At 46.0% G+C, this 70,878-nt stretch overlaps 4 protein-coding genes across 6 annotated transcripts; 3 read left to right on the forward strand and 1 right to left on the reverse strand.

The window, feature by feature from the left end:
• The first annotated feature begins 9,685 nt into the window (after positions 1–9,685).
• On the forward strand, positions 9,686–14,492 carry LOC123110557 (B3 domain-containing protein LOC_Os12g40080). Of its 3 annotated transcripts, none has more exons than XM_044531109.1 (9): positions 9,686–10,343; positions 10,481–10,608; positions 11,130–11,316; positions 11,410–11,883; positions 11,984–12,398; positions 12,646–12,845; positions 13,023–13,284; positions 13,504–13,745; positions 13,880–14,492. In XM_044531109.1, the coding sequence occupies exons 2-9, from the start codon at positions 10,529–10,531 to the stop codon at positions 14,153–14,155; spliced, it is 2,136 nt and encodes a 711-aa protein (XP_044387044.1). In that variant the 5' UTR covers positions 9,686–10,343; positions 10,481–10,528; the 3' UTR covers positions 14,156–14,492. The 3 variants fall into 3 exon arrangements, with proteins under 3 accessions (XP_044387044.1, XP_044387045.1, XP_044387046.1); XM_044531110.1 differs by having other exon boundaries at positions 9,686–10,076; XM_044531111.1 differs by lacking the exon at positions 10,481–10,608 and having other exon boundaries at positions 9,686–10,076.
• Positions 14,493–17,079: 2,587 nt separating this feature from the next.
• LOC123115755 (uncharacterized) lies at positions 17,080–20,114 on the forward strand. The gene is made up of 5 exons (XM_044536848.1): positions 17,080–17,259; positions 17,675–17,731; positions 17,828–18,211; positions 18,301–18,453; positions 19,660–20,114. Exons 1-5 carry the CDS (start codon positions 17,227–17,229, stop codon positions 19,912–19,914), a joined length of 882 nt encoding a protein of 293 aa, XP_044392783.1. The 5' UTR covers positions 17,080–17,226; the 3' UTR covers positions 19,915–20,114.
• A 648-nt stretch (positions 20,115–20,762) lies between these two features.
• Positions 20,763–25,772, reverse strand: LOC123115756 (UDP-glucuronate:xylan alpha-glucuronosyltransferase 1). The gene is made up of 4 exons (XM_044536849.1): positions 25,584–25,772; positions 22,995–23,198; positions 22,247–22,899; positions 20,763–22,151 (listed from the first exon to the last, which is right to left on the reverse strand). Exons 1-4 carry the CDS (start codon positions 25,637–25,639, stop codon positions 21,136–21,138), a joined length of 1,929 nt encoding a protein of 642 aa, XP_044392784.1. The 5' UTR covers positions 25,640–25,772; the 3' UTR covers positions 20,763–21,135.
• Positions 25,773–29,869: 4,097 nt separating this feature from the next.
• Positions 29,870–34,249, forward strand: LOC123114678 (pentatricopeptide repeat-containing protein At5g14770, mitochondrial). Its single transcript, XM_044536121.1, has 4 exons — positions 29,870–32,971; positions 33,153–33,216; positions 33,331–33,582; positions 33,758–34,249. The coding sequence occupies exon 1, from the start codon at positions 29,870–29,872 to the stop codon at positions 32,828–32,830; it is 2,961 nt and encodes a 986-aa protein (XP_044392056.1). The 3' UTR covers positions 32,831–32,971; positions 33,153–33,216; positions 33,331–33,582; positions 33,758–34,249.
• The last annotated feature ends 36,629 nt before the right edge of the window (positions 34,250–70,878 follow it).

Below are 70,878 nucleotides of genomic sequence, written 5' to 3' on the forward strand. Positions count from 1 at the left end.
AACTAAGGCGTTTCTTCAGAGGAGCATTGTTGAACTCCGGGAGGCCGATCCGGACAGGGTCTGGCAGCGGAGCGTCTTCTATATAAAACCATAACGAAGGCCAGTCTTCGGACGCCTTCTTAGGGGTTCCGGATGGATATCCGGTCCCGGCAATGCGCCATATTTCGGCGCCGCCCACTTGATATATGAACCCCTCATGAGAGCGGGGTACAAGGCAAAACAACCTCTTCCACAGCGCAAAATGGGGCTCGACGCCCAGGAATAGCTCGCAAAGAGCTACGTAACCCGCAATATGCAGGATCGAGGCGGGCGTGAGGTGATGAAGCTGGAGTCCGTAGAACTCCAGGAGCCCGCGGAGGAACGGATGTACAGGAAATCCGAGCCCCCTTATCAGATAGGGGATGAAGCATACCCGCTCCCCTTTGTTGGGATTTGGGGTAGCCTCCGCTTGCTTCCCACCTTTATAGGTGGCCAGCCCGGCTCGGACAGGAACCATGAAGGCCGGAGGGAGATATCCCCCCGTTTGGAGCTTCACCAGCTCGTTGTGTGGAACAGAGCATCTCCCCCAATCTCCTGGCAGAGGGCTGGGAGCGCGAGAAGAGGAGCTGCGTTGAGGATCCATGATGGAATGGATTCTTGGTCGAAAGCGCTCCGATGAGTATTCGCGGGAGGAAGATGGTGATTTGGATCTGGATTCGTGCCTCTCTTATAGGCAGATTACTCGCACAACTAGGGGGTAAAACATAAAAGACACCCTGGCTTTTCGCATTCGTGCGACGCGTGGAAGAAGGCCATTATTGGGCGTGGGAGCCAAGAAACGCAACATTAATGAGGAAGCCGGACACTATTCGGCAGGTACATGGAACTTGAAGGAGAACCCGCCTTGCAACGCCGAAGAATACACACATGCTGGACTTATCGTCATTGAAGACTGGTTCGGGGGCTACTGAGGGAGTCCTGGACTAGGGGGTGTCCGGATAGCCGGATTACCACCATCGGCCGAACTATCATCGGCCGGACTATCATCATCGACCGGACTCCAAGACTATGAAGATACAAGATTGAAGACTTCGTCCCGTGTCCGGATGGGACTTTCCTTGGCGTGGAAGGCAAGCTTGGCGATACGGATATGTAGATCTCCTACCATTGTAACCGACTCTATGTAACCCTAGCCCTCTCCGGTGTCTATATAAACCGGATGGCCCTAGTCCGTAGGACATACATTACAACAATCATACCATAGGCTAGCTTTTAGGGTTTAGCCTCCTTGATCTCGTGGTAGATCCACTCTTGTAAACATCCACAATATCAATATCAATCAAGCAGGACGTAGGGTTTTACCTCCATCAAGAGGGCCCGAACCTAGGTAAAACATCGTGTCCCTTGTCTCCTGTTACCATCCGCCTAGACGCACAGTTCGGGACCCCCTACCCGAGATCCGCCGGTTTTGACACCGACAGCCCCCATTTTGCAACTCCGGCGACCCTCCTCTGCCCCTCCCTCACGTAGCAACCATGGCAGGTGGAAATTCTGACCGATTTTTTATGCCAACCGGTTGTAGATTTTTGGATCGCCGGTAGTAACTTCTGCTAAACCGGTTGTATCTTTTTTAAATCATCCCGTTCAAGCTTTTTCTTCAAAAATCTGTTTCTTGCATCTTTTTCCTAAGATCACTGGTCTCAGCTTTTAAAACAACTGGTTGTAGCATTTTGTTCAACTGGTTGTAGCATTCCGTTCAAGCGCAAGCTTTTTGCTATAACCGTAGCCTATTTTGCTACCACTGGTAAATCTTTTTGCTACAGGCATGCACGGCGGTGTTGGTCGACAGCGGTGATGTTTTTTTGGCTGCAACCTTTTCTGAGTTTGCTGGAACGAGCGCCGAAATTTACTACCATCACCTTTATGATTTTGCTGGAAGGAGCCGCCCAAAATGCTTTCACTGGATTTGGCCTTTTGCTGGAACCCGCTCCAGAAATTGCTACCACCGGCTTTTTGGCTGCGAGCTTGTCGTCGCCTACCATTGATGCTGCAACCGGTATGGTGCGGCCGACGTTCATGGTGCCACGAGCTGCAACTGAGGGTCTGCTCTATTTTTGCTACAACCATCATCGGCGTTTGCTACAACGGACAATGAAATTTGCTGCGACGAAAATAGCCAGGCGTTTGCAACCAGCAAGGGGTCTTCCTCCATGGTGACGGCAAGCTCGGGGTAGCCGGCGAGCACACTGCGGCCGAGGGTGAGCGCGCAGCGGCCGAGAGCGAGAACGGTAGCCATGTTTCCTTTGTTATTTTTCGTATGGAAAGGATACCTGAAGGAGGAAAGATGCGTTGACTCAGATCCAACGATTGCTGGAGATTGCATCCGACGGCTGCGCGTGGACCGGCCGAATTTTCGGCCGGTGCACCGGCGCCTGCAGTCGCCATCTTAGAGCATCTCTAGTCGTTGGCCCCCCAGGGGGCGCCTAAAATAGCCGCCTGGGGCGAGCCGGCGCAAAAAAATGGCCTGGGGGCGAGTTGCCTCCCAATCGCCGTCCCAGGGCCGTCCCTAGTCGCGTCTAATTTTTTCAAAAAAACGTTCGGCGAAGTTCGGTTAAACACGGCTAAATTTTGGCAAACTTTGGCATATATTACATGTTCGCGACGCGTTTACATAACAAATATAACTAAAAAGAAATCGCTAAACGCGGAGTAGTCGTCGTCGTCGCCGCCGTCGGCCTTCTCCTCCTTGACGCGGCCGTCCCGGCTGCACCCCTGCCCGGCGTCGCCATGACGGACAGCTGTCGGCGGCGCGTCGTCGTCACTGTCGTCGAGGATGACTCCTCCTCCTTCTTCGCGGCCCGGCGGCGCTGCTCGAAGCACCGCAGTGCGGCGACCTGGCGCTCCCTCTCCATCCTGAGGAAGTACTTGCGTGCCCATTTCAGGGCCGCATCGTCGTCGAGCGCCACCTCACCGGGCTTCGTCTTCACGGCGGGGAGCCCCGGCTCCGTTTTCACCGTTGCGAGCCCGGGCTCCGTCTTCGGCTTGACGAACCGCGGAGGAGCCGACGAGGGGGCGCGCCGGCCGCCTTCATTGATGACGATGCCGGCGCTGCGAGTGCGCCGGCCGAGCGGCGTCTTCGCCGCGGGCTCGGTCTTGACGCCGAGCAGCGCCGGAGAGCTAGAGGAGTGGGAAGAAGATCGCGACGAGGAGGAGGAGGACGATGAAGAGACGAACCTCCTGGGCAGCCATTGCCCGGCGCGTCGGCGACGGGCCGGGGCCGGGGCAGCCGGGGGAGGGTATGTCAGTGGCGGCTCGTTGCCGCCCTCAAGGTGCGCCAACACGCCGCCGAGCATGCGGCCGGGGACGCCCCACCAAACGCGGCGACCCTCACTGTACTGTCTGCCGCCCACCACCGGCGCCCCGTTGGTGGATGCCAGCCTCTGCTCCTGACGGCGCTCGAAGTACGCCGCCCATGCCGAGTGGTTGTCGGCGATGTATTGGGGGAGGGTGCGCTGCTCATCGGTGAGGGAGGTGCGCATGAGCTCGACCTCGTCGGCGAAGTAGGCGGTCCGCGCCGCGGCGTCGGGCAACGGAGGAACGGGTACTTCCCCGTTGTTGAGCCTCCACCCGGACGGCCCGGCGCGCATGCCCGGCGGCGCCGGGATGTTGGCCTCGAACAGGAGCCACGACTTCTGTTCGCGGAGCGAGCGGCGGCCGAAGCCGTTGGCTGCCGCCTCGTCGCCAGGGAAGCGTTCGGCCATTGGGGGAGGGAGGGCTCGGAGGCGGCGCACAGGAGAGGGAGAGGGAGGGCTCGGCGGCGGCGGTGCATGGCAGAGGGAGAGGGAGAGGGCTCGGCGGCAAGGGAGGGCGCCGGCTTATATAGCCACGCCCGTATGTACGCGTGGCGGGAGGGGAGGTGACGCCACGCCGCCCGTGAGGAATCAATGGCAAGGCTGACCGGCGGCGGCAGCGCGACAGCCTTGAAATTGATTCCCGCGGGAACCGAGGTGATGAGTGCGATGAAGCGCCCGTCTCGCTGATTCGGCGGGCTCGCGGTTGCTTCGCGCCAAAACCACTCGCCTGGCGCTCCCGGGCGCCCCCAGCGCGCCGGGTTCGGCCTAGATCCGCCGGCGCTGATTTCGGCCCAGGTTGGCGAAAATTGGGCTCATGGGGCGCGACTGAGCTATTTTTTCGGCGCCGGCGCGAAAAAAACGCCCTGGAAAGGCTGCTCTGGGGACGCGGTTGGAGATGCTCTTAGAATCGTGTCCACCTCACAAAACGCAGGAAAAAGTTTTTTTTGCGGGGAAACTTAGAGAGCTTTATTAAACAAAGGCATTCGCTAAGCAATCAGCCAGGAGGCTGCTGATCAGGAAGCTAGGGGTGGAGTCCAGCCAGCTTTCAGTCATAGTAAGCGTACAGGCACGCTTAGCACACAAATGTGCAGGACCGTTAGTGGCTCTTATTACATGAGAAATATTGAAAGACAAAAAGCTAGCAGAGAGCTCTCTAATTTCAGCAACTATTGGAGCTACTATCGACCGATCGACGTAGCCAAGGTTCCAGAGGTTGACTGCCTCAAGACAGTCGGTCTCCATGTGCACGTGTAAGAAGCCACGAAGCTTGGCAAAGATGACGCCTTCGCGAAGCGCAAGCATCTCAGCAATGAAAGGATCCGTTGTCCCCAGTTGGGGTTTACACCATGCACCCAGGAGAGCCGAGGAGGAGCGAGCCACACCCCCCAATCCGGCCGAAGCAGTATCAAACTGTATTGCCGCATCTGTGTTGATTTTGATATAGGCCTCTTCGGGGGGTCGCCATCCGTGACCCGGTAGTGGTATGAACATCTGCCGGGGTATATCAAGCAGCGCCAGGTCCTCGCGGATGCGACGAACCGAGCTCACAGGATCAATGTTTTCTTGGTCGTGCGTCCTTCTGTTGTGAGACATCCATATTGCCCACATCACTGTAATTATCGTTGCACGATCCTTTTCAGTAAAACTTGGTTCACAGAGGATATCACGCGCCCAAGTGTTGGGGTGGAGCCGAGGCAGTCTGATATCAAACAATAACCGTGCCTCCTCCCAGAATCTGCGTGCATGGGAGCAATGCACTAGGGCGTGCATCAGGTCTTCGTCCATAGCAAGACACAATTTGCATAAGCTGTTGACTTTGATATGCCGGTAGTGTAGAGTGCACTCGTCAGGGATGATCCCCTTAAGTACCCGCCACCAAAATACCCAGACTTTTGGGACAACTTTGAGTTTGCATAGTTGGCTCCACATCTGTTGTTCACTCATTGATGGCGTCGCTATCTGCCCCTCTTCAAGAGCTAAGCGCTCTTTTTTGTTCATCAGAGCTCGATAGGCTGATTTAACAGAGTAGATGCCGGTTCTCTCGTGTGCCCAAGCCAAGAAATCTTCTCCACCACCCTGTCGGAGTGGGATGTTCAAGATTGCTTCTGCATCTGGCGCGATGAAGGTGTCGCGCACAAGATCATGCTTCCAGGTCCAGTTGACCTCATCGATTAGGTCACTGACCATTGTAGCCATCGCAGCCGGTGGCCTGAAGAGCGGCCGCATGGTGGCAGTAGTCGGGATCCACCGGTCCTCCCAGATGGAAGTAGTTGCACCATCCCCGATGCGTTTTAGCAGGCCAACGTGGAGAGCTTCGCGGCCAGCAACTATGGCCCTCCATATGGCAGATGAAGATTTAGGAGTTGTTGCCTGCATAAAATCACAGTTAGGGAAATATCTTCCTTTCATTACTCTTGAACAAAGAGCGTCCGGCTTTGTCATGAATCTCCAGCCATGCTTCCCGAGGAGCGCTAGATTGAATTGTCGGAGATCACGAAAGCCCATCCCTCCTTTAATCTTTGGCGTGGCTAGTTTGTCCCAAGCGATCCAGTGCAAGGACCGCCTGTCAACCGAACTTCCCCACCAAAATTTTGCCATGTTTGAGGTTAAACCTTTGCAAACTTTCTTGGTAAGCAGAAAACAAGACATGCTAAAAGTTGGTATAGCCTGAACAATAGATTTGATCAATGTTTCTCTGCCTGCACAAGCAAAGAACCGTTCAGACCAACCCTGCATTTTCCCCTTTGCTCGGTCTCCAATGTGTTCAAAAGTACCACTTGTTATTCTCCCAACAGCAGTGGGTAGACCAAGATACCGCTCTGAAAAAGCTTCTGAATGGACGTTGAGCAGCTGTTTGAGGGATTCTTTGAGCGCCGCCGGTGTGTTTGGGCTGAAGTAGATAGCACTTTTAGCTCTGTTTACACACTGACCGGAAGCCTCCCCATATATTCTTAGGATATCATTCAGCCTAATTGCACTCTTTGTGCTTGCTTTGATGAAGATCAAGCTGTCATCAGCAAATAAGAGATGACTTACCCAAGGGGCCCGAAAATTAACTCGTATGCCCCGATCCACGTAATTGCCATAATTTTTCAGCATAGAGGAGAATCCTTCGGCACAGAGCAAGAATAGGTATGGGGATACAGGACAACCTTGCCGAAGACCTCTTGATGGTGTGAAAAAAGGCAGCAGCTCTCCGTTGACACGAACAGAGAAACGACCCGAAGTGACGCACTTCAATATTAATCTGACCATATTGCCCGCAAACCCGAGCGTCAGCATCATAGCTTCAAGGAAGTGCCATTCCACTCGGTCATAAGCCTTCATCATGTCCAACTTAATCGCACATGAGAAGTTTTGCCCTTTCTTTCGCCTCTTCATCGTATGAACACTTTCAAAAGCCACAAGGACGTTGTCGGTGATAAGACGACCCGGGACGAAAGCACTTTGCTCCTCACTGATTATCTCATCCATGCATGGCCGGAGCCGGTTGGTGATCACTTTAACAGCGATCTTATAAAGAACTGAGCATAATGCAATGGGTCGATACTGGGAGATATTTTGTGGATGTCGTACCTTGGGAATTAATGTGATCGACGTGTCGTTCAAACCCGCAGGTAGCTCACCACCGTTAAGAAAATCAAGCACCGCTGGGATTACATCATGCTTCAGAAGGTCCCAGTGACGTTGATAAAACCCTGCCGTAAAGCCATCCACCCCTGGCGCCTTGGAAGGCGCCATTTGGAATAATGCATCATGTACCTCTTGAGCTTCAAACGGGCGGCATAGCAGGTCATTCATAGCCGGCGTTACCCGATTTGGTACATGCGATAATAGGGCCTCACTATTACTGTAGCCTTGAGATGTATATAGGGCTTTGTAGAACTCCAAGATTTCTTCCTTGTCTTCATCTCCCGAGGCACAAACAGAACCATTCGTACGCTGCAGGTTGGCAATCTTGTTGATGCGCTGACGTTGCTTTGCCTGCGCTTGGAAATAAGCAGTGTTGCGATCACCTTCCCGCAGCCACGGTACTCGAGAGCGCTGCTTCAGCCAGATCTCCTCCAGTTTTAATGCTTCACGCAGCTTGAGCATAGTGGCTTTCTCTTCCTCTGAAGGCCCCCGTCCTACAGACTGACCACGCAATCTGTCAAGATGCTTCTGTAATTGTCGGACCGTCCTGGTGAGACAGCCGAATACTCGAGCCCCCCACGGCATCAAACTACGTTGTAATGCAGCCAGAGAGTTCATAATACCACCCAGTCCCGGCTGGGAGGTCTGTGCTCGCCAAGTTTCTGTGACGAGCTTGTCATAATCGTTATGAGACTGCCAGATATTCTCATACCGAAAAGGTTTCGACGTATGTGATCCATTGCTAGGAGCTTGGTGCCGAAAGTCAGTCAAGACGAAGCAATGATCAGACTCCACGGAGCAGATGTGGCGCACTTTAACATACTCGAAAATCTGTCTAAAGTCCTCGTTAGCGAAGGCACGGTCTAGCCGGGCCTTAACATTTGCGTCTCCAGATTGTCGGTTGTCCCAAGTGTAAGGAACTCCTGTCCAACCTAAATCTTGGAATGCACACTCATCGGTGATCTCACGAAAGGCTCTCATCTGCCATTCAGGTCGAGCCGCCCGACTGTAGTGTTCTTCCCCATATAGGGTCTCATTAAAATCACCCATGCATAGCCACGCAGAGTGTGGAACCCATGCAGGGTACGAAGGAAGCGCCAGCTGTGATGCCTGTTCTCTGCTCTTGGCGCTCCATAGAAGCCGGTGAATCTCCAGCTCACCGAGTTGTCCAAAGCATCGCGCACCACTACATCGATGTGGGCCGAGCTGTAATTCTTGAGCTCTACTATCACATCTTTGGACCAGAAGAGGCCGATACCTCCGCTTAACCCATCGCTGTCAACAGCAAAGCAGCCTGCAAACCCTAAGGTTTGTTGCAATCTCTCAACACGTTTCCCTCTAATCTTTGTTTCCATGACAAAGACTAGTACGGGCCCTTCTTGCTTCACAACATTGCGAAGCTCGCGAACTGCCTCGGGGTTCCCAAGCCCCCGGCAGTTCCAGCTGAGGCATATCATTGGGCTGGGCAGGGCTGCATGGCAGCCTCTGCCGAAGTACTCGAGTTGTTGGGCGTGGGCTTCTTCTTCTTTGGTTCCCGGACTGTGCCCTCGTCCTCGGAGCCCTCATCCCCCTTTTCAGTACCGATAGCTGTGTGCTCAGTCCCCTCCTCAACATTGGCGGCGTGGTTTGTGAGGAGGGGAAGTTCAACTCTACGGTAGACTTGATTTGGCGGCCCCCCCCTTTCGTTTTGGAGCTGTCTTGCGCTTAACGGGAGAGTTCACCTCGGCTTCTGCCGTGGCTGCATTACTGGAGTTTCTAGTCTCGTTTCTGTTGGATTTTGCTGGTTGAGTACGTGAAGAACCCTCAGAAGATGCAGCTTTCTTCTTCTCGTCCGACGGCCGTAGGCCCTTTCCAAATGGCAGCTCGCCGTTTTCATCCCTCGTCCCCGGTGTCGGACAGACCAGATCAGAGTGGCCCAAACGGCCACACGAAAAGCAAAAGTGGGGTATGTTTTCGTACTGAATTTCATATGGATCTGTACTGCCCCTCCTTGCAGAATTGATCAGAATCCACCTCCTCAATGGTTTGGCTACGTCAAGTGTGACACGTGCTCGCAGGTAGCCGCCCCCATGATCAAAGTGAATCGAACTGGCTTCCTTGTCTATCTGCTTCGCAATTGCCTTGCACCATGCATCATCTCGCAGATTGAACGGAAGATTGGCAACGCGTGCCCAAACTTTCAGTTTGTCAAACTTGAGCTCCGATGGGCACATGCAGTCGTCAAATTCTGACAGAAGAACCGCGTTCTTACTGATATGCCATGGGGATCCTTCCCATACGCGATCTCTGTCTCGCTTCGTTGCAAAATCGGCAACGAACGTGTTTTCCCCTACCATGCGGAAGGATAGACCTTTAGGGTTACCCCATGCAGGTCGAAGTGCGTTCGTGATGGTCTGGATATGCAATGTGTTGCGGTGCAAGATCTTCCCTGCAACCATCCACTTCTCTGGTGCCCCCTCGACGCGATCATCGAGCACCAGAGGCGTCGCCTCTTCCTCAGAGATATCAAGTTTCCCAAGCTGTTCCTCCAGGCGCGCCCTAGCCGTCCCGGGCGACATCGTCGCCCCCGTAGCCCCGCCGCCGCTCCCGGAGGGTGTCGCCATCCTCCCGTCCGGCGGAACTCTGGTGTGCCCCGCCGATCCGATCTGCGTGAGCCGCAAGTCCGCCAAACCCTAATCGCCAGAGCGTTTTAGGGTTTCCGGAATAACTCTTCCAAGCAACGCAGGAAAAAGTTGGAAAACTCCGTGAGCACCTGGTCGAGCCAACCGTACCTATACAGGGCCCTGGAGCAGCCCGCCAGCCTTTACCGCCGCTGCGGCGGCCGGAACAGGCCGGCTCCCGCCTTCCATGTACCAGCGGGGTCGCCGTCATCGAGGCGGCGCCGCACCGAAGCCGAAGGGCCCCAGGTCACGCTGGCGCTGGGTTATCCGAGGCCGATACCGGCGCTGGCAGCGGCAGGAGGCGGCGGGCGGATCTTATCTTTTTTAGGAACGAGAGCATCCCTGAAAGATTCTTTCTGATTAGACTGGGCTTGCTCTGCTTCAGCAGATAAGTGGTGCCCTGCTGTGTTCACTCGATTCGACACTGTAAACAATATAGGGTTCAATCCAGGTCAAGTTTCTGCTCTGTTTGTTATTTGTTGTTCTGTTCTTTGGAGTGATAGATGATGTACATTTTGAGCTTATTAATCTAATATTGAAACATTGGCATTTGGCACTGAAGCTACAATGTAGAATTTCTTGTAACATCCGTGTTTTGATCCCTGTTGTCGTTTTTGCTATGGAGGCTCGGCTGCCCTGCACTGCACCACAAGATACTGACAGAATCTAACTTGTACTCCAACACTCACTGGGTCTTTACTCCTTGGCATTGCTAAAAGTACGAAAAATGATTCTAGCAGATGTCATTAGATTCCTTCTGCTCAGATTCCAAAAGTTCTCGATTGGAATCATGTCATGATTTCATCTGCATCTCTCTGAACAACTTTTTAAACGAGACTCCTTTTTCAACCGTAGATATGATGGCACTACTAGTATCAGCTGGTGTGGTGTGTATCTGCATATATGTATGCCCTTTTGCTCTGGGCTTGGGCATCCTTGGCATTGTGGCTGCTTCTCTGCAGAAGTACTGGCTCTTGGCAAAGGTAAGAGCCTTCTGGTCTTTCTACTCTCTACATCCTTAGAGCATAGACTTGCTGCAGCTTAAGATCATGTTTATGATGGCACACAGGAACCTAAAGTGCATACCTTGTGTTCTATTTGTTCTGAAATAAAAACGGCTCTAGTTTAGACATTTTTCTGTCATTTATTAGGCATGAAATATGTGCATCCATGTGAAGTTGAACATACTAATGATACTAACACATATTACTACATCTTCCTATTTTACTCTGAAAGAAGTACTGGCTGTTTGCAAAGATAAGAGAGGCTTCTTGTCTTTCTACTAGTAGATCATAAACTTGCTAAATCTATAGATCGACTGAAGTGCATACTTTACTTTTTGTGTGTCCTGAAAAAACTTGCTCCAGTATTGGACACCTTTCTTTGATTTATCTGACATCAAATATATGCATCCATGTGAGGTTGGAACAGACTGCTCATAATAACACACACTACTACATCTTCATATTTTAAGCTGATGTATCTTGTTCCCTTGACTCCCCAGAATTTTAATTACATTTGTCATGGCGCCGGATCAAGACCATGAGCAAGGTAACAGGAGTGGTCACAGCATCAGCAGCAAATCCTTTCAAAGATGTGAGGGCTGCGATGCACATTACTATTGGTGTCATATGGATGATACCCAGAAGTACTTCTTCAAGTGCATGGTTGGCAATTTCCAAGAAAAAATGGCAAGCCCTGGTGCATCGATACCCTTTCTCTCCTTCAGATGGAATGCTATCCTGTTTCAGAATGATAATTTTGTTGTTTTCTTGTTCCTGCAGGCCATTCCACAGAAGTTTGTGCAGAATTTTAAAGGTCAGATTTCTGAAGTTATCAAGCTAGAAGCACCTGATGGAAACATATACGATGTTCAGGCTATCAAGGATCTAAACAAGATAGTTCTCGCGTCTGGATGGGGGGTATTTGTCAGCTTTTACGGACTAAAAGCGGGCTACTTCCTGGTCTTCAGGTACATTGGGAATTCTCACTTCAAAGTTCTGATATTTGATTTTGGAAGTTGCTGTGAGAAGGAAGTGTTCCACGTTCTCATGAAGTGCGGTCCTAATGCCCAAGAAAAAGACACACGTCTTGATCGATCGCTGCTGAGCGGAAGACGATACCAGAATGGTGGATCAAGCAACGGTGAGTCCCACCGAAGGTGCGAGCACTGCGATGTGCATTTCTATTGGCATCACATGGATGATAGGCAGAAACATTTCTTGAGGCTCATGGTTGGCGATTTCCGTCACGAAATGGTAAGACCCTGGATGATCAATGCCTTTCCGCCCGTCCTGATGAAATGTCTTCTTGATCAGAAATATGTAACTTGCTGATTGCTTTGTTGTTTGTTTGCAGAACATACCAGAGAAATTTGTGAACAATTTCAGAGGCAGGATCCCTAAAGTTATGAAGCTAGAAGCTCCTGATGGAAATGTATACAACATTCAGGTTACCAATGATCTGAACAAGATAACCCTTAGATCTGGATGGGCAGCATTTGCCAGTGCTTGTGAACTAAAAGAGCATGACTTGCTGGTGTTCAGTTACACTGGAAACTCTCACTTTAAAGTCCTAATATTTGACCCAAGTGGTTGTGAGAAACAATTATTCCGCATTGTCATGAACCCCGCTCCTAATGTACAAGAAAATGGTATATCTCATGATCAGTTATTCCAGAAGGAAACAAAGCGTCGAGACGGCGGATCTCGTGATAACAACCCTAGGAAAACTAAAAAGATGACTCCTCTGGACTCTCCTTCACCGGGATCAGGTAAAGAATTGAAGGGTTGCGTGCACATTTTCTTTGGTATCTACCCTCTCTGTTCCTAAATATAAGTCTTTTTAGATATTCCACTACGGATTATATACGGAACAAAATGAGTGAATCTACACTCTAAAATATGTCTATATACATCCGTATGTAGTTTGTATTGAAATCCCTAGAAAGACTTATATTTTGAAACGGAGGGAGTATTCTGTAATTACTCACTGGTGTCTTGATGATCGGCGTTGTGCAGCTGAAGGTGTAACATCTCCAGACGACACCATGAATGCAGGCGGCCCTCCAGAAACTACCGAGCCTTGTTTTGTCCTAGCAATGGGGTGCAATCTGACTACAGCGCAGAAGGCACAAATCGACGCACTCGTGAAGAAAGTTAGGCCTGTAATTCCATTTTACATCACAGCCATGAACAAGACAAGTATGTCTGGACCTCTGGTACGTATGGAGTATCCTCTACAAATTCAGTGAGACTCCTCCAAAATTTGTTTTTTAATGCTCAGGATCAGATTCTCTTGTCTAAAATTTTGTTGGAATTTTAAAAATTATAGTAGCTCTCCTTAAATTATAATCTTCGATAATCTGAAAGCCAGATGATTCATTTATCTCTAACAGGTCATCTGCAAGGATTATGCTGCCAAATACCTTCCACATGAAGACCAATTCATCACACTCTGCCATCCTCGTAAGAGCAACATATGGTTAGACAATTTGAAGGTTACCACTGATGGTTCAGGCATGCTTTCTGCTGGCTGGTCAAGCTTCGCTCTCCACAATGAGTTGCGGGAAAGTGATGTTTGTGTATTCGAAGTATCAAAAAGCGCTGGTGAAATGACAATGGTTGTTCATTCTCTTGAAGGAGGCCATCACCTACAAGGTGAGTATGGGACACATTTTATACCTGCACATACGACTTGAAAAATCAACGCTCAGGATCGCCAACTTAGAGATAAGAATGTATAAGTCAGCTTAGAAATAGAGTTCTTTTCTTTAATAGCCAGCTAACGCATAAACCTGAGACAGCATGGAATCAATACTGAGCTAGTGTCTCTGTACCGGATCATTTTGGAATGCCCGGTTGTTTGTTTTTTTACAGGGAAAGAGCCCGAATCTCAAAACAAGTGCGATTATCCTGTTAAGGGCAAGGCGATCAAGGAAGCTGAGAGTGACCATAAACATGCTGAGTCCAAGTCCAACTACTACTACTCAAAGTATGCCAAGGGCCTGACTGGCGAGGAGCTAGAGGAGATATTCAGGTCAGCGTTGATCCAACAGGGCAATGTGGTATACGTCACCATCCTGGGGAAGAATCAAGTTAGAATCAAGAACAACTTGCTGGTCAGTTCAGTTGTTCGACTAATCACAGACTGGAATACCTAGATGGTTTAGATAACAATCTTTGATAGACTTCCTGAACCGTCTGCGACAAAGCTTTCTGTACTAATAGCTTATGTTCTGTACTATATATGCAGACCTTCCCCGGGAAGTTTGCAGCTAAGCATCTCGTGGAGAGGTCGCATGACATCCTGCTCCTGAGGCCCAACCGGAGTGAGACGTGGTGTGCGAGATACTACTACCACCCGAAAGAACAGGGTTTCAGCTACAGTTCCTGGACCAAGTTCGTCCGAGACAACAAGCTGTGCAAGGGCCACGTCTGCGTCTTCGAGCTGATGAAGGGCGTGAGTAAGGCGACAATGATTGTCCACGTGTTCACAAAGGTCGATGGCAGGTTCGTTCTGCTAGACTAACTGTCTAGGTTCCAGCCTAGTTGCATCCTCCTTAATTTGTCGTTGAATAGATGAACTGGGAGTAGCTTGTGTACCAGTACAAACTAGTTGTGTGGCCGTACCGTGTGAATGTTCATCCTGATTCGTCTGCGTTGGCTGTGATTTCAGAACCGAGAGAGAGGAGTATTTCAGCGCTTGTTGCACCTACTCCACTGAAATTTTCTTCAATGTAAGCTCAGTTGAGTTGACTGAAATTTTATTAAATCTAAGTGGATTCCCAGTTAGTCCCAGCTGAGTGTGCACATGTTACTCGAGGGCTTGTCTCAGCTAATCGATGATGAAAAATTGTTGATTTTAACTCGCGTGTTCTTTTGTGGACTCTTCAAGTGGTGATCGAGTAGGAGAAATCAATTGCTCGTTGCAGTGATCTGGTTCTCGCAGCTGCTCTGGTTGTGTTGTGGCTTTTGTTAGACCTGTGATGATATGAGTCGTGCCGTTGCAGATGTCTTCAATGGCTTGCGCTGATGCCTGCCTCCGGAAATCTTTTGATTCCTTTTCTATGCATCAGTTCCATGAACGACATGCATATTTTGTTCCCTCCGATTTTGCAAAGTAAGAATTAGTATCTATGGTTATTTCCTACCGGGTTTCGCAATTTCAGGAATTTGTCAGGTAAAATGGCCAATCACAACGTCAACAGCAAGAATCAAGTGCTAACATATTCTGTTTTGGGGACTAAGATCGAGGGGCAATGTAGGGGTTGTTTGGATGATGCCTGTTCTAGCCCGGTCAAATCGCGGGCATGCCAAATTGGCGGACAATTCCGCCACGGCGCCACCCCCATCTCGCCAAAAAGTTGGCGGGCAAGTGAGCTGAGCTGCTAGGGGCTGAGCGCCTGAGCACACCGAAGAATTGATGTCTACCCAAAAAAATTCATGCTCCCTATGAGACATATCATACAGAATCATGCTAGTTGCATTTGGACACATATATACTACAAGATAGAAAAAACAGTCTGCATAGCAAGCTGCTCTTCTAGTGGACATTCAAACCATGAAGCCTAGATGTATTCCCAAAGCAGATGTATGCTTGACAAAAAATCAAACATGGAAGGAGCAAGGTACATATAATAAGAGAAAGATCCTTCTAATCCTAGAATATTGACTTGTAGTAGAGAACATCACATGAGAAGGTGGTAAGAGCAACTCCAACGGGGTGACCCAACAGGCGCGCGCGCTTTGTCCATTTTTCGTCTGTTTGGGTCGGCCGCCCGCCCGGCGTCCGCTTGTTTTAGATTTGGGTCGGCAGTGTGCCCAACGCGCCGACCCATATGTGCCGGCGTGGCCGGCTGACCGCCCTATTTCAACAAATAGTTCATTTTTTGCATTGTTTCACACACAACTTTTGCATTCAAACATATAGTCTAGAACCAAATAAATAACATAGTTTCAACCGAATAAAATAGCATAGTTTTACAAGCCGAATAAAAGTAAAAATGTCTCACATAGCTTTGCAAGCCGAATAAAGAAGATACATCTATTGGTTGCCAACATGAGCCCACATATGCTCAATCAAATCATTTTGCAATTGCATGTGAGTTTTCCAATCACACATGTCATGAAGAAATTGGGTGAACTGTTCAAACGGCGAAACGAGGGTTTGGGAACGTTGGTGGCGAGTCCTCCAGCATGAAAGCTCCTATTCCTCGACCTGCGCGGTGGAAAGTGGAAACCAACGCGCAGCCGCCCCTGTTATGTGGGCCAGGCCAATTCTACCGATTCTTGCATGTCGTTGTTTCAACCACTCCTGGGCACAACCTTGCATGAGCTGTTTTTCAAAAATAAAATGTTATCACAAAAACAACAAAAATCGTTTAAAAAACAAATGTTAGCAATATTGATTTTTTGCAAATTAAAAAATGACGAATGTTTGCGAATTAATGTTAGCGAATGTTGATTTGGAAAAAAATGTTTGTGAATTTGAGAAAAGTTTACGACCTTAAGAAGTGTTCACAAATTTGAATTTTTTTTACGATTTCTCACAAAATGATCATGAATTTGAAAACAAATGTTTGCGAAGTAAAATAATGTTCATAGATTAAAAGAATGTTCAAGATTATAGAAATTGTGCATGATTTCAAAAAATATTCAAAACATAAAAATATTAGAAAATTCAAAAAATATTCACGAATTTTACAAAATTCAGTTATTCAATAATTTTTTTGTGAATTCAGTAATTTTTTACTAAATGAAGAAAAAAAATTCACGAGTTTGGAAAATGTTCGAAATTTTAGAAAATACTCACCAATTCAAAAAGAACATTTGCAAAATTCAAAAATTGAAAAAAGAGACTGATAAAGAAAAAAAAGGCATAAGCAAAACAATAAAAAAAACATCCCAAAAACCTTTGGTTGGGGGGGGGGGGCTCAAGCGGTCAATTTCCAGTACCTAGAAAAAAGGAGCGCTTCCGCATTGCCATGTGCTCCGCCCAACCGCCATGGCGTGTCGTGAGCACACCAGATGGGTAGATGTTTTTTTATTCTGCATGTGTTTTTGATTTTTTGGGGTTTTTGACTTGTGCTTGGTTTTAGTTTTTCATAATTTTTTTTCTCTTGCGTGAAGCACGCTGTGTGAAAAAGTAGAATTGTGCTCTTGGAAAGTGAAAAGCACAGTTGTGCTTCATGCCGAAGCATAGTTGTGCTTCATGGTGAAGCAAAAAGCATTTATGAATACTTTTTGAATTCATGAACATTTTTTAGTTCACAATTATTTTTGAGGGGTAGTTCACAATTTTTTTTTGAGTCTCGTTCACAAATTATTTGAAAACCCGGCTCGAGCAAGGGAGGTTTTTCTTGTTAGGGCCGCTCGAGCAAGAATGTGGCGAGGCGCGTCAAGCGGGTTCAAAAAACGAAATGGAAGAATCGGCCGAACGGGCCGGCCCACATGCCTGCTTTCCACTTTCCACCGAGCATTGCCGAAAAAAAAAATTCCACCGAGCAGGTCGCGGAAACGGAGTCACGAGCGACGTTCCCCAAACCCTCGGCTTCGCCGTTTCCCCACTCGTCTCCGCCTCCGCCTCCGCCACCACTAGCGATGGAGACTTCCGCTGTCCCTGAGGCGACTGAGGTCAGAATGCTTGCTCTCCCTTCTCTCACTCCCTGCCTCTGGTTGGAACCCTAGCGGATTTTGGTGCCGTATTCGCGGATGCGCTCTAGATAGGACTCTTGGATTAGGGTTTTTGTGTGTGGGTGTGTTCTGGATCAGAGAAAACACTAGTGTTATTTCTCTTGTTTAATAATTCAGAGATGAAACCGATCTACGTTCACTATGTTTCCTAGTCATTCTTCCCATTGATAACCACTGCGTCTCTGTTTTTATTTTAATCAATTTTCTAATGTTTGTTTTGTCTTGTGTATGGCACTCTATCTCTTAGCATAAGCACGAATTATGTACTGACATATTACTACTGGGAAATATTTCCACGTTTTGCATTATTCTTGTTTCGTTCCTGGATGATTAAAGGCCAAGCGCTTCCTTGCAGGCCTGGCCTCCTATGGAAAATGATGAAAATCAGAAGCCATTTCCGTTGACCGGACCGGTAAAATATGTCGTTTTGTACTTTCGTTAATTCTCAATATCTCATCTTTGTTTGATTGGGTAATTTGATAAACTTACAATCCATTCCATTACACAGGCATTACTGTCGTTTCTAAAGGCAGTTTCAGATGTATCAGTCACACCAATCACAGTTCTCAATGTATACAGTGCCGCTTGCGTCCTCACGCGGGCAGAAACTTCTGTAAACATCGTACTGAAGGCTGCATTTCTGGGACTTCCATTCTCGATTCTACCAATTTTGTTGATCACACGCCGCATCATTAGGGTGGTTGAGCAAGGTGGCTGCAGTATGGATATTGGAGCCTTACTTGTTTTATCTCAGTTTATATATATCTATGTGCTTGGGGGCGTGACCATGATGACGACGTTTCAAGAATCAAGAATTCTCGTGGCTTCGGTGACCATTGTACTTATTTGCATTTGCATCAAGATCTGGGTTTGTCTTTCCAACCATCCAAAGGTGCCACTTTCAACACCATTGTTTTTCATAAAAATATTTATTGTTATAACTGTGATGTTGTTAAATAACCTCTCCTCTTCCAATCTTAGTTTTTGATGGTCATCAGTTCCAACCGAGTAGATCTCAAGAACAGTCTTGACATGATTTCAGTTCAGAGCATCGCCAATGTGACCAACACCAAGGGTGCGGCAGAGATGGGCCCCGAGCACTCTATGCGGGCCAATTTAATTAAGATCTCCCTTGTAAGTACCCTTCTCGTGTTCAATTCCATGTGTTAAGTTAAAAAGAAAAACAAGAAAGAGCAAAAGTCTTGTCACCTACGAGAGTTGATTCTTTTGAACGAACCCTGCTTGAGGGCATGATTCCTGCAATTCCAGTAAGAAAAGAGTTATCCAGTTAATGAGGAAAGGCAGCCCCAAAAACATCACAAAACACGGTTAATAAGGAAGCACATGCAAAAGCCACATACACCATTGCCTAGCTACACTAGGTTTGTTGTGCCGCTATAGACAACCTAGACAGCCAACAGTGAGCGCAGCAATCGCTGACTCCTTGCTGCCAGAGAGAGAAGCCAAAACCAAAAGGAAGCTAGTCTGGTGCTCTCCATCCCTCGGAAAGGCAAGTTAGTAGCACTCTAGCCAAAAGGGCCAGCTCTATGTTTTGGAGGGCCGAATAGCTGGGCGTGTGTTTGAGTAACACATCTGTTTTTTGGGTGAAAAGCTCCTGCTTCGTATTACTTCCAAGTGGGACTAGGAGGCCCCATGAACAGATTACAACCCATACTTACAAGGTAGAGTAGAAGATATTTATGTACAAAGATTAGATTAGGCATTGTGGCACACGCTTGTGTGCGCGCCATGAGAGCTAGTTAGGAGACATAAAGGACTCAGCTAGATGGATAAACAGATATAATCGGAGGATCTGCCCCCTCCCCCTTTCTTCTCCTGCCGGCAGGGCGAACGGAGAAGAGAGGGAGAGAAACGGCAGAGTGCACAGAAAAGGGAGCAGAAAGGGGCTATAAAAGGTGTCTGTAGCTAGGAGTACTAATCTTCTTTGAGTAACACATTGTTTATGCCTTTCTCGAACACTCACACTTTTTATGCCTTAAGGAAGTTATAATTTCTTTAACATGATGGTTCATGCCTGTATTTATGAAAAGAAACTAAAAACCTTGAAGCCTTGGAAGAAATGCATTACAACAGTTTTACCCTTGTAATAATGCTTTCTCATCACCGACTGTATTTAGTTATTTGAGTTGGATAAACTCGGGAAGTTTTGTCCAAGTTAGAATTGGGATAGGCTATGTGAGCTGTCTTGGAGGTGTGCTCAATTTTATTTGGCAACTGAATACTACATATTCATCTGTCTGTTAGGTGCAAAGCTGTATGCCACCCTCTTCATGGCTGGGAGTACCTGACATTTTGCATTTGATTATTACTGTTTTGCAGAACATTTGCTTCGTGCTGTATCTAGTGTTCTACATTGGCTTCATGCTCGTGTTGGCCATTGTTGCTGAGAAATGGTGGCATGCGCTGCTGGGCATCGCCGTCATGTCACCAATCCATGTGTCCGGGCTCTGCTTGATATGTTATCTGAAAAAGACGGGCTTATCATGGTACACACCATGGAGCGTCCAGACGGTGACGATGATCTTGGTTGCAAATTGGCAGCATCTGGAAACGTGCAATCCAGTGTGCGAATGAAGGGCTGCTTTTGCTACCGTATACTAAGTCCATCTTCTGTATTAGCTACTACTAGTGCCACCTTGTAAACCGCTGGGCTTATATTGCACTTATTCATTGAACCTATCCTAAATTAACAACTGTAGCTTTCTTGGCAAACAACATGTACCTGTGCTGCGGTGTGCCTTTTTTAAAGATGTATATATATGGTTTGGGAGCGAGGTGTTTTTTTTGGCTTACTCATTTTGTTTTGAAGCAATCCTTATATCTCTTCAGGTTCAACACCGAAGCACACCTGCTTGAATCATGCTTTCTTGTTACATCTGCCAGTAAAATACATTCTATTTTTAGATTACTTTTTTGGTGTCCACTCTATTTAGATGGTATGATCACTTTGGACACTATATTTTGGGAAACTCAATTTGAGGTCATGAACACGCGGCTATGGTTCATATTCGGTCACCATAATGTATGTGTTTTGCTCATGCGGCAAACATTGGACTTCACGGGCGAAAACGCTATGTAGTTGGATAGTACTTTAACATGCTGAAAGTTAGGTCGGGTTAAAATTTTGCCATCGAGACCATGGGCCGTTAATAGGTTGAAAGTTACATCGGACCAGAAATGGGTCCAAGTGTAGCACGGGCTGTTAACAGGCCAAAAGATACACCGGGGTGAAAATGGACCGGCTGCTAACCGGGCGAAAGACATACCGGGTAGAAAACAACCAATTCCATGAGGGGATGCTAACAGGCCGAAATAAACATCGGACTGAAATGAGTCCAAGTGTACAATGGGCCTTTAACAGGCCAGAAGACACACCGGACCTTAATTGGGCCAACCAAAGACCACAGGTAGTTTCTCATTTTTTTTGCGTTGTAAATATGTCTTACTCCTTTTCTATTCTCTATATTAATGAAGTGGGCAGCTCCCAAAAATGCTACACTCACCGGCTATTTTTTACTTAATCAACGGACTTTCCTTTTCCCCCTCACTAATCTCACCCCCCTGATTTTCAGGATGGGCCCGCGTCGCCTAACGTCCAATTAGCGCAACCCACGTCCGCTTAGCCCCGTAAAGCGGCCGTAAAGCCCCCGTGAATGTAGCATTGCTCGGCAGCTCCAGCCTTCAAAAGTCAGAAAAAGGAAGAAACTCTAGAAAAGAAAACCTTGAACATCTCATCTACACCGTTCGATCAGCAAGCAACGGGCGAGATGGGCCCCTGTGCTATGGGAAAGAAAGTCAGAAGTTGTCGATGAGCTTGGCGTAGGACGTGGTGACCCTGTTCCCTTCCACCCGCCTGCCCTCGATCTCCCTCCTGCGGCACCCCTCCACGCCGGCGCCGGCGCAGATGCTCTTGCGAGGATCAACGATCCTGTCCCTCCAGTGCCCGTCGGAGAAGTTGGCCTTCCCGGCCTCTACAACGTCCCACCGCAGCAGCGCCTTCTGCCTCTCGTCGAGGAGGCAGAAGCCCTGGAGGCGCGGCGGCATGGCGTCGTGCGCCGTCCACCACCTCGCGTGCGCCTCGTCGCTGGCGAACTGCCTGAGCTCGGGCGCGTTCCAGTTGCAGTCGTAGTCCCTGAAGCAGAACCAGGGCTTCATCCCGACGAAGTGCACGGCAAGGACGGCGGGCGGGTCGGCGGCGAGGACGCGGCGCTTGGCGGCGGCGCGCTCCGCGGTGTCGCCCTCCCAGAAGTGCTTCATGTAGTTGGCGCGCGACGGCAGGCGGTGCCACCAGGAGAAGACCTCGTTGAGGTACCCCTGGTCGCCGCCGTTGTAGGACTCGATGTCGGCGATGTGGTCCATGAGCAGCCGGAAGGTGCAGTTGCAGGGCTCCACCACCATGACGCCCGAGTTGAAGACCGTGCCGTGGTTCCCCGTGGCGCTCACCTCCGGCATGACGAAGAGCGGCTCCATGGGGCGCTGCACCAGCAGGTCGGCGTCCAGGAACACCACCCGGTCGTACTCCGTCAGCGTCCACAGCCAGAACTTGCTGTAGTTCCACTCGTTGTAGGCGTCCCGCGACGCGCGCGGGTTCCGGATCCGCCGGATCGTCCGCACCTTCCACCCGGCCGCCTCCAGCGCGCGCCGGTGCCGCTCGCTGATGGTCTCGTCCACCAGGGCCACCATGTCCCGGTCCGACCCCGCCATCCGGATGCTCTGTGCCGCCACCATGGCGCCGCACGCGTACAGCTGCTCCGAGTGCAGGATCGTCGCGTACGCCTGTCGCCGCGGCGCCGCAGACACGTACGCCTCCCCTGTTCGTGTTCGATCAGTCACACACGTTAATTCATGGCATGCAACACCAATTTGTGGTGACAAAGACATGTGTTGGCGCGGGTCGCTTTCGTACCGAGTGCTCTGAGCGGCATGGCGAGCCTGCAGGATCCGACGGGGAGGGCGAGCTTCTGCCGGAGCTCGCCCATGTCGGGTCTGTACAGCCACACGTCGCCGTCACGCATGACCTCGTGCTTGCAGCTGAACAGGTTCGGGGCCGGGAAGCACCGGCTGACGACGATCACGTGCGCCGCCGCCCGCCGGCCACGCTCCTCCGACCGGCCCGCGGCGAGCCGCGCGGCGGCAAGCTGCAGGTGCAACCGCGGCACGTCCTTGGACCAGCCCGCCGCGCCACTGCACGGGAGCTTCACCGCAACGACGTCGTACCCTCCCTCGGGGGCCGACGACGGCTCCGGCAGGTCCGGGCACACCGGCGCGTGGTACAGCTCCTCCTCGTCGATCCACTCCGGGTACAGGTGCGCCCAGGTGACGTTGCTTGCGACGCGGTCCAGGTGCACCTCGGAGGCCGCCGGCAGCAGCGTCCTCCATTGGCCCATCTCATCCCCGTCGAAATTCAGGATCCCCACACGCAATCCACCATCTCCTTCTCGAGCGACCCGTTGCACCGCCATGGAGACGCTCGACCAGTCGACCCTCAAGTCCGACGTGTAACCCGAGTCCGGCTCGTCGGCGTCGGACGTCCGCACCACCTTTGACATTTCCGGCGACCTGACAGGCGAGAAGAATTAAGGAATCCGTGTGCATGCACTTGCCACCGATCGATCACCAAGATGGGGATTATCTGAAATGTTTTGCTCACTCACTGTGTGCTGCGTTGGTCGCCGCCATGGTGGATCGACGGCGAGTGGAGGAGGCCCATGAAGGAGCCGCACATGAGAACGAGGAGGACAAGCTTCACGTAGAGGATCTTGCCCCCCAAACCTTGAGGAGGTAACAGGGCGCTGAAGCTGAACGGCTTGTACTTGGCGCAACAGCTTCCCACGTAGCCCTTCTTGCTAGGACCGTTCCTGAAATTATTAACAGACATAGTCACACACACATGAGCACTTGAGTTTTCATCAAAGACTCAACAAACTTATAAGGTGTAAGAAGTTGAACAACAATTAACCCTGGTGTTTTTACTGAGATGACAATGTCCTTTATTTATTACTTCTTCCGTTTCTAAATATTTGTCTTTCTAGAGATTTCAATAAGTGACTACATACGGAGTAAAATGAGCAAATCTACACTCTAAAATATATCTACATACATCTGTATGTAGTAGTCCATTTGAAATCTCTAAAAAGACAAATATTTAAAAACGGAGGGAGTATTATTTTACCGGTACCCGCGACCGATTTTTGACTGTTATTTCCAGTTTCATGACCTGAAAGTCACATTCGCACAATCTTCAGTTCTTCACCTACTCTATCAACTACTGGTCATCAGGGACAGTTTAGTACCATACTGGTCCAGGTCTTACATTTCTCGTCATCATCGCTGACTTATTTAGTTGCTATCGCGGTTGCTTTCACTATATTTTCAGTATATAGCGAAGTTGAACAAGGGAAATACACTTTGGTTCCTGGTTGTATATGCACCCTATATGGGGATTTTTTAATATTTTAATAAAAACTCAAAATAGGTAAAAACTATTTTGACAAAACACTTGACTTACTTTTGCACTAGTATATAAATCTCGATGAAAAAAAAACAAAGTTGACCTCACAGCAAAAAAGACAAAATTTATTTGCTATTATACGTCACTATTCACACTATTTTAGACAAAAATTTGTCTTTTTTGAAAAGAAGTCAAAGGGATATTTTTTCCTGGATTTTTTTTCTCACGAGTACCATAGAAGGTCAAGTTTATTTCAAAAATATTTTCAGGAATTTTCGACTTTTTGTTGAATTACTAAAAAAAATCATATAGGGTGCATATGTCCCCATAGACCAAAAGTTCCCCTCCAATTGAACAACAACTAACCATGTAGTTGGTGTTTTTACTGAGATGTCAATATCACTTTAATTTTTTACCAGTGGCAATTATCCGACAATGCTCGATTTCTGCCTGATATCTCCAGTTTGATGACCTGAAAGTCACGTATGCAATCTTCAGTTCTTCACCTACTCCATCAACTACTGGTCATCAGGGACAGTTAGTACCATACTCCTGACAGTCCAGGTTTTACATCCAGCACGCGTCGCATTTCTCGTCGTTATCGCTGACCTATTTAATTGCTATATACTCCCTCCGTTTCTAAATGTAAGTCTTTGTAGAGATTCCACCATAAATCACATACGGATGTATATAAATGCATTTTAAGTTTAGATTCATTCATTTTGCTCCGTATGTAGTCCACCTAATGAAATCCCTACAAAGACTTATACTCTCTCCGTTCCTAAATATTTGTCTTTCTAGAGTTTTCAACAAATGACTACATACGAAGCAAAATGAATGAATGTACACTCTAAAATATGTCTATATACATCCGTATGTGGTAGTTCATTTGAATCTCTATAAAGAGAAATATTTAGGAACGGAGGGAGTATATCGCGGTAGCTTTCGCTATGTATCCTTGACTCCATCAATCTCCTGCCGTGTTGACGGCGTTGTCATGTGTCCCTTTTGCTTGTCCTGCTGTTGCTGTTTTCAGAGGCCGGCTATTCTTTTTTTTTTGAAACAAGTTTAGTAGGCCGGCTATTCTTCCTTTTGCTTGGCAATTGGCATGCATGCACGGAGAATGGAACAATTCTTCAGAGCTGGAGCAGTGTTAACTGTGACTTTTTCTTCGCATGGCACCTCTGATTGGGTTGCTAGGTCAGAGCAGATGAGCAAACCATGATGTAACTCCTTACGTGATTCGGTGACTCTGATGTAATCTATGTTACTAGTAGTTCAGCTAGGTGACCTAGAAATCTGGCTATTAGACGCCAACTTTGGAGATATGGTTTTTGGTTAGATGTACACGTTACCCTTATTTATTTATTGTGCAAAAATGTTACCATCTCTGAAAGTTACTTGTTCCTACTTGCTGTGAAATAAAAACTGTTTTTACTTTACTGATAACTTCATAATCTATGTTGCACAACATATGTCAAAACTGCATGTAAACTTGAAACCCGAACCAAAAATCACCTAAAGCTGCATGACTTGTGAGAATAGGATGAGCAGGGTGTTTGTGCTGATAAAACCTGCCATGTAATAACTGATCCCAGAAGAGAATAACAAGAAAAAAGGAGAGAAGCAAGACTTGGAGAAGCAGATCAAAAACAGTTTGATTTGAATGGAATGCATAGCATTGAACCGTGGTATCATTGATGCGTAAGAAGAAGAAAACTCTAAAGAAGCAAAGAGATAGCAGTTAAGTTTGCAGATGAGAGGCAGGGTAGAGAGCAGAGCAGCAACTCACAAAGTTCTATCCAGGCGATGCCTCTTCTCTGCATGAGCACAAGCAAAACCTCCCATCTTGAAGCCAAAAATCTTGAGTACGTATCGAGCGATATCACGAAGCAGTATATGCAAACACACGCGTAGCCGTGGGCATATATATGTACAAACAAGGTGCAGAGGGCTGTGACCAAGGGGGACTCTCAAGAGGCGAAATGAAAGTTCCAACCTAGGCAACAAACAAATGGACTTATATAGTAGCGTTGGCAATTGGCAGGTGAGGAAGCAAGAGACGATGCATGCTTGACAAGTTCCTGCAGGCAGGCGGACCCGGTCCCTTTCACATATGTTTGGAACACGTCGCATGCATGAATGCAAAGGACAATTATTATTATTCATGACCCTGCACAAGTTTCATCATGAGTTCTCTTCCAAAACCTACCTGCGTACCCTGTTACTCACTGCTTCAGTTGGTCCATTGATGTCTTCTTCGGTCACATGTCCGTGTTTGCATTTCACTCACCCTGTCATTCCTTTGCTTCAGGGCAGGCGCCACCTTTGGTTACTTATGTTATGTGCAAAGACAGAGTTGGTGCAACTCATCACAGAAGGGCTCTGGCTGAGATGTACACAAGTGAACCAAAATACTAGGTAGCAGTAGATGTAGATGTACACACAGACACATTGACATCTTTGCTTTGTGGTAAGTTCACCAAACCCAACCCATCTATGCATGTGTTGCGTGTTGGTTGGACCTGAAGCAAAACCATGCAGTGCCTTTTGAACCAAGGGATTTGATCTGATCTGAATCACTGAATGGTTCTCTACTGTTGCTTTAGGTAAACTGCTGAACTTGAAAAAGGGCTTGCGGAGAAGGTTACATCATGCATGCGAGAGGGTGAAAGTAGTCTTGGAAAAGGCACAGGGAATTGGAGCATGCAGAAAGAGGGGGTCCAAGGTTGACTTGACAGTGATTCAAAGGTTGAAGGTTACCTGCCACCAAAGTAAGGTTTTCTTTTCTTTTCTTTCTTGTTTAGGTGAGGTGTACGCCTAGAATACTTGCGACGTGGAATGTTTGCACACTAACGTATCGAGTTTACTAGTCACATTTGTTATGTCAGAGCAAAGACTATGGATCTTAATATACATCTGACGTTAGACTTTTAGGGTTAATTAAGAATCTGACGCTCTCAGGTACATATTGTGTACATGATTGGAGAAGGAAAAAAGAAACATTGTGCATGGTCATCTTGGTGATAACGGAACAAGTCTTGATTTGCTTCCATTTGGAGGGAGTAATTGGCTTGGGCTCCTTTTGCTTACCTCAGGGGTCAGTTTATCTGCCAAATCTACTACCTGCTCTCCCGTTCTTTTGTGAATTAACAACCTGCTTCTCTGACCTCCCTTGTGACTCTGTTTCACGCGTGCTCGTTTACTTCATCTCTTTCTTCCTCCCTCCCCGCTTCTAAATTGCCTGCCTGCGACGACACGTCCATGGATTGATTTCTTGACGTGACAAGATCTAGAACTCCAAAAGGTCCTAGCCAACCAAACACGCAAGAAAATGCATGGAAGAACCTCAGATTTGCCTGCGTGGCAGTATAAGTCCATGTCCTTGTGGTTTTTTTTGGCTACACTACACTTGGATAGCTTGGCAAGTCAAGTAGTGATGACCACGAGGATGACCACCCAGGTTGGTCAGCAATCGCTAGAACATTGAAGATTGACGACGTTTCTATGAACCCACGAGCGAAGCATACACTCACCTCTATGAACGCACGCACGCACATCTTCTCCCTATGAACACCTCCGAGAGACGGAGCAAACATCGATTAATGTTTTGTTGAGTAGATAAACACCTTGTGTGTTCCTGCGAAATCTTATAGCAATGAAAATAGCAAAAATTGAAATAAAGAATACAATAACAATACCGCACCACGTTCCCGTCGTGTGAAAGCAAGCTTTGAGGTAAGTGAAGGTGGATGCACGTTATATTGACCTATTATACAAATATTTTTAGAAAAATCATGGAGATTTTTTGGAACACATCAATATTTCCTAAAAATGGCGCATACATTTCTGTTAATGGAAATAAATCTTTTTCTATTCTGCGTGCACATTTTCTTACATTGTATAAAGAATTTTTTAAGTTCCATCGACACTTTTTGAAACACGTCAACATTTCTTTAAATTTTCACCTAATTTTTTAAATGGAAATAAACATTTTTTTTACATTGTATACACATTGCTAAAAATTTTGCATGCATTGTTTTAAAGTGCGGAAACCCTTTTTCATTATCACGAACATATTTTTGAAAGCTATCACATTTTTTAAAACTGCGCTAAACAAATTTTCTATACTACATTAACATTTTTTCAAATTCACAGATCTAATTTTCTTAAGTAAATTTATGTTTATGAATTATATGTAAAAAAAGGGGAAACCTAATTTGAGTGACGTCAGCTTGATGACCCACGTCTCTACTAGTCCGGCCCACCACCGGCTCCCGTAGTATCCTCGCGGATGATGCAAACATAGGTGCACCGAGTAAACCGTCGGCCATTGTTAAAACTTATCTTTTGAGGGGGGAAAAGCAATGAAGAAAAGATCGACCAAGTGGCGAGCCATCCGATCATGCAACAAGCTTTGTTCAGAAACATCAAGCATCACAGCATAGACTATATTTAGAAACACTAATGATGTTACAATCACGTGAGTTCACAAACTCATGCCTCTGTAACATCAGTGACGTTTCAGAAAAATGCAACACCGGGATGGCCGCGATGGCAGAGGCAACCAATGATGGTCGGGGACGGCACAGAGGAGGTTGGCAGTGGCATTCCGAGCTTGGGCGCTCCACGCGACATCATGGTGGTGGAGGTGACAGACGACCGAGGAGAGGGAGGAAGGGAGAAGGTAGGCCGATGACCGAGGGAGGAAGGAGGAGGAGATAGGTGAGAACTGATGACCAAGGTGAGTGAGAAGGAGAGAGCTTGCTCGCTGGCGGCGGCTGGAACACATTTGGTGGCTAGCATCCACAAGTCGCCGTTGTGGGATCTCAGATCTTGTAATAAAGACGTTGTTGCGGTACAAGAAGATTGCAACAACATCTGAATAGCAGACATGGGCTATGGAGATCCGACGGTCACGAAGGCAATCGGCGCGCGCAGAGAGATCCGTCATGTGAACGGAAGTGTTTCCTAAGCAGAGTAAATTTCTTTTTTTGAGACAACCTCGCATGCTTTATTCATTGTTCATAATGTTTACTGGAAGAAAACTCAGATCGCCTGGTTGGCCCAACCATACATGACGACCATATCCTAATGACAAAGCAAATTTAGCGAGATTGTGAGCCTCGAAGTTCGAGCTCCTATACTCATGGACTACTTTGCATGACAAAAAAGAATCCGTCCGATGTATAATCTCATGCACTATAGCTCCATATCCAGCACCCACGTTCTTCTGGACATCATCAACCACCCTTTTACAATCCGATGCAATGTGGACCATATTAACATAAAGATCCTCAGCCAATGCTTGAGCCTCCTGTACAGCGATCGCTTCCATTGTGCTTGCTTCCGTTATGAATTTTACTTTCAGAGCCGAGGCCCCCAAGAATCTACCTTCGTGGTCTCTGCACACCACCCCTGCTGCACCATACTCTCCTTCCCTGTTCACTGCCGCATCCACATTCATCTTCACATATCCATCAGGCGGAGGTAACCAAGCTGTTTGTCTGACAATACGAGGTTGCGTCGATGCTCCCTATCTCTCCTGTCCGACAACTTCAAGTCCCTCAAGTAGCGGTTTATGAACGAGTTAGTTGATAAAGGACTGTCAAATATTTCTTCATGTATAGCTCGTCTTCTCGCTCGCCATACCGCCCATAATGTCACCACCATCCGTGTGAATTCCCTATGTGATAGCAGATCATGCATAGTGAAGATCCAGTTTTTTGCATCAAGTGACAAGTTGTCAAGCATTGTCTCCAATGTTTCATCTGAACAAAGTGACCACACACTTCTAGCCATCACACAGTCTATTAATGCATGTTTCCAGTCATCTTGCGCCAAACAGAAAGCGCACACACTTGATGTTGCCATATTCCTGTGATGTAAAACCCCTGCTGTTGGGATCGATTCATGGCATAACCTCCACAAGAACACTTTAAGTTTGGAGGGGACCTTGATGTGCCTAAGCAGAGTAAATGGCCAGCCACGGCCGATTTCATTGGGCTAAGACTGACTAACCACAAGTTCAAAAAAGAAAAAGACTGACTAACCACGAAACCCCATCAGTTTGAGCCCATGGGCTTGACGGGCACCAAGCGTAGACTTCCTTTCGGCCCTAGCGTTCCTCCTCCGACCCGCACTCACTCACAGGCCGGCGGTCCCGCACTCACTCACAGGCCGGCGGTGGAGGCTCCCCCCCCCCCCCCCCCTCCCATGGCGCCACCACCCCAACCCCTCCACGCCTCATTCCTCTGCTCCCTCGCGCTCGCGCTCCTCCGCGCCGGCCGCCTCTCCGCGGCCTCCCACGTCGCCTCCACCCTCCCGGCCGCATCCCCTCCCGCGGCCCTCCTCCGCCGCCTCATCCCGGCCCTCGCCTCCTCGGGCCTCGCCGCCGCCGCCGTCCGCTTCCGCCCCGTCCCCGGCGATCCGCTCTCCCTCAACTCCATCCTCCTCTCCCATTGCGCCCTCCGCTCGCTCCGCCCCGCGCTGGCCCTCCTCCGCTCCTCCGAGTCCGTGGACACCGTCAGCTACAACGTCGTCATCTCGGGCCTCGCCGGGCAGGGCCGCCATGGGGGCCTCTCCCCGGCCCTGCTCGCCGAGATGTGCAAGCGCGGCGTCCCGTTCGACGCCGTCACCGTCAACACCGCGCTCGTGGCGCTCTGCAGGGATGGTCAGGTGGAGGCAGCGGCGGCGTTGGCTGAGATGATGGTGAGAGGCGGGGGAATCCACAGGTTGGATGTGGTGGGCTGGAATGCTCTCATTGATGGGTACTGTAAGGCGGGAGACATGGAGGCGGCGCTGGCAGCGGCCCAGAGGATGAAGACACAGGGGGTGGGAGTTGATGTGGTGGGGTACAATACCTTGGTTGCTGGGCTCTGCCGTGCCGGCGAGCCTGATGCTGCACGGAACATGCTGGAGACGATGAAGGGGGACGGCGTGGAGCCGAACGTGGTGACCTACACGGCGTTCATCGCTGAGTGTTGTAGGACGAATGCGGTTGATGATGCCTTCAGTCTGTACGAAGAAATGGTGAGGATGGGTGTCCTGCCGGATGTGGTCACACTCAGCGCTCTTGTTGATGGACTTTGCAGGGCCGGACGGTTCTCAGAAGCGTATGCACTTTTCAGGGAGATGGAGAAGATTGGGGCTGCGCCGAACCATGTCACCTATTGTACACTGATTGATTCACTGTGGAAGGCACGGAGGGGCAATGAGTCACACGGTCTATTGGGGGAGGTGGTCTCTAGAGGTGTGGTCATGGATTTGGTCATGTATACATCTTTAATGGACTGGTTGGGCAAGCAAGGGAAGATCGATGAAGTGAAGGACACGTTTCGTTGTGCTCTGTCGGACAATCATACTCCCAATGGTGTCACCTATACCGTACTAATCGATGCACTCTGCAGAGCTGGTAATGTTGATGGGGCAGAGCAGATGTTATTGGAAATGGAGGATAAATCTTTTCGTCCAAATGTAGTTACGTTCTCATCAATCATCAATGGTCTTAGTAAACAAGGATTGCTTGACAAGGCAACTGAATACATGAGGAAGATGAAGGAAAGGGGCATTGATCCAAATGTTGTGACCTATGGAACAGTTATCGATGGCTTCTTCAAGTGCCAGGAGCAAGAATCAGCTCTTGACTTGTACCATGAAATGCTGTGTGAGGGTGTGGAAGTTAATAAATTTATTGTTGATTTGCTGGTGAATGGTCCGAGGAAAAATGGTAAAATGGAGGAAGCTGAAGCATTGTTTAGAGATATGAATAGACGTGGTATGCTGCTAGACCATGTAAACTACACCACTTTGATAGACGGGCTCTTTAAAATGGGTAACATGCCGGCTGCTTTCAAAGTTGGTCAGGAGTTGACGGAGAGAAACTTGTTGCCTGATGCTGTTGTCTATAATGTGTTTGTCAATTGCCTTTGTATGCTTGGGAAATCTAAGGAAGCGGAATCAATTTTGAAAGAGATGCAAACTACAGGTTTAAAACCCGACCAAGTGACATATAATACTATGATCACTGCACAGTGCAGGGATGGGAAGACTGCCAAAGCTCTAAAACTCCTCCATCAAAAGAAGAGGAGTTCCATAAAGCCGAACCTCATCACATACAGTACACTTATTGCGGGTCTTTTTGAGGTTGGTTCTGTCGAGAAGGCGAAGTTTTTGTTAAATGAGATGGCTTCTTCTGGATTCTCTCCGACCTCTCTGACTCATCGAAAGGTGCTGCAAGCATGCTCCCAAAGCGGGAGACCAAACTTGATTTTGGAAATTCATGAATGGATGGTGAATGCTGGGCTTTCTGCTGATATCACTGTCTATAATACACTTCTGCGTGTTTTATGTTATCATGGAATGACAAGAAAAGCTACAGTTGTCTTGCAAGAGATGTCGGGAAGAGGAATTGCCCCAGACACAATCACATTCAATGCTCTAATTCTTGGTCATTTCAAGAGCACCCATGTAGACAATGCCTTTGCTACTTACGATGAGATGCTTCGCCATGGGGTCTCACCGAACATAGCTACATTCAACACGCTCTTGGGTGGGCTTGAGTCAGCTGGAAGAATTGGAGAAGCAGATAAGGTGCTGAATGAGATGCAGAGAAGGGGCATTGAGCCCAGCAATCTGACTTATGACATACTGGTCACGGGATACGGAAAACAAAGCAACAAAATCGAAGCAATGCAGTTGTATTGTGAAATGGTGGCTAAAGGCTTTCTTCCCAAAGTAAGCACATACAATGCACTCGTAAGCGACTTTGTTAAAGTGGGAATGATGAGTCAAGCTAAAGAGTTGCTCAACGAAATGAACAAGAGGGGTGTTCCACCCACATCCTGCACTTATGATATTCTTGTGTGTGGATGGGCAAAGCTTAGAAATGGAACAGAGGTGAGAAAATTGCTCAAAGATATGAAGGACAAAGGATTTAGTCCATCGAAAGGCACTCTTAGTTCTATATGCAGAGCATTTTCAAAACCAGGAATGACCTGGGAAGCTCGGCGTTTACTTAAAAAGCTTTATAAGGTTTAGGAGTGTCAAGCATTGATTTCTCATCTACCAAGCAAGCACAGATGATGGTCTGATTGAGACTGTTCTTAGTATGACCGCGGCTCGCGACACGCCGTCAAACATGACAAGAAGCTACTGGCAGAGATAATCGCCAAGTCACCTGTAAGTGTGTCTGGTTCTCTGTTTAGTTGGGTTGAATTAATTTAATCAGTTCAATGTAATGTTGTTGTTGTGGTGTTTTTCATCTATAAGTAGTTAACAGCTGTCTTAACATGCTCTGTATGACGGTGCTGCTTCAGTAGCAAGTGTGGTGATGCTTATCTCGCAGAATTTACTTTTGCAGGATGACCCTTGGAGTGAGCGGAAGATCATGAATTATGTGAAAAGATCCCCCACAAGCTCCAAAGGCATGTGATGTTGCCATTTTGTTTCCTTTTATTTGTATTGCTAGTTGCTAACGTATTCCTTTGTGGTATGTTTTTTTGATCATTCCATGTTTCCCTGCACTGCTTGCTTTCCAGATGGCCGCATTTCTGTAACAGAAGAGTCACAATAAGCTGCAATCTGTTCATGTGAACCTTGTCAAAATTATTATCAGCTTGTCAGTGAAGAGCTATCCTTCATTCGTAAGGAGCAGGTGTGAGTTTCTGAAATTATTGGCTACCGCTCGTGTTCTCCTTGTGTCACGCTACGTTGTGAGTCTGACAGTACGAGGCATGTTTTGCCAGCAGCCTGGTTCTGAAAAGCAAGCAGCAGATTTCATTTACAGCCAGGTGATTATTATGAAGTTAGATGCACTTTGTTTTCTGAACACTCGTATTCGTGGTTGTTTTGTGTTTTACTCTGTTCGTCATCAAACTACTACTCTTGGAATTGACGCCTGATCGATAGGATCATGGAACTGGATAAATCTCTTATGTGAAAATTTCATCCTCTCTGTTTGTGTAGGATCTAATACAGCTAGGCTTCTGACGGAGAAAATTGCAGGAGGCTTCTTCTCCTATACTCTGCCCAGCCGCAGCACAGGAGGAAAGCAGCCAGACGTGGCCGCGCTGCTCTTGGGTTCTTCTACAGCGATGCGTCGGCAGGCGACCGGCTGCTGCAGTGCTTCTACTACACCTCCTGGTGCGTTTATATATGTTGTGTAGGTTTGCATTGGGTAGAAGTTCTTTGTCTGTAATTGTGGTTTGATTTGATACTAAATCGTGTGTAAGTGTGCCTTTTTTTTTCTTGCGGAAGTGTGTAATTGTGTCTGCAAGTGAAATCATCTTGAGCATGATAGAGATAAATAGCTTACAGAAATCTAATGGTACTCCTCCATTTAAAGCAGACATATATAGTCAGGACTTGACATCAGGATCGATCACACCCGTATCCGTATCAAAAATTCCAAGATGGGATGTGATTTGATACGCTCTCTGTTTTTTTTTGAGACACTGATACGCTCTCTGGTGGTGCCACAATTAAAGCCCATGTGGCAGACCAGATCCATGAAATTCAAAATGGGTTATGCAGTGAGTTAATAGTAGGATCGAAACTGTTTGGTATGATCCGGATCTATTATCCCGCATTGATGGTAAATGCCAAAGTTATCAAGTGGTTGTTGATTTTTATTTAATAGCCGGTCAACTTGCGAAGGCATGCTTGTGGACGTGGGTGATCAATCAATGTGAAAATTTTGAATTCGAAATAGTATCCACCTCAGGTAGGAGCACGGTTTTCACCGAGCATGAATTCCGTGGCCCCCAACAGATAATGTACTGCCGAGGGTACTGATTTTTCCCGTGACAAACATGTACTAATAACTGGTGGTAATTTTGTACACGTAGTACTTCAGGAGGGCCTGTCTCAGTCTCTTCCTGTCGTAAAATAATGGTGGAAATCCGGCCTAGAACGTGCGTAGCCGTTGAGTTTCGCACCATCCGAATTTTCAAACAGCAGCAGCAGCCCCTGCCCTACCCTGTCGTACAGACATGTTCCACGGAACCCCTGCATTAACAAAGATCGACGGCCACGCACATGATGGTTTTAACCACAAGCTCGAGCTGAAACGAGATTTAGCAATTTGTATATGTGCAATGCCGTAATGGGATCGAAGCACAGAACCGCGACTAAATTGAATGTAGGTAAAATAAACATGACATGACCAAGCATAATTTGTACTCCCTTCAGTCCATAAATCTTGTTGTGATTTTAGTTTAAAAAATATATTTTTTCGTAAAATTATAGAACTTAACAATTGCAATTCTTTTTATCCCCATTATTTTTTTAGTGACATTTTTTAGAATCGGTAACAATTTTAATGAAAACATGAAAGAACACACATAGGCATTTGAATGGATGATGCGGGTTGGAACTGCCGGGGAGGGGGGAATTGCTTAAGTTGGAACTGCCGGGGAGGGGGGAACACCCGGACAGTTCGAGAGTTAGCGACGTTGTCTAAGTCGCGTTCCCCCATGCTTGTATTTTTGTGCGAAACTAGACAGAAGGAAGAGAAGATGAGGAGGATCCGCACCAAATTGGGTCTTAAGGGCTTCTGTGGTGTGGATAGCAATGGAACGAGTGGGGGTTTAGCATTATATTGGAGGGAAGATTGTGTGGTAGAGATTTTGGACAAAAAGGACAGATTTATTGATACAGTTATCAGAGTTCGAGAAGGAGCTACGCAATGGAGACCCACTTTTTTGTATGGAGAGCCGTGTGTGGAGACCAGGCACTTAATGTGGACAAAGTTATAGAACTTGAAAACCGTCATTGATTTGTCGTGGCTGGTAATTGGTGGTTTTAATGAGGCTATGTGGGATTTTGAACACTTTTCGGTCACACCTCGGGCAGAATCATAGATGATAGCATTTCGAGATACGCTTGAGATCTGTGAGCTAGTGGATCTTGGGTTCACTGGCTTACCTTTCACATATGATAACAGGCGGAGCAGGGCGGGCAATGTGAGGGTGAGACTAGATCGAGCAGTGGCTACGAACGAGTGGCGCAATATGTTTGCCTTTGCTGCAGTCGAGCATATCCCGTCTCCATGCTGGGATCATGTCGTGGTTTTTCTCAAGGGAGAGCCAGATCCGGGACCTACAGGTGGGAGGAACAGGAGATATGAAGTTTTCTGGGAGAGGGATTCTACACTGCCAAAAGTAGTGGAAGAAGCATGGGGTGCAGTAGGCGAGATTCATAATCTCTCGCAACTGAGAGATGCCCTGTCTAAAACTATGACTGCTCTAGGGTCATGGAGCAAGAAGTTTGGCAATGTTACAAGAGAACTTGTGAAGTCAAGAACCAACTCGAAGAGCTTATGCATATGAATGCAGATAGGGAAGAAATAAGAGGAGTAATGGACAAAATGAATGAATTATTATATCAGGAAGAGATGATGTGGATGCAGAGATCGAGGATTTCTTGGCTCAAAGAAGGCGACCAGAACACAAAGTATTTTCAGAGTAAAGCCGTTTGGAGGGCGAGGAAGAACAAGATCCGAGAGCTTACGGACAGTATAGGAACCATACACTCGGATTTTGCAGCTATGAGCAGAATTGCTAATGACTATTTTCACAATATTTTTGCAGCCGACAACTCTCTGGATGCATCTGTTGTAGTGGGTCTTTTTGAGCGTGTGGTGTCACCGGCTGATAACGCAAGGCTGTGTGCTCCCTTCACAGATAAGGAAATCTCCGATGCAATGTTTCAGATCGGGCCTTTGAAGCCCCCATGCCCGGATGGGTTCCCCGCACGGTTCTTTCAACGAAACTGGAGCACTGTAAAGGAGAGTGTGATAGCAGTGGTCAGGGATTTTTTTTTTCATAACTGGAATCATGCCAGAGGGAGTGAACTCAACTTCAATTGTGCTTATCCCAAAAATCTCTAACCCCACAAAAATGTCTGACTACAGACCCATCAGTCTTTGTAATGTGACCTACAAGGTAATTTCCAAGTGCTTGGTAAACCGGTTGCGTCCTTTATTGGATGATATAATCTCTGTTGAACAGAGTGCTTTTATCCCGGGTAGGATGATTACAGATAATGCTCTGGTTGCTTTTGAGTGTTTACACTATATTAAACAGGAGAAAGACCCCACAAGGAGTTTTTGTGCTTATAAGCTGGATCTGTCAAAAGCTTATGATCGGGTGGATTGGGTTTTCTTGGAGCAAGTGATGCAAAAGTTAGGGTTCTCTCAGCGATGGATTGACTGGATAATGGTGTGTGTCACATCGGTGAAGTACTCAGTAAAATTAAATGGAACTCTCTTGGATTCATTTGCACCGTCGCGAGGGGCTGCGGCAAGGTGACCCACTCTCTCCATTTTTATTCCTACTTGTGGCAGATGGACTCTCAGCTATTCTGAAAAGGAGGGTGCAGTCCGGAGATATTATACCAGTGAAAATTTGTAGGAGGGCACTGGGTATTTCACATTTGTTGTTTGCAGATGATACGTTGTTGTTTTTTAAGGCTTCAAGGGATCAAGCAGAACATGTTAAAGCTTCTCTGGATTTATATAGCTCGGCCACGAGCCAAAGCCTAAACTATGATAAGTGTTCTATGTTCTTTGGTGAAGCTTGTCCAGTCTCGGTTCAAGATCAAGTTAGGGATGCTCTACAAGTCACGAGTCTGGTCTTTGAGGAGAAATACTTGGGTCTTCCTACACCTAAGGGACGCATGTCTAAAGGAAAGTTTCAAAATCTTCAAACCAGCCTCACTAAAAGGCTCGTTCAGTGGGGGGATGGGTACCTAGCTCAGCCGGGAAGAGAAGTGCTTATAAAATCAGTTGCGCAAGCTTTGCCCACATACATAATGGGAGTTTTCACACTCCTGTTCTCAGTTTGTGATGACCTCACTAGAATGGTGAGGAATTTCTATCGGGGTTCGGAGAAGGGAAAAAGAAAGGTACACTAGAAAGGATGGGATCATCTTATACAACCGAAAGACAGAGGTGATGTTGGCTTCCGGGATTTTCTTCTTTTTAACCAAGCTCTTCTAGCTCGTCAGGCTTGGAGGCTTATCACGAGACCGGATAGCCTTTGTGCGCGTTTGCTCAAATCCAAATACTACCCAGAGGGCAAGCTCGAAGATACGGTGTTCACTGGTAATGCTTCGTCATCATGGCAGGCCATATGTCATGGCCTAGATTTATTGAAGAAAGGCTTAATTTGGAGAGTGGGCAATGGGAGAAGCATTAGGGTGTGGCGGGACAGTTGGATCCCACGCCCTTTCTCATATAAACCTATTTCTAGGCAGGCCTATGCCGCATTCGGTATGTCTCGGATCTACTAAATGATAATGGTTCTGGGAAGATTCCAATTTCGAATCAGTACTTCATTCTAGCAGATGTGGAGGAGATCCTAAAGATCAGAGCCTCCCCAAGGCAAGGTGATAACGTCATTGCATGGGGGGCCGAAAAACTTGGTGTTTTCTCGGTGAAGAGTGCCTACCACTTGGCTTTTGATGAGTTACATAGGTCTAATGCAGCCTCATCTAGCACGTCGCCGTCAGGTGCGAGGAGTTGCCGGAAGTTTATATGGAATTGTGGAGCACCACCGACAGTGTCAAACTTTGCATGGAGAGTTGTGACTGATGGACTGCCGACATGGAAGAATAAACATAAGATTGGGCTTGAAACTACTAGCATATGCCCAGTGTGTGGTTTGGAGACGGAGGATAATTTTCATTCGTTTTTTAGATGCCAATTTGGACATGATTTATATATGGCGATGACAAAAGTCTGGAGACTCCCTCATCTACAATCGCTAGTTAATTGTGGGAAGGAGTGGTTACTGCAAGTACTAGCACCAAGGAGTGAGTTGGAGAGGTGTATTGTCATGACCGGTTTTCCAATAAAATATTTATTAAAAAATCGACCATTTTATCAGACCAATATAGGAAAATCTTCCTTACTAGTAGACAAATCCTTACAGAAATTCAGTAGTAGTAAATATTTTACAAGGTTGAGCTGAGACTGCTCAACAATTTATTACAAGTACGTCGATATTATACATAAAGGCGGATATGACACAAGAGGTATGGTGGCACAACTACTGACTCGTAATAAAAGTGGTGGTGGATATGTCACAAAGACGTGGGTGACATGACTCCTAAATCTTACAGCTTATCGAGCGCCGGGGTGAGGCTCGATGATTTTATTTGGGTAGCGGAAGCGTATATGATACAAGTGACCAATTCCAGGATCGCACGGGACTGACTGGGACTCCTCTAGGCGTCAGACTCGCTATTGTACTCTTCATCCATAAGATCGGCTTCGTCAATATCTGGCCAAATCAACAAGCTAGGTGAATACTTTGAATGTACTCGCAATACAGTTTGGACATAAGATATAACAAAGGCAAACATGATGCACATGAGCAGATTAGTAAAGCACACTAAAAAAAATAAGTTTTTCACGACATGTAACATAAAAAGGAAGTCAGGCGGTAGTCCTCCCGAAATCCCAATAAAATAACTGAAGACCGATCGGGTGTCTGAAGCGACGCCTCGAAAGGTCAAAATAAATTAACATGCCGCAGTCGGGCGTCAGGGCGACACCACATAAAGGGATTATATTGAAATGTAAATCATAGTGCGTGCCACAGTCGGACGTCTAAGCGACATCCCCAAAAGGGCTTATATTGAAATTAAATAACATGGATGCCATAGTCGGACGTCTGAGCGACGTCACATAAAGGGCTTATATCAAAAGTAAATAACGATAATGCCACAGTCGGACGTCTGAGCGACATCACATAAAGGGCTTATATCAAAAGTAAACAACGAGAATGCCATAGTCGGACGTCTGAGCGACATCACATAAAGGGCTTATATCAAAAGTAAACAACAAGAATGCCACAGTCGGACGTCTGAGCGACATCACATAAAGAGCTTATATTTCACCATTCAAATTCAAGTAGCTCATGAATTTAAATCATCCCAAGGAAATACTCAGTACGTAATAATAAACAGGTTAGTCCATCCACAGGAATAACATTCAGCCGGTTTTACCACTCATGTTTATTCACCGGAGATTGTCACTGAAACTGACACTGAGACTGACGATGAGACGGAAGTTGAGACTGACACTGACACTGATATGTTGATCACAGTCCTTGACCATGGACACGGTTACTCGAATGGTTTGACTCTGCAGAGTTTGTACTCTTTACCCACAGTCAACGGATTTCCGTAGTCACAAGGACTAGTTCCGTTTACAGTATTTTAGAAGAAACACATCTGACCAGTACACACCCATTCCACATTCCGCTGCCAGGAATCACGCTAGGCAATATTCAAGAAAAACTTTAAGACGGGGAGGCCACAACCTCGAGTAGCATGGGATCAAATTTGTATCGCGCGCTCTAAGGGGTGCCCCCCTCTCGGTCCCAACCGGAAACACCCATGCCCCCTGACCGGATGTCGGGCTTTAATCTAGGGCCATGGAACCCTCATCACGGCCCCTCTATTTGGTGTGTACAAGGAAAGAGGTTTGCAACTGACTAGACCGCATTCTTTGCAGAAGACATGTGGTAGCACAAAAAAGGGGACGAACGGGAACATGACTTGATCCACATTGATACCGGAGTTAAACGGTTGACATAAGCCTGGCATGCTTCAACAATACCAGCTTGCAACCTATCATGCCACCACATGATCAGGTTATCTCACCATCATATGAACACATCAAATTTTGAAGCTCACTTGTAGCTTACCTTGCATGCAATATAACATTCACTAATGCATATAAAGACATGCCATGAGAACACTACTCAAGCAAACATGCAAAACACTCATCATATCAAAGGTTCAAACATGCTTGCCTGGTTCAGAGTAGTCAGAGTCTAGCTCGGTGAAGTTTGCGGCTCCGTCACCTCCTTCGGTATCTATGTTATAAAAAAATCGGATACTAACGTAAATACCATGCGTGCATAAAAGTTGATCCTAATAATTTTTAAATAAATATGATAAAAAAACTAGATAGAAAAATAAAGATGACAGAAAAAGAATCAACTCAAAATCATCTTTTGTTTAAAAGTTATAAGGGTTTTAGTCTAGGGACTAATCTGTAATGAAACAAAAACTTTCCAAGGGCTAGTTTAGAAAAATACAGAAAACGTATTTTGCCCGAAGGCGTTTTCAGAAAACGTTTTAAAAAAATAGAGAAAGCTGACGAGGGGGTCCCACCCGTCAGGTTTAAAAACTAAAACAGAGTCCCACCGGCGCCCGAGGCTTGCGGTGGTTGCCGGCGTCGATCCACGGCGAGGCAGGGGGAGTGGAGGGTACCTACGGACTCACGGAGCTCTCCCACGTCTGTGGGTGGTGGAGTTGGTCGTCGGCAAGCACCACGTCGACGGTGGCCTTAACTCCGACGGACGGTGGTTCGGGCGGTGATGGATCTCGCCGAGGAGAGCTGCAAATGTCAAATTGGGACTCGGGTTAGATAAGTGGGTGCACTAGGAGGCTACTGACGCCGTTTGGGAGGCGGGGGTGCTCTCACCAGAGAGGATCTTGCCGGAGCCCGAGGCGGATCGGGGCGACCGGAGTCGAGGAAGAAGGCCTCCTCGAGGTCCTCCTAGTGGCTGGGCGCAGTTCTGGTGAGGTGGAGGGGTAGTGCTGGGTCGAGAACAAGCTCGAGGCCTCCTTTTATAGCTGGTCGAGGCGGTTGCCGAGAACGGGGTATCTCCGGCGAGCGATTACGGTGAGGCAGAGGTCGGGCAGGAGGTTTAGTTGACTGGGCAGCTACGGATTGGTCTACTAGCTTCATCCAACGCCTAATTTTGGTACACTTGGGCGATACTCCAAGTCTCTCGAGCCTCACGGGCTCGTCGGCGGCAGGGAGCGTGCTCTGCGCCTCTCAGGCCACGACGACGGTGCTGCAGCGCGTGCAGAGAAGGGGATGGCCACGCGGAGGCTCCTGGTGGTGTGGGCGGTGCTGGACGGCGCCGTTTGGCAGGGTTGGCTCCTGTTGGCCGCCACGGGCGGTTCTGCCACCGCGGAAGACGCCGGCGTTGGCGAGACACGTTGCTACCGATGCTCACACCCGTCCAAACGACCGTGCGGCATGATGGATAAGAAGGAGGTGCAGGGAGCAAGAGGCCAGAGCGAGCACTGGCAAGATTGACGCAGTGACTCTGAAGAAAACGACACTGACGGCAGAACTGAACACTGAACTGTGAACTTTGACAGAAACAGTGCACGCCAGCTGTTCGATAAAATGTTTTGGGCACGTGGAAAAATTTTCTTGAGCTGATCCTTGGTGAGGTGACCTCTTGATGCATCTAGAGGCTGCCTGATTTATGTCAGATTTTTAGGAGAAGAAAAAGAATGAATTTCACCAAAATTGGCAAATCTGGTTCAAACTTGCATTAAGCACATTTTGAAAATTTTGAACTGTGGACCAGTGGATCTTGATGGATCTTGGTTGAGGGTACTAAGGACTAGCTAGGATAATTTTCTTGGGCTCAGAAGCTTAAAGGATCTGGTACTTCCTTTGTAAATACCAAGAGTCCAAATTAAATGACAGAAAAATATTTGAGGATAAAATAAATAGAAAGAAAATCTAAAAGAGGTTGAAACTTGCTGGAATTGGGTGTTTGACTTGACCCAAAGTAGGGAGTGGATTTGGAAGAAAAATTTCAACATGGGTCATGGCAAGAGAAATTATTTTTGAGTGGGAAGGAATAAACCCATAATTTTATAGAAACTCTTTTTAGTAAAAGAAATATTAAAACCACCCAAGATTATTTGTATTGACCCAACACATGTTGAAGAACCCTCAAGACCAAAAATCAACATTGAGAAGAACTCCTAAAAAATATTTGTCATAAAAAGGGTTTGAGAAGGAGAGCCCCTCTTTTAGCAAAATTTGAAATAAGCCCCTTCAAATCAAATAAAGAATTTAATAAAAACCAAATCAATTTTTTTTGGAGTGTTACAACACCTACCCCCTTAGGAAAAATCTCGTCCCCGAGATTTCAGCTGATTCTCAAATAGGTGTGGGTACTCCGTCCGAAGGAAATCTTCTCTTTCCCATGTTGCTTCATCCTCGGTGTGATTGCTCCACTGAACCTTGAAAAACTTAATTGTTTTCTAACGGGTCCTCCTTTCAGACTCCTCCAATATTTTTATTGGACGTTCCCTGTAGGTGAGGTCTGGTTGCACGTCAATGCTCTCATGAGACACATGCTTCTCTGGGTTGCTTACACATTTCCTCAATTGTGAGATGTGGAACACGTCATGGACGTCTGACAGTTCTTTGGGTAGGTCTAGCTGGTAGGCTACTGTGCCTCTTCGTGCAGTCACACAGAAGGGTCCAATAAACCGTGGAGCTAGCTTTCCTTTAACTTTGAATCGTTGCAGGCCCCTCAAAGCTGACTTCGTGATGTTTTTTATCGTAGTAACTCTTCTGTCGGCTCTGGGCTGTCTTGAGTCAATCCCTGATTAGTCTAACTTTATCCTCAGCTTCCTTGAGTATGTCGGGGCCGAAGATACGACTGTCTCCTATTTCTGACCAATTTAATGGGGTACGGCATCTTCGACCGTACAAGGCTTCAAAGGGTGCCATTTGCAGACTGGCTTGGTAATTGTTGTTGTATGCGAATTCGGCATACGACAAGCTTTCTTCCCAACTGGTTCCACAGGTGAGAACACATGCTCTTAGCATGTCCTCTAGAAGTTGGTTCACACGTTCAGTTTGTCCTCCAGTCCGGGGGTGGTATGCTGTACTGAACACTAGTTGAGTTCCCAGAGCTTGTTGTAAATGATCCCAAAATCTAGAGACGAATTGAGTGCCTCTGTTGGATATTATAGTCTTTGGAATCCCATGCAGACAAACTATACGGGAGAGATAAAGCTTGGCAAGCTTCTGAGTGGTGTGGGTTGTCTTTACTAGGATGAAATGTGCCACCTTAGTTAATCTGTCTGTGATGACCCATATGGCATCATTTTCGTGTCGTGACTGAGGTAGTCCGACAATAAAATCCATTCAAATTTCGTCCCATTTCCACTCAGGTATCCTGTTTGGCTGTAATAGTCCTGCTGGTTTTTGGTGCTCGGCTTTAATGCGCTGACATGAATCACAACATGCAATGAATGTGGCTATATCCCTCTTCATACCGTGCCACCAAAATTTTTCCTGAATGTCCTTGTACATTTTGGTTCCTCTAGGATGGATCGAATATGAGGCGGTGTGACCTTCGGTTAGAATTTGCTATTTGAGGTCCTCTATATTTGGTACGCAAAGTCTGTCTCCATACCATAATATTCTCGTGTCGTCTATGATGAATTCTGAGGCCTTGCCCAGACTCACTTTTCTTTTTATGCCTTCGATGTTGGGGTGTCCAGGCTGAGCCTTCTTAATCTGTTCCATTAGGGTGGGTTGTATTTCCAAATTTGACACTTCGCCTTCAGTGACCATCACTAAGTTGAGTTTGGCGAACTCCTGCTGAAATTCAGGTCTCAAGTTCTGTAGACTGTCGCCCGAGCTGGGGTTTCGACTAAGAGCATCAGCCACTACATTCGCCTTTCTTGGATGGTAGTGAATGCCAACATCATAATCTTTCACTAATTCCAACCAGCTCTGTTGTCGTAAATTGAGTTCTGGTTGTGTGAAAATATATTTGAGGCTTTTATGGTCTGTATATATTTCACAACGATTTCCGAGCAAAAAGTGCCTCCACTCTTTGAGTGCATGAATGACTGCTGCCAACTCCAAGTCATGAGTAGGATAATTTTCTTCATGCTTTCGTAGTTTCCTGGAAGCGTATGCGACTACTTTGCCTTCTTGCATTAATACACATCCGAGGCCCTTCCGGGATGCGTCACAATACACTTCAAAACTTTTGTGTATGTCTGGCACAACCAATACTGGTGCTGTTGTTAATTTCCTTTTGAGTTCTTGGAAACTTTTCTCGCAAGCTTCAGTCCATACAAATTTCTTATCCTTCTTGAGTAACTGTGTCATTGGTTTTGCTATGGTGGAGAACCCTTCAATAAACCTTCGGTAATATCCTGCCATTCCCAGGAAACTCCGTACATCCGTTACGTTGGCTGGTGGTTTCCAGCCAAGTACGGCCTTGACTTTTTCTGGGTCTACGGCAACACCTTCTTGGGTCAATACATGGCCTAGGAAACCAACCTGTCTTAACCAAAATTCACATTTCCTGAATTTGGCGTATAATTGATGTTTCCTTAATTCTCCCAGTACAATCCTGAGATGTTCAGCATGCTCTTCTGGTGTCTTGGAGTATACCAGAATATCATCAATGAACACCACAACAAATTTGTCCATAAATTTCATAAACACTTTGTTCATGAGGTGGACAAAATATGCGGGGGCGTTCGTCAGTCCAAACGGCATTACTATAAACTCATATAGTCCGTATCTGGAGGTGAATGTTGTCTTGGGGATACCTTCGGTCCGTACTTTTAATTGATGATACCCTGACCTTAAATCATTTTTTTGCGAAAACCTTAGCTTGCGCGAGCTGGTCAAATAAATCATTTATCCATGGCATCGGATATTTGTTTTTGATGGTAACCATGTTGAGTGCTCGATAGTCGATACATAATCTCAGTGTCCCGTCCTTTTTCTTGGCAAATAATACTGGTGAACCCCAAGGTGAGGAGTTGGCTCGTATAAATCCTTTGTCCAATAATTCTTTTATTTGCTTTTTTAATTCTACCAACTCAGAGGGTGCCATTCTATAGGGTTTCTTGTAAATGGGGGTGGTTCCAGGTGCTAGTTCAATGATGAACTCTTTCCCGGTCTGGTGGCATGCCTGGTAGTTCTTCGGGAAATACGTCAGGGAACTCACACACCACTGAAATTTTTCTTAACTCTGAAACGTCCACCTTATTCAACCTTGGTTGCCGTGACATTGGTCTTTCTTGAGCTGTAACTTTTATCGTCTTCCCGTGATGATGGGTAAGAATTACAGTCCGATTGAAGCAGTCGATAAATCCCTTGTTGGTGGTTAACCAGTCCATTCCTAGGATAACATACAGTCCCTTATTTTCCAATACAATGAGGTTTGCCTGAAACTTTAGTCCCTCAAACTCAATAACCACACCTTGGCAGTAACTCTGAGTGGTTTGCTTAATCCCGGGGGACTTGATGATCATGGATTTTTTCAGGGAAGCATCGAAAAATCATGTTGCAAAGCAAATTTCTTTGAAACGAACGAGTGAGAAGCTCTAGAATCAAACAAAACCATGGCAGGTATTGTGTTGACAGGGAACGTACCGAGCACGATATCTGGGGCATTCTGTGCTTCCTCCTTGGTCACATGGTTCAAGTGACCCTTCTTGTGATTGTTATTGGGGTTGAAGTTGTTTCGCTTGGGTGTTGAATTATTGCCACTGTTGTTCGGCTTGGGGGCCGAGTTTCTTGGCTTTGGGTACTGTTTGGCATAGTGTCCTTCCTCTCCACAAGCATAGTAAGTAACACCTGGGCAATATGTAAAATCCTTGTCCCTTGCATGAAATTTTTTGTTTGGGTGTGGAACATTGGTCGTGGATTTGTTTGCTCCACTTTTCTGAAAATCAGTCTTGTTCTGGTTGTTGCGAGCATGAGTAGTCTTGTCCCTTTTGCGCTTGCAAAAATCCTCCAAGCTGTGGCGCTCATTTTCCAATGTAATGGCTTTGTCCACAAGTGTTTTGAAATCCGGAAAGGTGTGTACGACCAGCTGGCATTTAAGTGCTGGTGCCAGACCGTCCAGGAATTTTTCCATCTTTTTATTTTCAGTCATATGCTCTTCGTTGGCATAACGAGATAATTGAGTAAACTGACTGTTGTACTCAGTCACTGTCATGCTTCTCTGCTTGAGGTCATCAAACTCCCTTTTCTTGATCTTCATAATGCTTCTGAGAATGTGCGCCCCACGAAAACCTTCTTTAAATTCTTCCCAGGTGATGTTATTTTCATTGGGGTGCATGTGTAGGAAATTTTCCCACCATGATGCATCTGCTCCAGTGAGGTAGTGAGGTGCATATAGTACCTTCTCACGGTCCGAACATTATGCAATAATTAATTTCCTCTCAATGTCTCGAAGCCAATCATCGGCCTCAAGAGGTCTATCAGTGTGAGAGAACATTGGGGGACGTGTCCTTTGTAGCTCAGACAATTTGGAATGCTGCTGATATGGTCCACGGTGATTTCCCATATTGATAACATGGTTCATCATTTCTTGATGCTGCTGCTGGCTTTTCTCATAAAGGCGGCATACTTGAGAAAATGCTGCTTCACTGCCTTACTGACTTGACTGCCCCTGTGTGAAATTGTTACTTGTCTGGGTACCATAATTTTCTTCCGGCGGACTTGGCGTGGAACGTGTCCAGGGACGAGGCATCTTTCACTCTGGGGTATTTTTGCAGAACTTATGAGAAAAACCGAGTGGCAAAATTAAATAGTATTGCAAAAGCAAAATTCCAAGATTTTTCAAGAAAATACTTGATTGCGCATGGAGAAGGACCGCTTAGTACATACCTTACATGCAAGTAGTAATTATACAATACATCACTCAGGATGTGCGTACACATTCCTGACATGTTATTTAGGCTAGTGCACTTCTCTGAGTTCCTACATGATGCGCACACAAACTACTTCTCACCAAACCTATATACATATAAACATATCTTACAAACTGGTACATCGCACGGCTGCTAGGCGCACTCAGTCGGAGATGGTAAGAACTTCCCTCGGCCTGCCAAGGGTAAGACCCAGTGATGCTGGAGACTCAACCTCCTCCTCACTAATAGGCTCCAGGCGTGAAGTACTAGGTTGAGGGGCTGGTGCGGGCGCGATAGGTGGTGCAGCTCTGACTGGAGTAGGAGCAATGACTTGGTCAAACTCTTCAAGGGTAGGCAGGCAGCGAGCGTTGGCAAAGATGGCAGGTGCATAGGATGCTGAGGACGAGACGTACGTCAGTGGTGGTGTTGTATGGAGGAGCTCCCTCCTATTGGCGAAACAGCCCTGCACGAAGTCCATACGAGCAGCCACAATGTCGTCCACGAGGTTATCAAAAGCTGCCTCAAGAGCTTTGAGATATTCAACCAACATCTCAATAGCGTCATCTATCTCCCCCCTAGCGCAAGCGAACGCATAGTGACATGTGTATGGCACGTGGCATGGGAGGTAGCGGTAGCGACGAGTCTTCATCGAAGGAAGAGCATCCCGGAGACGAGCTATCACCTCACGGGCAGCCATCTGCATGGCATGCCTCTCCGTAGGCATGGCCCTTCCCACAAATCGGAAGCGGCGTGATTCAAAACGTCCTCCCTTGAATTGCACCGCGGCCTGGTGCATAGACACGTTGTCGCTGATCTTGTGCTGGTAGAGTGTGAACTCCGGACGAGCCGATGGCCCGATCGTGACTTTGACGATGGAGACGAGAAGCCTGATAAACCCCTCAGGTACATTGGCGAACACCTGTGACTCACAGTCGCTGCCAGCCATCTACAGAAGTAGACAAAAATTCCGAATAGTCAAATCATAAATTTATGATGACTAGCAGAAAATTGCTACATTTGCAAAATGATAGATAAAAGCACTTATTACGCAAATAACCGATTAGCGATCGCACCTAGTGGCTTCCTATAGTCAGCCTGGCTCTGATACCAAGGTTGTCATGACCGGTTTTCCAATAAAATATTTATTGAAAAATCGACCATTTGATCAGACCAGCATAGGAAAATCTTCCTTACTAGTAGACAAATCCTTGATACAGAAATCCAGTAGTACTAAATATTTTACAAGGTTGAGCTGAGGCTGCTCAACAATTTATTACAAGTACGCCGATATTATACATAAAGGCAGATATGACACAAGAGGTATGGTGACACAACTACTGACTCGTAATAAAAGTGGTGGTGGATATGTCACAGAGACGTGGGTGACATGACTCCTAAATCTTACAGCTTATCGAGCGCCGGAGTGAGGCTCGATGATTTTATTTGGGTAGCGGAAGCGTATATGATACAAGTGATCAATTCCAGGATCGCACGGGACTGACTGGGACTCCTTTAGGCGTCGGACTCGCTATCGTACTCTTCATCCATAAGATCGTCTTCGTCAATATCTGACCAAATCAACAAGCCAGATGAGTACTTTGAATGTACTCGCAAGACAGTTTGGACATAAGATATAACAAATGCAAACATGATGCACATGAGCAGATTAGTAAAGCGCACTAAAAAAATAAGTTTTTCACGGCATGTAACATAAAAAGGAAGTCAGGTGGTAGTCCTCCCGAAATCCCAATAAAATAACTGAAGACCGATCGGGTGTCTGAAGCGACGCCTCGAAAGGTAAAAATAAATTAAAATGCCACAGTCGGGCGTCAAGGCGACACCACATAAAGGGCTTATATTGAAATGTAAATGACAGTGCGTGCCATAGTCGGACGTCTAAGCAACATCTCGAAAAGGGCTTATATTGAAATTAAATAACATGGATGCCACAGTCGAACGTCTCAGCGATGTCACATAAAGGGCTTATATCAAAAGTAAATAACGAGAATGTCACAGTCGGACGTCTGAGCGACATCACATAAAGGGCTTATATCAAAAGTAAACAACGAGAATGCCACAGTCGGACGTCAGAGCGACATCACATAAAGGGCTTATATCAAAAGTAAACAACGAGAATGCCACAGTCGGACGTCTGAGCGACATCACATAAAGGGCTTATATTTCACCATTCGAATTCAAGTAGCTCATGAATTTAAATCATCCCAAGGAAATACTCAGTACGTAATAATAAACAGGTTAGTCCATCCACACGAATAACATTCAGCCGGTTTTACCACTCATGTTTATTCACCGGAGATTGTCACTGAAACTGACACTAAGACTGACGATGAGACAGACGTTGAGACTGACACTGACACTGATATGTTAAACACAGTCCTTTACCATGGACACGGTTACTCGAATGGTTTGACTCTGCAGAGTTTGTACTCTTTACCCAGAGTCAACGAATTTCCGTAGTCACAAGGACTAGTTCCGTTTATGGTATTTTAGAAGAAACACATCTAACCAGTACACACCCATTCCACATTCCGCTGCCAGGAATTACCCTAGGCAACGTTCAAGAAAAACTTTAAGACGGGGAGGTCACAACCTCGAGTAGCATGGGATCAAATTTATATCGCGCGCTCTAAGGGGTGCCCCCCTCTCGGTCCCAACCGGAAACACCCATGCCCCCTGACCGGATGACGGGCTTTAATCCAGGGCCATGGAACCCTCATCACGGCCCCTCTATTTGGTGTGTACAAGGAAAGAGGTTTGCAACTGACTAGACCGCATTCTTTGCAGAAGACATGTGGTAGCACAAAAAAGGGGACGAACGGGAACATAACTTGATCCACATTGATACCGGAGTTAAACGGTTGACATAAGCCTGGCATGCTTCAACAATACCAGCTTGCAACCTATCATGCCACCACATGATCAGGTTATCTCACCATCATATGAACACATCAAATTTCGAAGCTCACTTGTAGCTTACCTTGCATGCAATATAACATTCACTAATGCATATAAAGACATGCCATGAGAACACTACTCAAGCAAACATGCAAAACACTCATCATATCAAAGGTTCAAACATGCTTGCCTGGTTCAGAGTAGTCGGAGTCTAGCTCGGTGAAGTTTGCGGCACCGTCCCCTCCTTCGGTATCTACATTATAAAAAAATCGGATACTAACGTAAATACCGTGCATGCATACAATTTCTTCCAAATAATTTTCAAATAAATACGATAAAAAACTAGATAGAAAACTAAAGATGACAGAAAAAGAATCAACTCAAAATCATCTTTCGTTTAAAAGTTATAAGGGTTTTAGTCCAGGGACAAATCTATAATGAAACAGAAACTTTCCAGGGGCTAGTTTAGAAAAAGACGGAAAATGTTTCAGTTAGAAAACGTATTTTGCCCGGAGGCGTTTTCAGAAAACGTTATAAAAAAAGAGAGAAAGCTGACGAGGGGGTCCCACCCGTCAGGTTTAAAAACTAAAACAGAGTCCTGCCAGCGCCCGAGGCTTGCGGCAGTCGCCGGCGTCGATCCACGGCGAGGCAGGGGGAGTGGAGGGTACCTACGGACTCACGGAGCTCTCCCGCGTCTGTGGGTGGTGGAGTTGGTCGTCGACGAGCACCACATCGACGGCGGCCTTAACTCCGGCGGACGGTGGTTCGGGAGGTGATGGATCTCGCCGAGGAGAGCTGCAACCGTCAAATTGGGACTCGGGTTAGACAAGTGGGTGCACTAGGAGGCTACTGACGCCGTTTGGGAGGCAGGGGTGCTCTCACCAAAGAGGATCTTGCCGGAGCCGAGGCGGATCAGGGCGGCCGGAGTCGAGGAAGAAGGCCTCCTCGAGGTCCTCCTAGTGGCTGGGCGCAGTTCTGGTGAGGTGGAGGGGTAGTGCTGGGTCGAGAACGAGCTCGAGGCCTCCTTTTATAGCCGGTCGAGGCGGTTGCCGAGAACGGGGTATCTCCGGCGAGCGATTACGGCGAGGCAGAGGTCGGGCGGGAGGATTAGGTGACTGGGCAGCTGCGGATTGGTCTACTAGCTTCATCCAACGCCTAATTTTGGTACACTTGGGCGATACTCCAAGTCTCTCGAGCCTCACAGGCTCGTCGGCGGCAGGGAGCATGCTCTGCGCCTCTCAGGCCACGACGACGGTGCTGCAGCACGCGCAGAGAAGGGGATGGCCACACGGAGGCTCCTGGTGGTGTGGGCGGTGCTGGACGGCGCCGTTTGGCAGGGTTGGCTCCTGTTGGCCGCCACGGGCGGTTCTGCCACCGCGGAAGACGCCGGCGTTGGCGAGACACGTCGCCACCGATGCTCACGTCCGTCCAAATGACCGTGCGGCACGATGGATAAGAAGGAGGAGCAGGGAGCAAGAGGCCAGAGCGAGCACTGGCAAGATTGACGCCGTGACTCTGAAGAAAACGACACTGACGGCAGAACTGAACACTGAACTCTGAACTTTGACAGAAACAGTGCACGCCAGCAGTTCGACAAAATGTTTTGGGCACGTGGAAAATTTTTCTTGAGCTGATCCTTGGTGAGGTGACCTCTTGATGCATCTAGAGGCTGCCTGATTTATGTCAGATTTTTAGGAGAAGAAAAAGAATGAATTTCACCAAAATTGCAAATCTGGTTCAAACTTGCATTAAGCACATTTTGAAAATTTTGAATTGTGTACCAGTGGATCTTGATGGATCTTGGATGAGGGTACTAAGGACTAGCTAGGGTAATTTGCTTCAGCTCAGAAGCTTAAAGGATCTGGTACTTCCTTTGTAAATACCAAGAGTCCAAATTAAATGACAGAAAAAGATTTGAGGATAAAATAAATAGAAATAAAATCTAAAAGAGGTTGAAACTTGCTGGAATTGGGTGTTTGACTTGACCCAAAGTAGGGAGTGGATTTGGAAGAAAAATTTCAACATGGGTCATGGCAAGAGAAATTATTTTTGAGTGGGAAGGAATAAACCCATAATTTGTAGAAACTCTTTTTAATAAAAGAAATATTAAAACCACCCAAGATTATTTGTGTTGACCCAACACATGTTGAAGAACCCTCAAGACCAAAAATCAACATTGAGAAGAACTCCTAAAAAATATTTGTCATAAAAAGGGTTTGAGAAGGAGAGCCCCTCTTTTAGCAAAATTTGAAATAAGCCCCTTCAAATCAAATAAAGAATTTAATAAAAACCAAATCAAATTTTTTTGGAGTGTTACAACACCTACCCCCTTAGGAAAAATCTCATCCCCGAGATTTCAGCTGATTCTCAAATAGGTATGGGTACTCCGTCCGAAGGAAATCTTCTCTTTCCCATGTTGCTTCATCCTCGGTGTGATTGCTCCACTGAACCTTGAAAAACTTAATTGTTTTCTGACGGGTCCTCCTTTCAGACTCCTCCAATATTTTTATTGGACGTTCCCTGTTGGTGAGGTCTGGTTGCACGTCAATGCTCTCATGAGACACATGCTTCTCTGGGTTGCTTACACATTTCCTCAATTGTGAGATGTGGAACACGTCATGGACGTCTGACAGTTCTTTGGGTAGGTCTAGCTGGTAGGCTACTGTGCCTCTTCGTGCAATCACATAGAAGGGTCCAATAAACCGTGGAGCTAACTTTCCTTTAACTTTGAATCGTTGCAGGCCCCTCATAGGAGATACTCGTAGGTACACATAATCACCGGGTTCAAAGCTGACTTCGCGATGTTTTTGATCGTAATAACTCTTCTGTCGGCTCTGGGCTGTCTTTAGTCGATCCCTGATTAGTCTAACTTTCTCCTCAGCTTCCAAGAGTGCGCCGCTTGCTACTACGAGTCTCTAGGTTTCACGGATCATCAGCAAGGCAAGTAACACTTTGATCATACCTCTTCACTACCCAGTTTTATTGCATTAGATCAATCCTCAAACAATTGCATGGTCAGGATGTGATTTTTAACATGTGGGTTTTGGGAAGTAGTTGAGGTAGTACATATTACATGTTTTATTATCAACCCTTTTGGGAGTTACTTCTACGTTTGCTTATATTGTTATGCTATGCTAGTAGACGTGGATTGGGTGAGTGTATCCATGACAGATGTGAGATTGTTATTTAATGGTTTACTTAAGGTAGCAACTTAAATTAACATCTGGGTGGATTGAGGCACCTGGGGAACCTAGTGTTGCCTGTTATTTTTTGGATATCCCGGGGTATCATGTGATTCTCCTATGGACCACCACCCAAGCTCAAAGGGATCATGAGATTATTCATGCTAGAAAATTCTATGTGCAGCTGCAAGCTACTATGGGCTCTAGCATAGTTGATTAAGTTGCGTGAACTCTTGAAGAGGTAGACTAGCAGATGTAGGGGAAAGTAGGTGTAACTGTCTACCCGGAGTAGAGAGTAAATGCTTCTGAAAGACTGTGTCTCGGTCATCCATTTCTCAAACATTATGTACTGCAAGAAATCCAACGGAGGTGATCGAGTCTTGCGGGAAAAAGTGCACAAACCTCTGCAGAGTGTATAAACTAATCATGGTTAGCCGTGTCCCCGGTTATGGACGTTTTGAGTATCTAGTACCTGGATTATCATGTGAATCTCATCATGTACTTAATTTAATCTTGTTGGGTTAATGATTGTTACTTAATTGGAATTGAGTTGGAGGAACCTTCTCAAAGTTTAACAACCACCATGATAGTTAAATAAAAATTTATTCCTTTGTTGTAGGAAAAAATTGGCTTTATGCAAAACTGTAACCATAGAGCTTTCCACCAGCCATATATGCATGTAGTGATAGCATTATTCTGTTCATTACTCTCTATGTGTTACATTGCCAGCATATTCCATGTGCTGACCCGTTTTCGGGCTGCAAAGTTCATGTTGCAGACTTTTTAGACGGCGAGTAAGGTGCCTTAGGTCGTGGTCTTATACTCAGTGATGCCGATGGAGTTGATGGACTCGCTTATCTTCCAAGCCTTCCGTTGTTATCGTTATTAGATGGCCTTAAGCCATATTTATTGTAATAAGTTCTCTTTTGAGATATTTGATGTAATAAGTGTGTGATTGCTACTCTGTTATAAATCCCTCAAGTATTGTGCGTGTCAGCATTACCGATCCAGGGATGATACTGATGCACAGAGATTAGACTGTTTGAGGTCTGGTCGCTACAAGATGGTATCAGAGCACACGCTGACTGTAGGACACGACCACTAAGCTAAAAGCCCTAGATCACTACTCTCTCTCTTCTCATTTCTGACTCCTCATCTTTTCTACTCTTTTAGGAATGGCGGATGCAAGGAACAAGTTCACGCAACCTGATGAAGATACACCCTTTGGACGCCACTTGAAGGAAGTCACTAAGTACTTGAACATCGGAGTACCGAGCTTCACCGAGACCTACATCGCCACTTTACCAGAAGAGGAGCGTGGGATGATTCAAGTTCAAGTTCTAGGAAGAACGTTCATGCCCGTCACTGAACCCATAGAGTTTTCTTTTGATGCACCAACCTAGAGTCTAGGAAAGAGCATGGCAGCCCACATCACAATGGGACGCATTGGAGAAGTTTACCACAAGGATCTCAAGGATACTATCTACCAGATTTGTGGGCGCTGAGATGATCAATGGGAGATGATCAACACTAGGAAGGATAGATCAATTGCAGCTTCCATCCAGGAGTTAAACCAGCACATTCGTCGCCAGGAGAACCAGATGTGCGCAGGCATGATAGATCTGAAGAAGGCAATGACCAAGATCACGGAGCTGGAGGAAGAACTTAAGTCTACACGCGATGGTTATGAGGAGGAAATAACAACACTCGTGGAGAAGAATGAAGATCTAAAGAAGAAGCTAAAGGTGTTTATGGGATTTCCCATGACTGGAGGAGAAGACGATGATTGCACTTGTCTGGAGAACTATATCATCATTGACGACACCGACTCGAACCCGGACGATAGTGATGATGACTTTGTTGATGAAGCTGGAGCAGATATCATGGAGTCTTCGACCGAGCAATTTTTCTAGTCGACCAACATAACAGTAGTAGTATTCCCCCCATGTATATAGTATAGTTTGAGCACTTTTGTAACGATAGCTAGACCGTTGTATGCCCTTGTTTGATTTGATTGAAGTGAAATTGTTTGCTTTTATCGCATGTGCATATGGGTAGTGTTTTTCTCTCTAGACCTCATTCTATTATGTATTCTCATCTTTTCTAAACCCTCAGATGCCTCCGAGATGTGACAATGGATTTGCTTTCCCACCGGAGCTCACTCAATTGATCCAGCAACAGAATGCATTGATGTAGTTACTAGTCCAGAATCAGAATCAGGGGAACAACAACAACAACAACCCACCACCACCACCACCTGTTGATCACTTAGCCCGTTTCTCGAGGCTGAATCCGCCGGTGTTCTCCAGTAGCACCGAGCTGATAGTTGCAGATGATTGGCTCCATAAGATGGGAAGGGAGTTGACCACTGCAGGATGCACAGATGCGGAGAAGGTGCATGTTGCCGCACATCAGCTTGATGGACCCGCAGCATCATGATGGGAGAATTTCACAGCCACTTATCCTATCGACACTGTCACATGGGATCAGTTTCAGCATGCTTTCCGTACTGCCCATGTTTCAGCAGGAGCTATGGCCATGAAGAAGCATGAGTTTCGCAACTTACGCCAAGGAGGACGTACTGTTGGCCAGTATGTGGATGACTTTAGTAAGCTAGCACGTTATGCCCCAGATGACGTTGCTACGGATGCAGCTAAGCAGGAGAAGTTTCTGGAAGGACTGAATGATGAGCTGAGCATGCAGTTGATGGTAGCAACCTTCAACAACTACTAGGAGTTGGTAGATCGAGCTCTCATGATTGAAGGGAAGCAGCAACAGATTGACAACCGCAAGAGGAAGTATGGACAATGGAAGTACAATTTCGCAGCTCAACAGAAGCCTCGTTTTACCCCAACTCCGGAGGACCTTTTTCAGCATACCCACGGAGGAGGGAGTTCGCACAACCATAGTGGCCCCAAGAATGGTAATGGGAATGTAGGAAGCAACGAACAGAATCGTACCAACCCATCAACCCCAGCCAAGAGGGATCTAAGTCACATTACCTGTTTCAAATGCCAGAAGACTGGACATTATGCCACCGAATGTCCTGAAGCAAAGAATGGAAATGGCAACAGGAGCTTTGGGAAGAAGTCTAACCCTTTCAACAAGGGACAGGTGAACCACGTTAGCGTGGAGGAGGTTGAAGCCCAGCCAGATGCAGTAATAGGTAAGTTTTTGGTTAAGTCATTTACTGCAATCGTTCTTTTCGATACTGGTGCATCGCATTCATACATATCAAGGGGATTTGTGGATAAGAATAAACTGCCCACCAAGGTTCTTAGAACACCTATGTTAGTAAGCTCACCAGGAGCGGAGTATATGGCCAGTGAAGGATGTTTTCAAGTGCCATTGACCATAGGTAGGCATGTTTTCCCCTGGGATTTGATAATTTTGGAGTCGCAAGGTTTGGATGTGATTCTGGGAATGGATTGGCTGTCGATGTATGGAGGAAACATTGATTGTGCTAGTAAGTCGATTTTGCTTACCACTCCAGAAGGAAGAAGGATCAAGTATGTATCCTGGCACGAGCCGAAGAGGACTCAAGTAAATTCTTTATCAGGAGTTGTACAGGAGGAAGTACCAGTGGTGAAGAATTTTCCTGGCGTATTTCCTGGCGTATTTCCAGAAGAGTTGCCAGGCATGCCCCCGGATAGAGACATTGAGTTTTTGATCGAGCTTTTGCCAGGCACAGGGCCAATATCTAAGAGACCGTACATGATGCCCGCACAAGATTTGGAGGAAATTAAGAAGCAGATTAAGGAGCTACTGGATAAAGGATATATTCACCCAAGTTCTTCACCTTGGGGATCGCCAGTACTTCTAGTGGAGAAGAAGGATGGATCATTAAGGATGGTTTTTGATTATCGAGGACTGAATGAAGTGACAATCAAGAACAAGTATCCACTACCGATGATCAATGATCTGTTTGACCAGTTGCAAGGAGCTAAGGTATTTTCCAAGATCGATCTGCGATCAGGATACCACCAGTTGAAGATTCGAGAGCAGGATATACCAAAGACGGCTTTTACCACCAGGTATGGGTTGTATGAGTATACCGTTATGTCATTTGGTCTGACTAAAGGCACCTGCCTATTTCATGAACATGATGAACAAGGTGTTTATGGAGTTTCTGGATAAGTTCGTCGTGGTGTTCATTGATTATATTCTGGTCTACTCAAAGAATGAAGAGGAGCATAAGGAGCATTTGCGTTTGGTACTTGGGAAGCTCAGAGAACATCAGTTATATGCCAAGTTCAGCAAGTGTGAATTCTGGTTGAAGGAAGTTGGATTCCTTGGACATGTTGTATCCGGAGAAGGAATAGCAGTAGACCCCACCAAAGTTGTCACTGTGACAAATTGGGAAGCCCCAACGACAGTTGGAGAGATCCGAAGTTTTCTTAGACTCGCAGGATACTACCGGAGGTTCATTGAGGATTTCTCGAAGATTGCGAAGCCCATGACGGAGTTGTTAAAGAAGGACACCAAGTTCAAATGGACTGAGGAATGTGAGGCCAGTTTTCAGGAGTTGAAGAAACGATTGGTTACATCACCCGTGTTGATTCTGCCAGATCAGCGCAAGGATTATGAGGTGTATTGCGACGCTTCACGTCGAGGACTTGGAGCAGTGCTTATGCAGGAGGGAAGAGTTGTTTTGTATGCCTCACGACAGCTTAAGCCCCATGAGTTGAATTATGCTACACATGATTTGAAGTTAGCAGCCGTAGTACATGCATTGAAGACATGGAGACATTTTCTCATCGGAAACCATTGTGAGGTGTACACGGATCATAAGAGTCTGAAGTACATTTTCACGCAAAAGGAGTTGAATCTCAGGCAAAGGAGATGGTTAGAGCTCATCAAGGATTATGATATGAGAATGCATTATCACCCCGGAAAGGCTAACGTAGTAGCCGATGCGTTGAGCCGCAAGAGCCATGTCAACACACTCTTGACCGAAGAGTTGCCGAAGGAGTTAGCCGAGGACCTTCGCGGGCTATGTTTGGAGATAGTTCCGAGAGGCTATGTTGCACCATTGGAGATTCAGTCGACTTTGATGGATAAGATCAGAGAAGCTCAGAAGACTGACAAGGAAATTGCTGAGATAAAGGAGAAGATGAGCAAAGGAAAAGCTAAAGGTTTTCGTGAGGATGAGCATGATGCCTTATGGTTTGAAGATCGCGTTTATGTGCCTAATGACCCGGAGATCAGGAAGTTGATTCTGCAAGAGGCCCATGATTCGCCGTATTCGATTCACCCAGGAAATACCAAGATGTATCTGGATTTGAAGGACACTTTCTGCTGGATCAGAATGAAGAAGGATATTGCGGAGTATTTAGCAGTATGTGTTGTATGTCAGAGAGTGAAGGCAGAGCATCAGAAGCCAGCAGGATTGCTACAGCCATTGCTGATACCCGAATGGAAGTGGGATAAGCTAGGCATGGATTTTATCATGGGATTGCCCAGGACTCGTGCCGGCTATGACTCGATATGGGTTGTAGTCGATCGTTTGACAAAGGTAGCTCATTTCATCCCAGTGAAGACCACTTATACCAGTGCTAAGTTGCGAAGATATACATGACCAGGATCGTATGTTTGCATGGAGTTCCGAGGAGCATCATATCAGATAGAGGAACCCACTTTACCTCAAAGTTCTGGAATCAGTTGCACGAAACTTTGGGTACTAGGCTAGAGTTCAGTACAGCCTTTCATCCGCAGACAGATGGACAGACCGAGAGAGTCAATCAGATTCTGGAGGACATGCTGAGAGCTTGTGCGCTAGATTATGGATCTAGTTGGGACGAGAATTTGCCATATGCAGAGTTCTCTTACAACAAGAGTTATCAATCCAGTTTGAAGATGGTCCCCTTCGAAGCTTTGTATGGAAGGAGGTGTAGGACACCGTTGTTGTGGGACGAAGTTGGAGACCGTCAGTTGTTTGGGCTAGATTTGATTAAAGAGTCTGAACAGAAGGTGAAGATGATTCGCGATAGGCTCAAGGTAGCCCAGTCCAGGCAGAAGAGCTATGCAGATTCTAAATGCAAGGAGACAATTTATGAAGTTGGAGACATGGTTTATCTTCGAGTATCCCCAGTTCGAGGAGTTAAGTGTTTTGGAGTTAAGGGAAAGTTAGCGCCATGTTTTGTAGGACCATACAAAGTTTTGGAACGTATGGGAGAAGTTGCTTACAAGTTGGAATTGCCTGAAGGATTGTCAGGAGTTCATGATGTGTTCCATGTTTCCCAGTTGAAGAAGTGCCACGTAGAGATGCCTGACATACCGCTGAGAGATACAGTGCTGCTGGAAGCGATTCAACTGGATAGTGATTTGACCTATGAGGAGAAACCAGTCAAGATTCTTGACTTTGCCAGCCGAGTCACACGCAGCAAGGTTATCAAGTTTTGCAAAGTTCTGTGGAGCCACCATAGCGAAGATGAAGCCGCCTGGGAGCGAGAGGAAGATCTACTGAAGGACCACCCTCACCTATTTTCTAGCCAACCCGAATCTCAAGGGCGAGATTCATCTTAAGGGGGGTAGGTTTGTAGCATCCCAAATTTTCAATTTGGAATGTTATACATTAGATCATCATTGCATATCATATTTTATTGCATTTTGGCTTGATCCTAGAAATTTCACGCAACTCAAGAACCCACAGAGAGAGTTGGGATTTCGTTATTTTCATATTTGAGGTTTCTCAAATTTTGAAAATAGGATCATTTGATTTTATTTATTTTATCTTCAAATATTTCTATTATAAAAATACGAGAGAGAGAATAAAATGACTTTCCCAAAATAAAGAAATATTGAGGATTTAATAAAAAAATCAAATAAGATTTTATTTCAAAGTTTATCGCTAATTTATTTGAATTTAGAAAAAATGCACGTTTTTCAAAATTGCATTTAGGCCCCAAATAAATGTTCATCTTGTTCGGCTTATTCTTAGAGGACGGGGAAAAAAGTTCGGGATTTTTGGAGTCTGTTTAGTATTTTTTTTCTTTTTTCTGCACGTCCAAATTATTTAAAAAAAAATGAACCGACTCTGGGCCGTACCCGTGCGGGACTCCGCCCGGGGGGCCTTTATAAGCCGCGCCGCCCCGGCGCCCGAAGCCCAAGTTGCCAGCCCACCGCCGCCGAAACCCTAGCCGCCGCCCCGCCGCCGCTGCCGCCGCCGGATCCCGCCGCCCGCCGGATCTCGCCGCCGCCGCCCCTCGCCGACGCCGCCATCCCGACCGCTGCCACCACCCGCCGCCGCCGTCGCCCCGCCCGCCGAGCCACCGCCGGACCTCGCCGGAGGTAGCCGCCCCGCCGCCGGCGGTTTTCTGAGAAAAACCGCCCGTTTTTTTAAATAAAAACCACGGTTTATTTTTTGTATATAGATTGGTTTAGTGTTTTTTCGGTTTATTTATTTAACGGACGTTCGTCCGTACGTTTGTTTTAACGAATGATTTTAGTCATTTAGCCGCAGACAGCGAACGTTCGTTCGTTAGCCTGTTTGACCGTTTTTCTTTTTCTCAGATTTTCCGCGATTATTTTGGATCGCGATTTCTGATCCGATTTTCGTTCTAGTATAACTTTTTGCTCGTTTATCGGAATTAGGCGATTCAAGCGCCTAGAGTTTCATCTCGAAACCCTCTTTCCGTTTAACCAACTCAAACAAGTTTTTGCTACTGTAAAATTTGACTTAGGTCCAGATTAGTAAACGAAACTCGTTTCTTTCGCCGTTTGATTTTCGTTGCTTCGTTTGATTTGATTCTTTTTGCAAAGCGGAGTTCTTAAGTTGAACTTTCTTTTTAGATCTCTTATTTGAGTTTTACCTGTGCATTAGATGAGTGCTTATCGTATGCTTGTTTGTTTACGATAGAGTACCCGGAGTGCGCCGCTTGCTACTATGAGTCTCTAGGTTTCACGGATCATCAGCAAGGCAAGTAACACTTTGATCATACCTCTTTACTACCATTTTTATTGCATTAGATCAATCCTCAAACAATTGCATGGTTAGGATGTGATTTTTAACATGTGGGTGTTGGGAAGTAGTTGAGGTAGTACATATTACATGTTTGATTATCAACCCTTTCAGGAGTTACTTCTACGTTTGCTTATATTGCTATGCTATGCTAGTAGACGTGGATTGGGTGAGTGTATCCATGACAGACGTGAGATTGTTATTTAATGGTTTACTTAAGGTGGCAACTTAAATTAACATCTGGGTGGATTGAGGCACTTGGGTAACCCAGTGTTGCTTGTTATTTTTGGAAATACCGGGGTACCGTGTGATTCTCCTATGGACCGCCACTCATGCTCAAAGGGATCACGAGATTATTCATGCTAGAAACTTCCGTGTGCAGCCGCAAGCTACTATGGGCTCTAGCATAGTTGATTAAGTTGCGTGAACTCTTGAAGAGATAGACTAGCAGATGTAGGGGAAAGTAGGTGTAACTGTCTACCCGGAGTATAGAGTAAATGCTTCTGAAAGACTGTGTCTCGGTGATCCGTTTCTCAAACATTATGTAGTGCGAGAAATCCAATGGAGGCGATCGAGTCTTGTGGGGAAAAGTGCGCAAACCTCTGCAGAGTGTATAAACTAATCATGGTTAGCCGTGTCCCCGGTTATGGACGTTTTGAGTATCTAGTACCTGGATTATCATGTGAATCTTATCCTGTTACTTAATTTAATCTTGTTGGGTTAATGATTGTTACTTAATTGGGATTGAGTTGGAGGAACCTTCTCAATGTTTAACAACCACCATGATAGTTAAATAAAAATTTATTCCTTTGTTGTAGGGAAAAATTGGCTTTATGCAAAATTGTAACCATAGAGCTTTCCACCAGCCATATATGCATGTAGTGATAGCATTATTCTGTTCATTACTCTCTATGTGTTATATTGCCAGCATATTCCATGTGCTGACCCGTTTTCGGGCTGCAACGTTCATGTTGCAGACTTTTCAGACAACGAGTAAGGTGCCTTAGGTCGTGGTCTTATACTCAGTGATGCCGATGGAGTTGATGGACTCGCTTATCTTCCAAGCCTTCCACTGTTATCGTTATTAGATGGCCTTAAGCCATATTTATTGTAATAAGTTCTGTTTTGAGACATTCGATGTAATAAGTGTGTGATTGCTACTCTGTTATAAATCCCTCAAGTACTGTGCATGTCAGCATTATCGATCTAGGGATGACACTGATGCACAGAGATCAGACTGTTTGAGGTCTGGTCGCTACAACTGATTTTCTGAAGAAGCTGGTATGTTCGCAGTGAACTCGTACATCACAAACCTGCCCCACCGATGGATGTCTCTATCAGATTCATGTGGAGCTACTTGGAGTCGTTGTTGGCCATCAAAAATGATAATGGTGCTGATCCGGTGAAAGGCATATCGTATATGACCATAGATATGTGGGGAAAGCCGACAGTACAAGTGCCCAAGTCGCCTAGATGGGCTAAATCGAGCCAGGGATGGACTAAACTGAATACGGATGGCGCTTTTGTTTCGAGTGATGAAGCTGGTGCGGGGATGATATTGAGAGACTCTTCGGGGAAGATCATCTTCTCAGCGTGCAGAGCCTTATATTCTTGCAGGGATGCGTTGAAGGCAGAGCTTTGTGCCTGTATGGAGGGGTTGTCCTCGTCGATTCAATGAACAAAATTGTTGATAGAAATTGAGATGGATTCTTCAGTTGCAATTTCCATGATCACATGTGGGGGCATTGATCGTTCGGTGTACTCTTCGCAATTTGCACATGTGCAATATCATAATGGGATCGAAGCACAGAACCGCGACTAAATTGAATGTAGGTAAAATAAACATGACATGACCAAGCATAATTTGTACTCCCTTCATTCCATAAATCTTGTTGTGATTTTAGTTTAAAAAATAAATATTTTTTGGTAAAATCATAAAACTTAACAATTGCAATTCTTTTTATCTCAATTATTTTTAGTGACATTTTTAGAATTGGTAACAATTTTAACGAAAACATGACAGAGCACACATAGGCATTTGAATGGATGATGCGGGTGTGGGCATGCACACTTCAGAAGGAAGATTGGTGAAAATGGAAATCAAAAGGGGAAGTTGGATTATTAAGGGGTTTAGCTGTCTAATTATGCAAGACTGATTAGGGGCGGCAGGGGGGGTTCAAATGTTGTACACAGTTAAAATATTTCAACTCGTATTTGTTATTCATTTATTTCTTTTACATAATTCAGAAGTTTTCCCAGTCCAAATGTAAAACAATTCATAAGTTTTCCCAGAAGCCATGGAGAAACCCTAACCCCCACCATTTCGACCCCCTCCCCGGGGCCAACATGTGAACTGACATCGGAGAGATGCGGGACCATGAATCAGTGTTTCTTGGCTCCATCCTTGTCTTGGCATGTTCTGTCGGGACCTACTCCGTTGAGCTGATATTCAGTTTTCCTCTCTTTTCTCGTTGATTTAGGAACTGATCATATCTTGCAAGAGCAACTCTTGCAAGAGCTCCCATTGCCTTTTGTACCACCACCTCTCTCGACGCTTGTGTCGTGGACAAGTAGTTTTTAGTTTTCTCTTACTAAGTTCAAACCAACATGTAAGAGAAAACTAAAAACTACTTGTCCACGACACAAGTGTCGAGAGAGGTGGTGGGACAAAAGGCAATGGGAAAACACAACAACACGCCTCTTTATTCTGGAAGCACCATCACATCATGACCAGGGCTCCCGAGCTCCCGAACTTGAAGGGCGGCACCAAGGTAGATTGCGGCGACCAGCAAGGCGTGAGAGTTGACACTGGGCTGCATGTAGTGTCTTTGTCCGTCGGATCTCTCTTCTTGGCCGGGGATTGGAAGCTGTTGTCCTCCTCCGAGATTCTGAGCTTACTCCAGCGAGCATCAACTTCATTCTTCCTCATTGTCAGCCACTCAGGATCCGCATGGGTTGCCAAACAAAACTTGTCAGAGAGCTCATAAATTCCTCCAGCTTTGCTCTCCCCGCTTCCGAAGACATGACAACCCAGAATTTGAGCATTCTAATAATCAAGCCCCAAACCTGGGTAATAGAAGTCCAAATGGTATTGTTAAAAATCATAGAGTTCCTATATTTCCACAAACACCATAGGACAACAGAACTAATGGTATTTAATGTAGAGTTTTTCTTGTTAGAAACCCAGAAACGTACAACAGATTCAAAATCTGTGCCTATCTGAATTTGGAAGAATTCACCAACAAAAGACCAAATATTCCTGGCTGCTCCACACTCAAAGAATAAGTGGAAGTTGGTTACATTGTCTGCACAATATACACAGTCTAGAGGCTTAATGATGTGCCTCTTCCTAAGGTTATCTCTAGTCATTAGTTTGTTCTGGGAAAACAACCAGAGGAAGACATGTATTTTGGGTGGCACAACGAGTTTCCACACAGTAAGGATAAATAGTGGTTGCACCCCCCTAAAGTTAATCACATGGTATAAAGAACTAGAAGAATAGACTCCTTTGTTTTCTAGCTGCCAAATAAGGGAATCTGGGTCATTGTCAGAGACAATCCCTTTGACAAATTCCACAATTTGGTACCATTGTTCCATAAGCTTGTCATCAAAATTCCTTATGAAGGTAAGCATAAGGTTTTCTCCATCCCACACATCTCTAATGCTTTTAGTCTGTTCATTACAAACTGTGTAAACAGACCAGAATTGCACTGCTAGTAGGGATGTGCCAAACCAGGTATCTTCCCATAACCTGATTTGGTTTCCCATGCCCACCTTCCATCTATACCCAAATTTCAAGGCTTGGACAATGGATCTAATTCATTTCCAGAATCTAGAAACATTCAGGCAGTGGCTGGGAGCAAATAAATTGATTTTTCCTCTCAAATATTTCTGGTCCACAATCTCTTTCCAAGGTTTCCCTCCCCCCTCATAGTATCTTTTCACCCATGATCTTAGGAGGCAGAGGTTTACATCTTGGATGTTTGGGATCCCCAGACCCCAAACTCTTTCTTTATGCAAACCAGTTTCCAGTTTGCTAGGTGGAGTTTCCTGTGCCCTTCAAAATCATTCCACAAACAAATTGCCATTTGGGAGTTGATCAGGTCAATGGCCCGCCTAGGAAATTTGAAAAAGTATAAGAGGTAGATAAGGATACTAGCTAGGAATGCTTGGATGATGATTAGTTTGCATTTGTAAGGGAGAAGCTTCCCCCTCCATCCAGCAATTATTTTCGTAATCTTATCAATTAGAGGTTGGATGTCTTCCCTTCTCAGCTTGTCATAGTGAAGGGGAATCCCCAAATATTTAACGGGGAAAGAACCTGCAACACAGCCTAGCACCTCTAGAAAAATGGGTAAAGACATCCCCACCTCATACCAAAAACTTGTTCAAAGAAGTTAAGGACCATCTTGAGGTTTCTGGCATGTTCAATATTGTTATCTAAGAACAATATAGTATCATCTGCATGCTAGAGGCAGATGATACCACCAGGGCAAACCTCAGGGCACAATCCCTCAATCAAATGGTGGCCAGCTGCTTTGATCAACATCTTGGTGAGTGCATCTACTTCTAGATTGAAAAGAAGTGGGGAGATGGGGTCTCCTTGCCTAAGGCGTTTCCCAGTTAGGAAAAAGTCACTTTCCATGTTGTTAAGCTTGACCCCCACAGATCCTCCATGTGTGATTTGTTGGATCCAATGGATCCATCTCCCACCAAACCCTCTAATCTTAAGGAGTTCCTCCAGGAACTCTAAGTTAACCTTGTCAAAAGCCTTTTCATAGTCTAATTTAAGGACTAGACCATTCTTCCTGCTAGAATGGGCAGAGTGAAGCACCTCATGGGCAGTAACTACACTCTCTAATATATACCTCCCCTTAAGGAAAGCAGACTGATTACTAGCAATAAGCCTCTGTAGGATTATTGCTAGTATATTGGTAAGAACTTTAGTAAAGATTTTAAAGCTACAATTTAGCGGACTAATAGGCCTGAACTTCTTCATAGTTGAAGCGTAAGGTTCTTTTGGAATGATAGTCAGCATGGCAAAGTTTAGTCTTATGTATAGCAAGCTCTCCCCTGTGGAAGTCTACAAACATTGCCAAGAGATCTTTCTTGATTAGAGGCCAAAAATGCTGGTAAAAGAAGAAGGGGACACCATCAGGGCCCGGTGCACCATCTGGATAAGACTCAAAGACAGCCTTCTTGACCTCCTCTTCAGAGAAAGGGGCTTCCAGGATCTCATTTTCAGCATTTTTGACTTTTTCATCATCAGAGAAAAAACAGGGATTTAGGTGAAACCCTTCCCTTTTCTCTAATTTGAAAAGATCTTTATAGAAACTACTAGGTATATCTAACATATCTTTAGCATTAGTGACAGGCCCATGAGGACCATCCAAGGAGTGGATGACAATCTTCCTTCCCCTTTGGTTTGCCACAACATGGAAATAATCAGTGTTCCTATCACCCTCTTTGATATCCCTATCTCTAGATCTTTGCTTAGCCTTAATCTCTTCTTGCAACCAGATTTTCTATAGCTCAGCATGGGTAAACCTGAGCCTTGAAAACTCGTTTCCAGTGAGGGCTACAGTTTCAGACTTAATATCTAAACTATTATATTCTTCTAACAAATTTTTTATACCTCCTAAGTTGAGCCTCCTCATCAATGCTCCACCCTTTAGTAAATCTCCTTAACTTCCTGATCTTCTCCTGCTAGTCATCTATAGCATTGGCACCAGAAGTAGGTTCATTCCAAATTTTAGTTACTAGATTGGAAAAATCTTCCCTCGGGAGCCACCATTTTTCCATCTTATAGCACTACAAAAAAATACAATTCCGTGATGATACATGTTTGTCATAGTAGGTCACGTTTTTTGTCATGCATGTACATCCATGACGATTTTATGATAGAATCAAGATAGTCATACCTGTGCTATCATAGAAGTGTTCCATGCCATTACCAAAATTATCATCACGGAAGTGTTGTAAGTGCATCTAGTGCCCCTTAGTGATTTTGGTGTATTGAAGACTTATAGGTTAAGGGACTGATGCGTTTGTGAGTGTACACAGGTCTATAAGTCTATGAGGAGTTTGATACTTACAGAGAAAGTCGACCCCTAAAAATGAAGTTCTTCAACTCAAGACTTTGGACATCTGAAGACCTTCTGAAGACTTTGAAAGTGAAGAAAATGGTGTAACCTTGAAGACTTGGCAATCATTCGAGGAACATGAAGTGTGAAGACTTTTATTTTCGTAGTTTCATTTTCTCTTTCTTGAGTCATAGGAAACACCGTACTGTTAAAGGGGGTCGAGGAAATACTAAGGAAAAATTTCCATATGATGCTCAACTCAAAATCCTACACCTACCAATCCCTTCGAGTGAAGCCATTGGAAATCTCATACAGTTCAGTCATATTCTTCAGTGACAGAGACGAAGTTCTTCTGGTCTCTGAGGAATTTGTTCTGACTGAGGAGTTAGGAATTCGCTAGTGCAGATTGCCTACACAGTGAGGAACATGATAACCCTGAGGAATTTGAGAGTCAAATATTCCGACCGTTGCTGTGCTATGCACCAGCTGTCCCAAAATATCTACCCACCTAACGGTCATATCAGACAAGGGCATTTATGTCTTATCATGTCGGGCTGCTCCCTAGGCTATAAATAGCCGCCCCCTACAACCACTAGCTGGTTGGCTGCTCCAAGAGAAACTGACACTTGTCATTTGAGAGCATCCCATCCCATCCTCACCAGCAAATTCCTCAGTGAAGAATTCATAAAAATCGCCTATTCAACCCCCCCTCTAGTCGACATAACGCACTTTCAATTGGTATCAGAGCAAGGTACTCCCTTGTTCTGTGTGATTTTGGTTTAACCGCCTGGAGTTTGAGTTATGTCGACTGCAGGATTAAGGAACGTATCCTGCCCCATCTTTGACGGTCATGAGTATCCTCGGTGGAAGGCCATGATGAAGAAGCGACTCATGGCTATGGACAGCGAACTGTGGACCGTCACTGAGATTGGTCTTACCGATCTATGCAAGATGACGGAGGCTGATGACATTCACAAGTACACTCTGCTCAACCTCACAGCGAAGGATGTCATCTGCTCTTGTCTATCTCGAAATCAGTTCAGGAACATCATGCATCTCAATCACGCGAAGCTAATCTGGGACAGGCTCTCTAAGGTCTACGAAGGTCATCGTACTCGTCATGATCCTTGGTTTGAGGATTAGAAGGATTCTCTCAAGGAGATGCCTTTCGCACCTGAATCGTCATCCTCTTCACCGTGTCTCATGGCAGATGGTGCCAAGGTAACTGAATGCTACCTTTCTGAGTCTAGTGATGATGAATCAGGTGATGAATTTGGCCCCAGCTATGTCAAACTTGCTTCCCTTGCCACTAAACAACAAAGAGCTTTGGGAAAAGTTCAATACATGCTAAATAAGAGCGATGATATGTTGGGTGAAGAAATGGATCAGTCAAAAGCTTTGACCGAGAGTCTTCAGAGACTTCAGTCCAAGTTTGACGCCCTTCAAGATTATCATAATACTCTCTTATCTGATCACGAGAAGCTTTCTTCCGAATCTCTTCAAAGAAAGAAAGATCTTGAAAATCTAAGAGTGGATTATGAAGATATTCAGAAGGAGCGCGATTCATTACTTGCTCAACAAATCAGTGCTACTCAGGAAGAATTTGTTCCTCCATGTCTGAAGTGCATTGAATGTGAAACTGCTAATTCTTCACCTGAATGTTCAAATGCTTCTAACGCTACAAATTCTTCATCTGTCTTTGCTATCACTAATTCCTCATCTGAGGACAATGCAAGTATCACTGATGATGCGGGGCTAAAGGAATTGTACATGACAGGCATGTACAAAAGCCTCAATGGGCATCAGACTCTTTATGATGTGCTCAAAAAGCAGATCCTCAACAGAAACCCTAGGAAAGAGGGTATTGCCTTTGAGAGGAAACTCAATGCTGATGGAACATATTGGAAGCCTGAGCGGTACCCAAACCTCATGGGTTGATGCAAAGGGACCTCCAGTTGATCCATCCAACTTATCTGGCTTTACATGTGAATCTCCTCATTCTTCTGATGAGTCATTTGACTCCAACTATAAACTATTCAAAAATCAGAATGGTGAAGTATTTGCTAGATATGTTGGCACTAACTGCAGGAACGGTTCACCTATGAAGAAAATCTGGGTTCCCAAAAGTTGTCTTGAAAGTCTTCAGGTGAATGTCCTTAACCACCTGTGAAGAATAGGAACCCCAGATCAAATTCTTCATATGAACCAAATTCTTCATATGGATCCAAGTGGTCATATGGACCAAATTCCTCACATGGATCAAATTCCTCAAAAGGATCAAAGTCCTCATATGATCATCATCGTGCTAACCCCTCTGTGTCGCAGGGTAGAGTTAAGGGCTATGAATATGAGCATTATTCTTCAAATCATTATGTTCATAAGGCCTCGAAGAATTTCTCTGCTTATTCATATGCTTACCCTAACCCCTCTTATGTGAAACGAAGTGGACTGGCGTCTATGCCACCTTTCTCATATGGTGCTCATAGAGTGATGAATTCTTTGCCACCCCTTCAGATGTGGGTGGTGAAGAAAAAGAACTAATCTCTTATGCAGGGTCAGGTCTCCAGACGTGCTCAAAACGTCTGAAGAATTTGCTGGAGACCTGAACAGTGCCTGATAGGACGCAGGCTAATCATGATGAAATGAACTTTCATTTCACACATCCTCATACCAATTTATCTGTTCTATTGCTTGATGATATTGATGTCATATTCTTCACTGATGAAGTATATGAGTTCATAAGTTGCAATAATTCATCTGCAGGATGATCAATCCAAAGCCAATGAGTGGGTCCTTGATAGTGGATGTACAAATCACATGACTGGTGACAAGAATCTATTGATGGATGCACCTTTATCACCGTCACATCTGAAGCATATCATCTTCACTGACAAAGGCAAAAGTCAGGTATTGGGTCTGGGTAAGGTTGCGATCTCTAAGGACATACACATGGATAAAGTCATGCTTGTCGAGTCCTTAGGATACAACCTCATGTCTGTCTCAATGCTTTGTGATCTTGATATGGTTGTTGTCTTTGGTAAGTATCGTTGTGTTGTGATCATGGAAGCTGACAATTCCAAAGTCTTCGAAGGCTTTAGGAGAGGAGACTTGTACATTGTTGATTTCTCTAAAGGACCACAACCGGCCGTATGTTTACTTGCAAAAGCTCCAGAAGGGTGGCTATGGCATCGAGGACTTGGTCATGCTGGCATGAGGAATCTGCACACGCTCGCGAAGAAGAAGCATGTCATTGGCATTGAGAATGTCAAATTCCTCAAGGATCACTTATGTGGAGCCTGTGAAGCTGGAAAGATGACAAAGGCCAAGCATCCAGCAAAGACTATCATGACTACCACTTGACCATTTGAATTGCTTCACATGGATCTATTCGGTCCTAATCATTACTCTGTTGTTACAAATGATGCATCTCTATAT

The sequence above is a fragment of the Triticum aestivum genome, chromosome 5B (genome assembly GCF_018294505.1).
Source record: "Triticum aestivum cultivar Chinese Spring chromosome 5B, IWGSC CS RefSeq v2.1, whole genome shotgun sequence".
NCBI lineage: Eukaryota > Viridiplantae > Streptophyta > Magnoliopsida > Poales > Poaceae > Triticum > Triticum aestivum.

Excerpts from the sequence above, each read along its gene's own strand:
- LOC123115755 (XM_044536848.1), top strand. The coding sequence starts at position 17,227 with ATGGAGACTTCCGCTGTCCCTGAGGCGACTGAG. Across the intron at positions 17,260-17,674 it reads CTGTCCCTGAGGCGACTGAG|GCCTGGCCTCCTATGGAAAA; the intron begins GTCAGAATGCTT and ends GCTTCCTTGCAG. Across the intron at positions 18,212-18,300 it reads GTCTTTCCAACCATCCAAAG|TTTTTGATGGTCATCAGTTC; the intron begins GTGCCACTTTCA and ends TTCCAATCTTAG.
- LOC123110557 (XM_044531109.1), top strand. The coding sequence starts at position 10,529 with ATGTATGCCCTTTTGCTCTGGGCTTGGGCATCCTTGGCATTGTGGCTG. Across the intron at positions 11,317-11,409 it reads GCAATTTCCAAGAAAAAATG|GCCATTCCACAGAAGTTTGT; the intron begins GCAAGCCCTGGT and ends TTGTTCCTGCAG. Across the intron at positions 12,399-12,645 it reads CTCTCCTTCACCGGGATCAG|CTGAAGGTGTAACATCTCCA; the intron begins GTAAAGAATTGA and ends GGCGTTGTGCAG.
- LOC123115756 (XM_044536849.1), bottom strand. The coding sequence starts at position 25,639 with ATGGGAGGTTTTGCTTGTGCTCATGCAGAGAAGAGGCATCGCCTGGAT. Across the intron at positions 23,199-25,583 it reads CATCGCCTGGATAGAACTTT|GAACGGTCCTAGCAAGAAGG; the intron begins GTGAGTTGCTGC and ends TAATAATTTCAG. Across the intron at positions 22,900-22,994 it reads GGCGACCAACGCAGCACACA|GTCGCCGGAAATGTCAAAGG; the intron begins GTGAGTGAGCAA and ends CTCGCCTGTCAG.
- LOC123114678 (XM_044536121.1), top strand. The coding sequence starts at position 29,870 with ATGGGCTTGACGGGCACCAAGCGTAGACTTCCTTTCGGCCCTAGCGTT.